At 38.8% G+C, this 72,089-nt stretch overlaps 2 long non-coding RNA genes across 2 annotated transcripts in view; both read right to left on the reverse strand.

The window, feature by feature from the left end:
* Positions 1-33,938: 33,938 nt before the first annotated feature.
* LOC136884263 (uncharacterized) lies at positions 33,939-44,947 on the reverse strand. The gene is made up of 4 exons (XR_010861330.2): positions 44,836-44,947; positions 43,331-43,363; positions 40,770-40,799; positions 33,939-34,225 (listed from the first exon to the last, which is right to left on the reverse strand). It is a non-coding gene; the product is annotated as an uncharacterized lncRNA (long non-coding RNA).
* Positions 44,948-69,814: 24,867 nt separating this feature from the next.
* LOC136884175 (uncharacterized) overlaps positions 69,815-72,089 on the reverse strand; it is a 5,965-nt gene continuing 3,690 nt past the window's right edge. The window contains exon 4 of the long non-coding RNA XR_011018864.1: positions 69,815-70,033. This is a non-coding gene — a long non-coding RNA (uncharacterized lncRNA). The remainder of the gene's footprint in view (positions 70,034-72,089) is intronic.

Genomic DNA, 72,089 nt, shown 5'->3' on the forward strand with positions numbered 1-72,089 from the left:
TTTTTAGTGTCTGGAACTTGGGCCTTGACCCAAAACGGAGATCAAGTTTGGGACTACCTTGAACTAAGAAGGAAGTACTGCGGGACTAAATTCCGGCACTTCCGTGGCTCAGAAACATATTTAGTAGGACGTAAAGCGAATATCAATATTAATAGTTGGTCTAAACAGAGATCGAGTCTGAGACTCCCTTGAACAGGAGGAGATGGACTGCGGGACAAAATTCAGGCACTTCAGTGTATCTAAAAAGAAGTTAATAGGGCATAAAGTCAATAATATTATTAATATTTGATCCAAAACAGAGATCGAGTTTGGAGGCGCCCTTGAACAAAAGTAACATTTAGTCAAAATATCTAACCTACACAGAGATCGAGTCTAGGACTCCCTTGAACAAAAGAAGGACGGATATCGAACTTGGGAATATCTTGTACTGAATGTCATCATAACCAGGAAATCAAATGCTAGATGTTTTCTTGAACCGAACACTAGTGTAATCTAACAGCTCAATCCGCTGCTGAAAAAGTATTATGGAGGGAACAATGTCACGTCCCAGCATAATATTGTTTCTGCAATGTAGCTTTTTTCTTTTTGCACTTAGCCAGGTGCTCTTACATATCATTACCCCGGTCTGCATGTGAAAAAGTATGCATACGTTTGAACTTTGGCTGATTGTCCTTCCCTACACCACCTCGGACAAAACTTTACACACTAGCTATTTGTGCAGGCTTTACCACCTAACTGGTTGCCCTCCCCTACATGAGCTTAGCGGCTACACGTTGTACTAATAGGTCCAGGGAGATGGTGTAGGACCTAATGTGTATGCCTTATTAATAGGGGTGTAACGTTGGCAAGTACCCTCAGGTGCTTGCAGCTGAACTTGGAACAAGATGGCGGCTACGCATGGGACTAGGAAGATTGTGTATTTGTTAATACATACACTTCATTCATAGGGGCATAACGATGGAATCTCAACTCGGAACTAGATGGCCGCTACGCAGGAGGCCCGATTTCATCAGAAATATATCAACATGTTGCCCATATGAACCATAACGGCAAGGCTATCAACCATGAAAATTTACCATCAAAATATGTTTTACCCTTTCCCGTTATCAGATCATCAATACAAAGATGCCATTGGAAAGATCAACCCATACTTCGATATTTCTATAGAAACAGATTGACCATTGTTTCATAAATCAAGGCTATCAGCCTTCAAACTAACAAAATGTTCATTTCCAAACAATTAAAACTGCACTCCATATCAAGGTGTTCGTCAACATAGGAGGCTCAATTTTATCAGAAATAAATCAACATATAGCTCATATTCCTTTCGTGGCGGGACCTAGTGTTTACAGTGCACTATGTCTTCTGGTATAGGATAGAGCAATTTTGTTACCTCCATTGACCTGTCTCAGTCTAACCCTTGGCTTTGACAACATGAAAGTGATTGAAGCATGAGCAATGCTAGCAATGCCATTCCTTCTGCAGCCAGTCCCCGCTATGAATGGTGTGAAAATGTTGCACATAAGTTCGGATGATGCATGCATTTCAGTGGGCTTAGCAGACTGATATGTAATAGCAACTTCTGGCTTGGTGAGGAAAGCAACGGCAAACTACCTCACTCCTCATTTCCCTAGTACGCCTCTTCAGTGATGCCGAGGCCATCTATGACAGCCAGTAGAGAAGCTGTTGAGGATCCAACCAGACTTAGGGCTGAGGACCGCAATACATATATACATTGCTCATATGTATCATAACGGCAAGGCTATCAACCTTTAAACTGCAAAAATGTTAACTCATAAACAATTGCAGCTACACCCCATATCAAGGTGTCAATAGGCAACAACAAGGCTATCAGCCTTCAAATTGCCAAAATGTTAACTTTTTATCAATTGCAGCTACACTCCATATCAAGGTGTCAATCGGCGCAGGAGGCTTGATTTCATATGGTTTGTTCACAGGGGAGTAATACTGGGAAACATCTTTGAGGATCGAAGCTAAGCGACTGCGGAGTCCAATACGGTAGCGTGTGAACTGATGTGTAACCCGCTATTGGTTTTCAGTGTTTGGAACACTGAATTCTTGATTTTAACATTTCGTACTTATAGATTTGAATGCTGGAGACTTATAGTAGCTTACAATATTATTGGCATCACTTAGAGATTAAAACTTGGTGTTTAGAACCGAAAAAAATATACGCGTTACACACGACAGGAAATGGAACTCATGCCTCTTACCTTTGGACTGCTGAGCATCATGTTAAGTAAATGAATGCACATTGAAACCACGCCTTAAATTCAAAAACACCTAACCTTCCAGCTACACGAAATTTAAAAAATCGCCGACCCGACTAGGAATAAAACCCGTGGCTCCTCTGATTGGGTAGTGAACAAGCATGACTCTACGTAAGGTCATGTCATGTGAGGTTAAGGGCGCGCTCTTAGCTAGGAGCCTGAATCGCGCTGTGACGTCACCCATCGGTGAAGGCTCGTCCAGAGTGCCACAGGTAGCGGGTGCCGCAGAACCACCCAAAAGTGTAGTACTTACCAAATTCCTGGTTGTGAGAGTTTCGTTGTATTTTTATCGTAAAGGAGAGACAACAACACATATCTGGTGTGAATTTCAGCAATTGAAACAGACACTTTCTCTAATAACCAGAAGAAACTTTACCTCCTGAAATTTGAAGAACTGAGAAATCTACATGGAGCCCGTTGTATTCAGATCACTAACTGGGAGAACTACCCACTACCTGTCATCAGACTTTACATACTTTTCCTCTTTTCACCAGCACGATACACGCTCTGTCACTTCACTTGCCATTTACTTTAGCAGGTCATCTGCCTATAATCGCTCATTTATTGCGAGGGGAAGTACATTATGGAACTCTGTTCCAAATAACATCCGCAGCAGTAACTCATTTGAGTCCTTCAAGTCTCCCCGCAGAAAGTACCTCTTAGATATATAAGCTAACGGGTGAATCTTGATGCGTGAATGATAGTGATTGTGTGTATAATTTAATTAATTCTCATTAAATGAATTTAAACTTAATTTTTATTCAATTTCATTTATTATTTTGACAATTTATATATACATATCGGTATAATTATTATGTTGCATTTATATTGAATTTATATTACAAATTACAGTAGTTTCTTTTAAAATATATAATATTCTTCACAATTTTTCTGTACAATGATATGGTTAGGAGTAAGAGAGGAAGAGTTCTGATTTTGCCACTACTAAATACAAATAAAAAAAATAAAAAAAATAATCGCTCTTAATGACAGACAGAATATATATTTTTATCGCCTTGGCCAGTGTGAGAGTATACTTGCATATACCTATCACGTTTCTTTGTCAGACAGTAAGAAAATGTCTCAAGACAAAAGAAAACAAAACTAATGCAAATTCCTAATATATGAATTGCTAATATAAGTTTAATGCTAGTGAATGAAATCATGCTTGCTGAACCTTCTGGAACAGAAGTGTTAATACTCTTCTTGACAAAGTCCTGATGCCACTTTTTGGTCAACCCAGACTCAAGCAGTCTTTCCATGACACCATTCATCGTAGGAAGAAAAGGAGATCCAAACGGAACCATATAGGACATGAAATACAACCTGAGACTCTGCTTCATGATATGTAACTGATGGCTGGCCTTCCAGATTCCTCTCAGATGTATTTCAGCACTCCTGCAACTCGCAAGAACTGAGAAGTTTTTGTTCTCCAGTAAACGCTGGATCAATATAAATTCTTCCTCGTGCTTCATTCCTTCAGCATAGTTCACTGTAATATTAACGTGAAATAGTTTATTTGCTAATCTGTTCATCACGGGGATATCTGTGAGACTGAAAACATCAGTGTACATTTCCTGGACAGTTGTTATCGGTAACTGGGAGTTATCGATATCATCCAATGTGTCCAGATCTTTTGAGTATCTAGGATTGATGAGAACGTCCACAAAGCGTCCTTGTATAATACTCACTAACACAATGCTGAAAAGAATGCAGCAACCTGTCACTAATCTAATTCTCAAGTCACTAAAAAGATTTGTGTAAGATGTAGAAACTCCGGCGAAGAAGAATGCAATTTCTCTTCCACCAGTAAGAAAGGTAAGTTCTTTATAATTATTATCGATCGTCGAATCTCTATGCCCCTTCAGAACGACGCACACGATGTACCAGGCGACAACAGCTGTGCAGTATGATAACAGAATAACTATCCACACGGTGAAGTGGAAAGCGTTTATAATTGAAAGTAGCATGGCGATGGGTGTCCTGGGAACTATAATACATAAAGTGCTTGTACCAATTACTGGTGTAATATATTCCACTGTCCGTGGTGCGAAATATTTCAGAAAACCTGCTGTCAATACCATGTCTCCTTCACCTCTTAGAATTTGTCCCAAGATGCCAGTTCCATTTCCGACTGGCAGGTACTCTCCAAAATCGTCAGACGAGTTCCACTGTGTAAGTGAGGGCTTGAAATTCATCATCTTCGAGAGTTCCTTGAGGACCATAGAGTCTCTATCTTTTCGAGGAACAATTTTTTGCACGTCAAATACAACAGACTGCGATTCTTCACATGTATTTATTAAGTTCATATCTTCCCATGAAATTGACACACACGAATCACTTTTCGGAGCACTTTCTGCACTCAGTGAACTTTCTAACGGCATTTCTACAGGCATGCGAAAGACATCGATAGTTAAAACCCGCACTTCGTGCTTGTGAAGATTATTTACAAATTTTCTCCCTCCACTCTCCTTGGACTTCAATGAAAAATACTTTTCTCTACCTCTCGAAATTGGAACCCGTGTTCTATACAGGCTGCAAGCACCACAGAAAGGTGTGTATTTAATAAAATCCAGGTAGTCCTCATTGCATGCTTGTAAGAGAGTTACATCAAATATCTTGTAGGTACCCCAAAGACTTTTCAAGTAGTTATAGCTATCTATATTTGACAAAGCGCCACAAAAATTACGATTAGGAAAAATAATTACAAATTTTGAACGAGGAAACCAAATTTGTTGCAAGAGATTTTTCTCTAATTTCGTGTTCTCCAACGTAAATTCATCTTCAACACATAGTAAAACTCCAGTGGCACTGCTTGTTAATATGTCTTGATAAATTTTATGACTAGGATTAATCTCGTGGAAGGTATTATTTGCTACTTGAAAGACGACAGTAGGTTCGTGAAACTCGTGAAATGGACTGCAGAAGTATTGGTCATTTCTAAATAGAATTACTAATAGTGTATTTATTGGAGTTAAGTAAGTCTCGGAAATCTTCCAGAGATCGTTCATTGTAAGTGGAGACAGTTCATCAGTACTTGAAATTGGTGTTAAACTTTCTACAGATAGCTTTAAAAAGACGCAAAATAAAATGACTGAAAATAAACACATTCTGCCTGCCTAAATTACTGGCACTAGTTTGTAAATAATAATAATAATAATAATAATAATAATAATAATAATAATAATAATAATAATAATAATAATAATAATAATCTGTTTTGAATAATTTCAGTATTTATTTGTACTATGAAAACGGAGTTCAAAAAGCAACTGTCCACCGTCTTTTACTAAAAGTGAGCAGGACCACTGGAGAAAAATCTGAATGGTACCTCACCTGACGTAAGGTCTAGCAGATTATAAACTTCTCTCACAACATTTTCCTTGTAACTCACTGTATGAAAAGCAGCCTTGAAATTACCTTCCACTTTATCTCACACACACAATGTGTACATAAATCAGTACTGAATTTGTAGACCATTTACTGTAACTTCACCCTTCACACGGATACACAATAAACGATACCATTACTCGCATACAAAGAACAAATTTCAGACATCCTCAAAGATTTGTAGAAGTGATCTCTTTCATATTTCCCAAGAATGTGTCCTTTAAGTATCAATATTCAGTATCTAGCAGATTGAATCTATATTCAGCACATCCCTTTCGTCATCACTTGACCGTAACCAGCAGATAATATCTAAGTACACTACCACTAGCAACCCGTAAGATATCGTTATTCGAAAGACAAAGGCTAAATACAACATATATCTGATCTTTATCACTTGGCCATATCCAGGAGATAAGACTGAAATGCACTCATTCATATTCAGCGCATAATAGCAACATATATCACTTCTACCATACAACCAATTGCTAATATTTTACTGTTAAGTTGAAATAAATAATGTATGCTTAGTCAACAAGTACGCGATTTCCAAGCGAATCAGGGAGGAAAAATCACTAGAGTACTACAAGTATATAAGCAACCAATACACCTGTCACAATGTCCAACTTTGATCATGCAGCTGTTTCAGTACGTTTTGATGTAAGTACTTTAACCAGTACATTGTCAACCAAGGGACGCTCATATAATTCCTAAATTATATATATTGAAATTTCTGTGCAATGGACATTAAGAAAGGTACTTCTAATCTTACTGTAAATTATACCTTCGAAGACATCTAAACAACAGAATAATATGGAAATATTCACATCTCTTGGTTCTTTGGAATGGAAAGCGAAGTCTCCATCATATTGCATAACAACACTGGATTTCACGTCCAGATGACAGACTGGTAAATATAATGAATGATACCACAATTAAAGTGACTTCTTTAGATACAGATCTAAATTACAAAGACAAGAACATTCATATTTTTCCAAGTAATTTTAAATTAACCATGGTAGACATATGATGATATGTAGTCCTCGATGCAGTTTCAGAAAGTCAGTGGTATCTACCAATTGGAACAGATGTCAGTTATTCCTTCATTAAATGATGTCTCACCTTTATGTTAATGGTTGGATAAAATATTGCATCAAATCACTGTTTAACACTTCCCTAACTGGCAGAAGCCTGGGTGAAAGAGAGTCGCAGCACAGCATTCACATCGTCAGTTTCATTGGTTTGAAGAGCGGGAAAAATATTTATTTTCCTATTTTATTGTCTTAAGTTTGCGAAAGCTTTATGTTGTTCACACTCCCTGTCCCTGGATGAAATTAACTATCATCATTAAGACAGCAACATTGGAAAAATCAATGTTGGTGAACAGGCCATTTATATACCAGCACCGTTTCAGATTGTCTGTAACCAGATCGGCTAAGCTATACAGATTTTTAATGTTATCAGAATCAATAGGAGCAAGCTCAAGATGTTTAATTATTGATGTCAATGACAATAAAACTCTACAAGCATTCAATAGGAAGGAAACTCTTACACACAACCTGCTTGTTCATGAGCAAACTTTTTAAAGTACCAATACCGTATTAACTGAACTATGCAGCTGACCGCCTCACGAACGACTGCGGTTACCGAGATAGGGTCTAGTTATCAAACCACAAAGATCGTAAGTCACGCATACAATAACCTTTGTTTCAAAACACAGTGCTCGTCACGAAGGAAACGATCCCATAGCTCATGATACCTTTGACAGCTGTCTGTCGTTTTCCTGCTAAATGTCTCCTTTATCAGAAAATTAGAACAATGCATTAGCCAACATCGATAATGGGAATATCAAGAGACACAGTCTATACTTAACCTTAAATTACTGCATAACTTATTGAGGTGAAATCAATGATCAAAAATGGTCCTTTTCGATCGCCCTACATTATAATAATTTTGTAGATTGCATCACATGAAATTACGATAATAATAATAATAATAATAATAATAATAATAATAATAATAATAATAATAATAATAATAATAATAATAATAATAATAATTTCGTGTGGTTATGTCTAGCCGAGTGCAGCCCTTGTTAGGCAGACCCTCCGATGTGTGTGGGTGGCATCTGCCATGTGTAGGTAAATGCGTGTTATTGTGGTGGAGGATAGTGTTATGTGTGGTGTGTAAGTTGCAGGGATGTTGGGGACGGCACAAACACCCAGCCCCCGCACCATTGAAATTAACATATGAAGCTTAAAAACCCCGACCCGGCCGGGAATCGAACCCGTGACTCTCAGAACCTAAGGCCAGTACGCTGGCTATTCAGCCAATGAGTCGGACATGAAATTACGATGAAGCGTATGATGATTCCAGAAGATTAATTGCAACTCGACCCTAACGTTGAATGACTAAAATCACCATCCACTGTGAGTGGGGGACGCAGACGATGAATACACCCACGGTATTCCCTGCCTGTCATAAGAAGCCACTGAAAGGCACCATCAGATTAACAACACGCGAGAAACACCCTGGGTTGATTCTTCATGCGCTTAGTACCACTTTGTGAGGAATACCGTAGGACTGTGGGTGGATCACTATGTCTTTACTGTACCCATGTATAGTATCCGCCACTATGATGGAGGCTTCCCTCTGTCCAGGTTCGGTTGGAACACCCCAAGTAGATAAAAAGGGACTGTCCTCACTGGGGTGTGTCAGATTCTGGGTGTGGACATCATGGGCCTACGTTTCTAGGAACACCACGGGTCTGGGCGCGGCCTGTGATTAGTACCCACTATGTGAGGAACATGACGGGATAATACGAGTCACTGTGATTAGTAACTCTATGTGATGAACATCACGGGATAATACGAGTCGCTGTGATTAGTAACACTATGTGATGAACATCACGGGATAATACGGGTCCCTGTGATTAGTACCACTATGTGATGAACATCACGGGATAATACGAGTCCCTGTGATTAGTAACACTATGTGAGGAACATGACGGGATAATACGGGTCCCTGTGATTAGTACCACTATGTGATGAACATCACGGGATAATACGAGTCCCTGTGATTAGTAACACTATGTGAGGAACATCACGGGATAATACGAGTCGCTGTGATTAGTAACACTATGTGAGGAACATCACGGGATAATACGAGTCACTGTGATTAGTAACACTATGTGATGAGCATGACGGGATAATACGAGTCGCTGTGATTAGTAACACTATGTGATGAACATGACGGGATAATACGAGTCGCTGTGATTAGTAACACTATGTGAGGAACATCACGGGATAATACGAGTCGCTGTGATTAGTAACACTATGTGAGGAACATCACGGGATAATACGAGTCGCTGTGATTAGTAACAATATGTGATGAACATTACGGGATAGTACGAGTCACTGTGATTAGTAACACTATGTGATGAACATGACGGGATAATACGAGTCGCTGTGATTAGTAACACTATGTGATGAACATCACGGGATAATACGAGTCGTTGTGATTAGTAACACTATGTGAGGAACATCACGGTATAATACGAGTCGCTGTGATTAGTAACACTATGTTAGGAACATCACGGGATAATACGAGTCCCTGTGATTAGTAACACTATGTTAGGAACATCACGGGATAATACGAGTCCCTGTGATTAGTAACACTATGTGAGGAACATCACGGGATAATACGAGTCGCTGTGATTAGTAACACTATGTTAGGAACATCACGGGATAATACGAGTCCCTGTGATTAGTAACACTATGTTAGGAACATCACGGGATGGTACGAGTCGCTGTGATTAGTAACATTATGTGATGAACATCACAGGATAATACGAGTCCCTGTGATTAGTAACACAATGTGAGGAACACCGTGAGTCGACGTTACTTGTGATTAGTACCATTATAAGGGGTCGTTGACCGCGATTTTTGACCCCTGTAGACAAGAAACATATTCGATTTTGGATTGTGCTTTGGAAGCATCCCCTTGGTCAGTTGTACCATTGTTTTAAGTTCATAATCATTCTTCATCATCGTCCTTTTGAATTCTAGTCAACGGATTGATTTTGGGATTATTTTTAACTTTTAATATCGTGAGTTGGATCCGCTGATTATTTTACATTCATATTGATCAATTAATTCGTCACCATCAAGTTTTGAATTCTGGTCAGTGGATTAATTTTGGAATTTTAAATCGTCATTACATTTCGTCTCATTTCGTACCATTAGAGACTGTTTAAGTAGTTATTAGGCCGCTTTGTAAAAAGCATCATCATCATCACTAAAAATCACCTGTTTGTATGTTCATATGCAAATAACTACTTTGTTCTATGACTGCCATCATCTTTTAATATCAACTTAGGCAAAATACATGTGTATGTATGTTCAGTCTTCAGCCCTAAGGCTGGTTGGATCCTCAACAGCTCTGCCATCAGCTGCCATAGATGGCCTAGGCATCACTTGAAGAGGCGTACTAGGGAAATGAGGAGTGAGGTAGTTTCTCGTTGCTTTCCTCACCGAGCCAGAAGTTGCTATTACATATCAGTCTGCCAAGCCCACTGAAATGCATGCATTAACCGACCCTATGAGCAACGTTTACACACCATTCATTGCAGGGACTGGCTGCACAAGGAATGGCATTACTAGCATCGCTCATACCTCAGTCACATCCATATTGTCAAAGCCAAGGATAAGACAGAGACAGATCAATGAAAGTAACAAAATTGCTGTAGCCCACACCAGAAGACATAGTGCACTGTAAACACTAGATTCTGCCAGCAAAGGCATACATGTATAATATCAAAAAACCTTCTCTCTTACTTCACCAACAGCGATGAAAATTGCAATCATTTCGTTGGTCTAGAACCATACTGTTCTAAGTCCATTTTTATTAAAGTATTATTAATGACGCTCAGCGAATGTTCCATGTCCAGGACTATGCTGTGGCTGAGGGGGAGGGAGGAGTTCTATTTAAAACACTCGATGTCAACAGAACCTTCGCTCCATACTGTACCATTTTGAAAAATCACAGTACCAACGTAACGTCAGATACAATAAGTGCCGGGCTGAGTGGCTCGGACGGTTAAGGCGCTGGCCTTCTGACACCAACTTGGCAGGTTCGATCCTGGCTCAGTCCGGTGGTATTTGAAGGTGCTCAAATACGTCAGCCTCGTGTCGGTAGATTTACTGGCACGTAAATTCCGGCACCTCAGCGTCTCCTTAAACCATAAAAGAGTAGTTAGTGGGACGTAAAAAAAATATCATTATTATACGATAAGTCCATTGTCTTATTTCACTTTTTGGAAAGCAACAACCGTAGCATGAACATTATAGAACATAAATACCAAGAACCTTGCCAAAGTGCTCTTCAGGAAGTCGATTCCATGCATCCAATTATAGAACGACACATTACAAATAGGTATGGAACTCCATAGTCCATTTTCTGTGTTCGGGGTTATTCTGAACTTTAGGTCAAATGAGAAATTCAAAGTTAAACAAATGGTTCCAAAAATGGTTTTGATTTTGATTTTAAATCAGTTGTTCCTAAATAGAATCTAATCAATGTGCCATGCTAAAAATTTGAAGCACATACAATATGAAAAAGGTTGTTGTTCAGTGAAATACAAAGGCTCATTGGACCCTCTGCGGGTGGGGGACGCACATGTAGAATACACCCGCGGTATCCCCTGCCTGTCGTAAGAGGCGACTGAAAGGGGCGACCAAGGGCTGACTGAATTAGAACCATGAAACTAATTTTGAATCGTACCATCACGCGGGGAATACCATAGGTTGCCTGTACTTGCGAGTAGTACCACTAAATTCGGTACGAAATAGATTTGTGATTAGTAGCAGTAAAAGCCTGGCCTGGTGGATTACAGTACCCGTGCGTCGTACTCATGTGAGCAACACCGCGGGTCTGGGCGTAGCCTGTGAGTTGTACCACTATGTGAGGAACACCACGGGAATACCGGCGCCCGTGTTCAGTACACCTAGGTACTTCTGGGTTTGCGTTGACTCTGAGTTGGGCCATTGTGTGAGACACAGCATAGGTCTGCGTTACTTGTACGTATTGCAATACTTGTGAGTAGTACCATCTTTTGTGGAACACCGTGAGTCTTCGCTACTTCTGATTAATACCTCAACATGACACATACCATGGTTCTATTTTACTCGCGACACGTACCATTCTGTGGGGCCTTAGGCGTGGATTTTGCACCCCCTTTAGACACCAAGCATCATTGTGCTTTATAAGTGGTTCCTTGGTCGGTAATAATGTTATTTTCAATCTGTATTGAGTCTGATCCACTGGTTTTTGTTTGTTTGTTTTGTGTTTTGTTGAGTTCCTGTCCATCCATTCATTTTTCATACCATATTTTATTTTTATTTTGGTCAGTGAATGCCTTTGAAATTTTTGTTCTTTAATTTCGTACCATTAGGGGCCGATGACCTTTGATGTTAGGCCCCTTAAAACAACAAGCATCATCATCATCAAAGGCTCATTGGAGACAGTAATTGTAAGGAAGTTAACACATTAGTGCACACCAAGACGAGGACTAATTTTACTGTTATTTTACCACAACCAATAGTAATTAGCAGTGGAATCCGCAAAATTGATGCAAAACAAGACAAGTATTTCTCACTAGAAGACATAGAAGTATGGAACTGTTTTCTGAAGTGAAACTTGTATCAGTGATGCCAGAAACTGAAAATTTTAGTATATTACAATTGCGTATGTATGTTGGGTATTCAGACCGAAGGCTGGTTGGATCGTCAACAGGTCCTCCATTAGCTGTCATAGATGGCCTAGGTGTCACTGAAGAAGCGTACTAGGGAAATGAGGAGTGAGTTAGTTTCCCGTTGCTTTCCTTACTGGGCCAGAAGTTGCTATTTTAAATCAGTCTGCCAAGCCCACTGAAATGCGTGCACCAACCGACCGTATGAGCGACATTTTCACACCATTCATATCAGGGACTGGCTGCATAGGGAATGGCATTACTAGCATCACTCACACCTCAGCCACTTTCATATTGTCAAAGCAATTAGTTGTTAAAATGGATAAGCTAATATGAATGTTCTATGTCTTTCATCTCTGAAATAAATCTATTTCCCTAAGTCATTCTGTTCTGTGTACATTACCATCACCTCCCTGTGGACTATTAGTTTCCAATATATTGTAATGATGTATTTGTTCATTAATACATCTTATAGTATTAAGAACCTAATAAAGTCTTAAAGTCAACCTATGGTAATACATAATGTATAAATTGACTACCCTAAAATGAAATCGCTTCGACTGTAAAATGAGCTAAATAGGATTTGCAATATTATGGTTCTAGACCATCGATTTAGTGATTCAAATTTATCCCTCAAATTTAGGTATAATTTTCACGAATGAAGATTTGTTTTAACCAGTATTTCAGGGAAAAATACTTTTTGCAATTCTTCCGTGTAGGTTTTAGGCAATTAAATAAGTGTGTTGCGAGGAAATACTTTGGCTTTTACGGTTCGTAAAAATGAGTACCATTCCTTATAGTGATAATTCGGCTTCCTGGTACTGAATCGGTAGAACTCTGTTCTCTTCCTGCAACCGATTGACAACCTCTGAACACCAAAACCGAAAGGATTATGCATTCCCGTGACATGTGATGGTATATTACTTATATTTCTAATGGTGGTGTTATTTATAGACAGTCAAGGGTTTCGTTATTGGTGATAAATGAGAAAGTTATTCACTTCTAAAAGCTATATTTTTATAAATTTCACACAGTTCTGAAGTGGTGCGTACCAAATTTTTTCGCGAATTTTGAGATTTTTTTCGAGAATATTGTTTTTCTGGCAATATAAAAATTAGAAGGCATAGTAAAAAAAGTGCGAGTTCACGTGTTGAACGATAACGGGAACATTGATTTTATAAGTGCTAATATATATGTATTTATTTGGAATTTTACACAAATGTGCAAGTACAATTTATGTAATTCAGTCTTTACTGTAATTGACTATCGATCTGATTCTCTTGTTGCAAACAGTTATATGATACTTGTCACAGTGATTTCCACATAATACACACACGCACTCAATATTTGGCTCAAGAAATTTCTTATTAGTACGCAATTCATGACTTTCGTCTTGTTAAAACAGATGATGTGACTGCATTTCCCCCTTTTGTCATGGCATTCAGCTTTTTATAAAAGTTTCGTTCTGTTAATTAGATCGAATACTTTGGAGTAGTCAATGAAAACGGTGTGAAACTTTCCTTTCGGATGTCTTAGAGCTTGATCAATGTCATTTAGAAAATGGCCTATATCTTGTAGTGCTGATCTCCCTTCTCTGAAATCAAACTGTTCGTCAGGGATTAGTGGCTCCATAATCTTCGTGAGTCTCTCAGTGAGTAATTTTGAGTATATTATAATAATATTGTTTTCCAAAGCTATGTCATGGTTCGAATTTGGATCCTTTTCCCTTATAGACTACTTTCATTACAGATTTTCCCCATTCTTCTGGAATATCACTTGTGGTTAAACATTCGTTGAATAATTCTCTCCAAATTTCGATTAGTACATCTGCCGGATCTTTTAGCACCTCATTATAAATCATATCTGGGCTTGCAGCTTTATTGTCTTTTGTCTTCTTTATTGCCGTTCCTATTTCGTTTGTTGTCAATAAGGAGAAATTCTCTATCTCGAATGATTATCTTGTATCGAGTAGAGTACCTGTTTGTTCGGAATTTAAGATCCGCGTGAAATGACCCTCCAACTTGTCCATCGGTATGTCACCAGGACCCTATTTCATAAAATATTTTTCACTAAAATTATTAGTAAGAAACCAATAATATTAACTAATAAAATTAATATTATGTTTCATGAGTTATTAGCTAATAATATTAGAAATTAGTTTGAGTGAAAATTATTAGTAAATAGTCCTAATAATATTAGTGAATTGCTTCATAGGCAACGTGACTAATAAAAGTTAATATTATTGGGATTATTTCCATGAGTGTCTTTTGACTCATAATTAATATTATTAGTGAAACCAAACTGAGTGGTATAATTAAATCGTTAAGATCAGTGAAATGGTCGACTCGTATTCAAATAGTGATGAGGAATTAGTGTAGGTATTCACCGTTCAATAAATGTTAGGCCAAGAACGGTCTGTACTAGTATGTGACACGAATATAAATACAATGAGAAATTTAGGTTATATTACAGAACTTTTGAATATCTGCTTGATAGGGTGGATAATATAATGTCCCACTGCAAGGAATGTGGCATAACCTCAAAAGAGCAGTTTCACATTGCATTCCACGTGTTCGTAGTGATGCACAGTATCATTGTATTTCCATAGTGCAGTTCTGTTCGGAGACTCCAGCTATCCTTTAAAATCTTGACTTATACCACCAGTAAACCAAGATGGTGGTGGCGATGATTATTGTTTTAAGAGGAAGTACAACTAGGTAACCATCCTCTATAGGCCCTATAACAGTAATCAAGTAATCAGATAGAGGAATGGAAAGGGATTCTACACTTCGAAAAATGAAGGTATCAGCCAAAGAAAGAGATGGGTCACGAAGAGTGTGAAAATGAGACTCTCTAGGCTTTGCAACCTAATACTGTCAGGGTCGGAAAAGAACAAGAGTTGAACAAGGGAGGTCGCATGGGATAGATGAGTTTGAGAAGCCTGGCATAGTAATTGGAAGCAATTCCAGGAATCAGGTCAGGGTCCCGTGGTCGCCAACCCGTGCTCCCAAATTGAAAGCCCCTGGGGGCTGTTTTAGTTGTCTCTTACAACAGGCAGGCGATACCGTGGGTGTTATTCTACCGCCCCCTCCCACAGGGAGTTGTAAACCGAGATTTTGCTAGTCCATCTCAATAGAGATATTTAAGAGCACAGAAAATCAAAACGTAAAACGATCAAGGAGGATTATAGTGTGAAAAAGGCTGTGAATAGTTGACACTTTAATTCAGATCACATTAACCGCAAACACACTTTCTTCTCTCACATTATTTTCGCTTCTTTTATCCACTCTCATATGTGTCAACCTCACAACAATAAAAATATCAAGTGAGCCTATCGAACATATGGATTAATAGCTGGTTGTAGCCTACTGCTAGGAACAAACACAAACCAAGAACATATGCATCAGACCGATTCTAACCTCCATTTGTATCACCTGACTAATAACTAATATTATGGGTGGAGATATTTTATTAGTCTTGTGTAAATCTTTATGAAACAGAATTTGGTTAACTTCTTTCTTTCTTTCTTTCTTTCTTTCTTTTCTTTCTTCGTTATGCCCGTTTACAGAGCGCGTTGGAATTTGTTATCGCTTGATGATAGCCTTCTTCATCCCCCCCACAAATCTACTACGCCGGCGTAGCAGGGGGATTGGTGATACTCCCACGTGGCGCGTCCCAGGTGGCGGATACGGGGGTCCGAACCGGCTTGCCAGCGGTCTTAAGGGAAATAAAATACCTCTCGGGGACCAAATACACCATACCCTGTGGGTGGGGGACGCGGACGAAGAATACACCCCACGGTATCTCCTGCGTGTCGTAAGAGGTTACTAAAATGGGTGACAAAGGGATGATAAAATTAGAACCATGAGACAACTTGTAATTAGTACCACCACGCGGGGAACACCATGGGTCGCTTATACTTGCGCGTAGTGCCACCATGTTAGGAACACAATAGGTTTGTGATCAGTAGTAACAGAGTGCGTTGCCGGCTTTTACAATACCTGTGATTCGTACCCCTATATGAGCAAGACCATGGGATTAACGACTCCATGGTTCTGCCTCGCCTACGCTTAGTACCCACTCTGTGAGGAACACCATGGGATAGTGGGGGTCCCTGTGTTTAGTCCACTTGTGTGAGGAACGCCATAGGTTTGCATTGCCTGTAAGTAGCGCCGCAGTGTGCGAAACACCATAGGTCTGTGTTACATGTGTGAATTTCATTACCTGTGCATAGTACCATGCTGTGTGGAGTACCATGAGTCTACGCTACTTTTGATTAGTACCGCAACATGACACATGGCATTATTCTATTTTCCTAGCGACAACTACTACTGTTAGGGGCCGATGACTTGGATTTTGGACGCGTTTGGACTACAAGCATCATCGAGTCAGTATTGTGCTTTAGAAGCTGTCCCTTGGTCAGTAATACTATAGTTTTACGCTAAGTTTCCGAGAATGTGGGGCATTGCGGGTCGGATCCACTGACTGTTTTAACTTCATATCCCTCCTTTCATTCTTCGTCCTCACGTTTTCGGATTCTGGTCAGTGGAGGATTATGGATTTTTGAATTGTAATACCATTTCGTCTCATTTCGTACCATTAGTGGCTGATGACCTAGATATTAGGCTCCTTTAAACAACAAGCATAATCATCATCCTTTCTTCTTCTCTTCCCAAAATCTCTTCATGAACTCGCCATGCTGTTTCTTGCGTTCCTCCGTCCATTGTTTCCCTGTGGTTCTTTTAGCCTTTTCCGTGAAAATGTGCTTTGCAACCAGAGTTCGAAATGCCTTACCATCCCTGATGGTATCTACTGTTAATTAATAACTATTTTTATGAGTTCTAATATTACTAGGCAATTTTATTAGTTAGTTTTATGAAACAGGGCCCAGGTGTTGTAATTGGTCTTCCTTTAATAGCAATGAAGAGGTCAATGCGGGGTTCCTCTGCCTCTAATAAAGCTAAGTGCTAACCACGTTGTGCATTATAAATACTGTGAAGGAAGAACAGAACGGAACCAATGGCCGCGTTCAGCGAATGGAGGATTCAGTTAAAACAATTAGCGCACTTAAGAGGCAACTGAACATCGAAGGTTCACGTCAAGTGCAGAAAATGGCAAAAAGTGACAAACTGGAATTTATTATGAACACAACGGAAATGCTTATCAAGGTACCGCTGCTGATATTGCAATTTGTTTGAGTTATAATATTATTAAAATGGTTCATCATTTACGAAACGTAAATATTTTATACCTTTTGGAAAATTGAAACGTGTTGAAGTCACGTAATGGAGTGAATTTAAGAAGTTGTTTAATATGTTTGCTTGACTTACTGAAATTAATACAGGATGGCCCATATAAACTAAGACCGTCCAAGCGGCCCACATAGTACTTGACCTTACAGGCAGCCTACACGTGTTCGACCTCACAAGCATCAGCTGCCAGTCTGAATTTCAGTTGTTAACATGGTGAGACAGTTATCATTGCAACTATATTTGCATGTAAAAGTTATTTAAACTACGAGTGGGCTTGACGAATACGCGATGCAATTGTTCAGCAATGTCCTGGCGGAGTGCCATATTCACGAGCACAGATTCATGCAATTGTAAATACGTTTGAAACTACTTGTTCGGTGCTCAATAAAATCCATGTGAGCACGGGAACAGTTTCAACAGAGGAAAAGCTAAATGGCATAGGTGCGAATCTTAAACGGTCACCGAAAAAATCACTCACAAAATTAGCACAACAAGTAGGGGTTTCGGTTTTTTCTGCACACAGAGCTACAAAACTGTTACACATCAAACCGTACAGGTATACACCTGCTAATCCCGCCACAAGAGTGAGATATTGTGAGTGGTATCTTGCATCATTAAATGACCATTCATTCGACCCACAACTTGTGTTGTTTTCGGATGAGACCTCATTTCATCTTAATGGTCGTGTGAACAGTTATAACTCTCGCTAGTGATGTGCAGGAAATCCTATTGGTGATTATGAAGTCCCTCATTACGAGAGGAATATTGGTGTTTGGTGTGCTGTTGGTGCAAGGAGAATAATTGGACTTACCTTTTTCGGGACAGCAATAAATGCAGTGAAGAAGAAAACTCGCGAGGGTAATTTCAACAAGATTCATCCTCTGCTCATTCAGAAGAAGATTTCATTCTTAAAGATTGATCAGTGCTGGTCTGTTTCCCCCTCGTTCTCCAGATCTAACAGTGTGAGACTTTTTACTTGTGGGGTAAAGTCAAACATAAAGTGTATCGAACAAATCCTCACACGTTGGAGGAACTGAAAGAAAACATTACGAATGAAATAAAAAACATTACAGTGGAAGAACTCACTCCCGTCAGCCAGAATGTGGTTACCAGATACAATGCCTGTATAATCTAGGAAGGACGACACTATAAGGTAAGATTTCATATCAGATTGTATATTCGCTTAAAGCAGTGTGGCTGCGCACGACCTAAGTTTGGCTGAGGCAACTGCCATATAGCGCAGAGTTTAAACACTGTGCGTTTTGGTCTTAGTTTATATGAGAGGCCCTGTCATTTTTGTGATATATTATTTCAGACGTAACAGTTGAATTCAATACCTTTACTTGCATAATTGCTCCCCCCTCTCTCCAGGAATTAGTTACAAATATTTTCCTTAAGGTTAGTTTAATTAAAACCATTAACATACGTGTAGTTTGAATATTATAGCCTCCTCCCCCCAAATAATCCCCACTATTTCACGATTGAATTAATATCTAAATGTGCATTCATCTGTATCTTACGCACATTTTCCAACGCAAAATTAAAATTAATTTCATTTAGGCCTTAATAAAGTTGAAAATCCTGCTGTAAAATCGTGGATAAAAAATTGTGCATCGTCGGTTGACGAAATCCGTCCATCCCTGAATCACTCGTGCCGCGCTTTGACACTTGCAATGGAAATGCAGTGTTCTTCAAAGAATTTTCGTTCCTCTCACTCCTTCTGCTGTCAGAAAAAGCTCTACACTCCTTTGCTCTTATTTTGAAGCCCTCATTTCACCGTTGCCATTACCACTGCGTGCAGTAGACCGTCAAAGGGTGCGCATGCTGCTCTGTCATCACGAGATGCGCACCCATGTCATTCCAGCGACGAGTTTAGGACTTCAGCACTCATGTAGGGACCGCACATTTTTCTGCAAGCAATTGCATTAAGATCCTTTCAGCGGTTTCCATCTTATAGCATCCGGTTCGTTTCTTTGTTGAATGGCCCTCATATACTAAAAGTAAATTTAGAATTTCCAAATACTTTATAGATATTTTGTTCAGATGTCTAAGACAGGCCCAGTATACATCTTTCTAAGTGCTCTCAATCAGGTAATACCCCTATAATTATTTATACTTGATCTTTCCCACTTCCTTTATTCTTATATCGGATATTATTATTCCTTGTCGGCCAATGTAAATATTTCAACTGTTCTTTTCATATTTGGACTAGAGGAATTGAAAATTTCAAAACTACAGAAGAGTTGGATGATGAATGTTCTGTGTAATTAATGTCGAAAATAAAATACTCCTGATCGTAACCGATTCACTGGAAGAAACCATTTTTTTTGGCTATTGTCTTTACGTCTCACCGACACAGATAGGTTTTACGGTGACGATGGGATAGGAAAGATCTAGAAGTGGAAAGAACCAGCCATGGCCTTAATTAAGGTACCATCCCTGCATTTGCCTGGTGTGAAAATGAAAAACCACCGAAAACCATCTTCAGGGCTGGCGACAGTGGGGTTCGAACCCACTATCTCCCGGATGCAAGCTCACTGCTGCGCGCCCCTAACCGCACGGCCAACTCGCCCGGTGGAAGAAACCTTAATGCCTAGTACGACTGTATAAAGGTATTCCAATATCTTAAGTCTTTCAACTCCAAATGGAAGCATTCATCGAGTTCTCTTGGGAATATTTACCTAGCAGTGTCCTGAACACTTTCGCCTGCTAGAGATCAGAACAAACCCAGCTAGGATATTGGTATGTCACTACAACGTTACAGTGTTTTACAGTCGGTCACTGAGGCCATACAACTCTATCACCAACATAAAACAGTATTCACTTACTGATGAAAATGATGAGACAGCTCTTTAAGCATTTAATAGACAGGTAAACTAACACTTGACCTGTTATGACTCATAAGTATAGGCAGCAATCTACGCCATCTTATTAAATGGACTGCAGCAGACCTCCCCACGAACGTCCGCGGTAACCCGAAGATAGTTATCCCATCATAAAGATCAAGTCACGCAAACAGTGTCCTTTACACCATTTGTTTGAAATATTCCGTAGTTTTTGATGTTCCTGATATCTGTCTGCCACTCAAATATTAAATGTTCACTGTATACATAAATTACAATAATACAGTACATTAGCCAGCGTTGACAGCATGGACATTGAAAGGCTCGTTCTTTGTTAATCGACCAATTGAGGTGGACTGCTGACAATAGTGTGATTATGAACGGGTTGAAGAGTCAGGTTGTGAGCCTTACAAATGCTCAGTTTTAAAGTGAGTATTCCTCGTTTGGATCTCCATATCTCCACTGGAATAATAACATGAGGGTAATTAGGAGTGGTAGTAAGGATGTAAAGGAGAGGGCATATACGTGTCGGGTAAAACCCCAATTAGAGTAAGGTTGCATCAGGATGAATTGATTCGAGAACTGGAATCAAGAAAAGGATAACAGCTCGATTTGTTCTGGGTGATTTTGTAGAAAAAGGACAGCGTTGCGAAAATGTTGCAGTGTCTAGGCTGGAAAGACTTGGCAGACAGGAGAGGAGCTGATCGACTACGCAGTGTTTTCCGAGCTGATATTGCAGAGAGAGAGTGGTACGACATTTCAGTGGAACTTTTAAAGGTAGGAACGTTCAAAATTAAATATTTGAACGTCGGCGAACAAAATGGAGCAAATATTCGTTTATAGGAAGAGGAGTCAGGAATTAGAATAATTTACCAAGAGCGATGTTGAATAAATTTCGAAATGCTTTATAAATTTTGCGCCAGTGGGGACACGTTTTTAGCCTTTCTCTCCAAATATTTTAGGCCTAGGTGACTCACCAGTGAAATTTGTATCTTTTTGGGAATTTATTCCAACTCTATTTTACTTTATGTACTGTGCGACTTACGTCGTTTACTGTAACTGTAATCCTTCCGTCCGCGGAGTACAGACGTGCACATTAATGGTGTCCCGTCATAAACAATCAACACTGCCCCACTCCAGTACTGAAAAGAAAGGGAGAGAGTGAAGGGGTAGTGTTGAAGGCCAATCAAGTACAAAACATGGAGGAAGGAAGTGAAGGGGTAGTGTCGAAGGCGCAATGACTCACCTTCTCGCTTAACGCATTGCTGCATGGACTGCATGCAGACAGCCCGCTACAAGACTTCGTTGTGATCGAAATGGGCACAGTGGCGGATGTATTGAAGTACAGCATTAGGTTACCTACTCGTCCGGCCCCGCGGTGTACGGGGCAACGCGTCCGGCCGCCCCGGGTTCGATTCCCGGCCGGGTCAGGGTGTTTTAATTGTAAATGATTAATATCCCTGGTCTGGGGACTGCGTATTTGTGTCATCTTTATCGTTACTCACATTCAAAACTCAATACTCCCGCAATTCCAATTACATGCAGGTTCATATATTGTGCAAGTAGGGGCAAAAGAACTCTATAGGTCGACGTCCCGAACAAATAGCATTTTAACATAAAAAATTTAAAAGAATAGTTACAGTATTAAGAGGAAAAGGAGGTTTTTAACCGAAAAGTATTTTATACTACTTAGGAATATTTTGTAGCTGCGTTATATCGGGTATACCAATCCTTCTTCACTTCGTTCTTGCCATATTTCTATCCATCTCCAAACTGTCTTAAGACTGCATGGTATTGCTTGTGCTATTGCTTGGGGGACCATGTGATCCTCCCACATGCCAATAATACGGCCTCAATTCACCTGTGATATAATAGGAGCCGTCTTATTACAATGATACAGTATAACGCCGGAATACACACTCTGTGTATTCAGCACTACCTGTTCACTCCCTTCCCCTCCTTTTCAGTATTGGAGTTGCCTTCAACACTATCCCTTTACTCTCTCCCCTTCTTTTCAGTACTGGAGTGGGGCAGTGGTGATGGTTTATGTCGGGACACCATTAATGTGCGTGTACTTCTAATTTTTTAATGATGTATATCACGATTTGCTATTGGTCCGCCTCAGGCCAGCCTGAGAGCGAGCCTGATCTTAGGCTCGTTCGCTGTTCTACCCGCTCCTGCAACAGGCTCGTCTTGTGGCGTGCTCTCAGTCCATTGTCGAGTTCTAAGGTGGCTAGAAGCCTTGTGCATGGGCTCTCTCTCCATTTAGATGTGCCAGGATGATGTGCTATATATATGAGCTAAGGCCCTGAAGTGTTTTAATTTTCTTTATTATTAATTATTACCTTTTTCCCTGCATAAATAGTGTGCTGAAGGAATGTGAGTAACCTGCTTTTCCAACTGACGCCATGCGTTAGCTTCCATTTTTTCACATGGAACAAAAGTAAGTGAACTACGATTTTCTCTTTACCATGGAGCTGGATGGAATCGTCTCAAAATCTTTATTTGACGAGTGAAAAATTTCCTGTTCTTCTATCACCATTTTTTAAAGACCTTCATTTCGAACGAACGTAGAAATTATTTCTTCAATATGAAAACATCCGGATTAATGACTTCTCCCATTAAAATAGGTTCGAATGGGAGTAACACTTTTGGACTAATGTTACAAATGATTTTGCTGTTGCAAATTATGTTTGAGATGTTTCATGAAGATTAATTTAATTATGTAATTAAGATTTTTAAAGATTTGAGATTGTGAGATCGGGATCTAGTTCTGTTTTGTGCTATCTTTATGTGTTTCTTTTCCTTTGTATATCTTTCCTTGCTTCGGTACTCTCTCTCATGTTGACGTTTCTATGGCAACCGTTAACAGAAGGAACTATTGTTTTGATTGGGTAATAATTAATTACGTTTGATGGTGGATGGATGTATTATTCTAGTTTGTGACGTGCGTGCCATTGTGTTTGGAGTTTTGGCTCTTTATTCATTCCTTTAAATGAATTATAATTTGAAACCGTGAAATTTTCCTTTTGGTTTGAGCTGCCCTGCCCTTCACGGCGATTTGATTTTATGTGTGCACGCACTGTTTTACCTCGCCCTGTTGCTCTGTTAATTTATGACCGTATTGTGATTTTGGCTGAGCACCCCATTATCCATTGTGTTATAGTTTCTTCCTCTTCAACGCGTGGTGTAATTTTGGGGCCATTTGATGTTCTGTTTCGTGTCTTTTAATTTTGTTGTTACTTCTCCGGTTTTGGATAAGAAGCATTCTGTGCATGATATTTACTTCTTCATTGCGGCTATTGGGTCTCGGTTCAGGAGAAAATCTCGCGTTCTCTCTTTAACCTACTACCACTTTGGTACAAAATTTCAAAAAAAAAAAAAAGAAAAAAGAAAACAAAGATTTTGGTTTGTATTACTGATATACAAGCAAAGTTTTGTGAAGTTTAGGTAATCACCCTAGCCCTCTGTCCGGCAGTAAAATTGGTCCATGTACATTAACGCAAAGAATTATTTGTAATTGATCTGCTTTCAAGTTAATCTTTAATTAACTTTCTTAGTTTAGAGGGCGTCCCTCGTTTCAAGTTACTCTTTGATTTTAACCTAGTTTAATTTAGTTAAACTATTTATCAAATGTTAATTGTTTTCAAATTTTATTTTGGTTAACCAATTTACCCCTTAGGTAGTTAATTTCAGAGATTTAATTAGGTGCACCTTTAAATCTTTATTCATTGGTTTTCTTAACTATCATATGTAATTTTTGGTCGCAGTAATTAAACTATTTATCTCCTTTAAGAAAATAACAGTGTTTTCTTTCATGCTTTCCACTATTTACTGCCGTGTAAATCTTTGGTTCTCTGTTTTCGGGCCTGTTTTCTGAACTTGGGTAAGAATTTGCCACTTCCTTTTATGTTTTCCCCTGATTTCTTGCTATCTGTTGTTCTTGTTTACTTGTGCCAGTAAATGCCGGTACGACTGGCACATTTTTAATGTAAAGACTAGGTAAACGACAGGTAGGGAACCTGCGACCTGGGCGCCTGCCCTAAGTGTAGATCAATAGTCAACGGTTGTTGCGGATTCCATGAAAAGTCTAACCTTGTCATGTTTTTGTAAACTATCAAGAAATTTTAGCATGTTCAACTACTGTATATGAACAGTACGTGTTATAAATGGTCATATCTAGTAATGAACATACTGTATTGAAAAATCACTATTAATAAAGTTTTTATGAAGTTCTGGAAGTTTTATAATGTAAAATTATTAGTGCTAGTTTTTTCTCAAGTTTCTCTCTAAATGATTATAATATGTATTTAATAATAAGTAACTATTATACTGAGGGTTTTTCAGAATAATTTTTAACAAGTCGTTAAATAATTATCTTAATGAGCTCCAGTGCTTAATTTACTCATTCAAACAAACTATCTTACTTTAATTTGCCCTTATATACTATTATATCCTTTAATATGATAAAATATTTTGCTAATTTTGGTGAGTTGTAATGTTTTCTCTCGACTGTGTTAGTAGCTGCAGTCGCTTAAGCACGGCCAGTATCTAGTGTTCGGGAGGTAGTGGGCTTCGAATCCCACTGTTGGCAGCCCTGAAGATGGTTTTCCGTGGTTTCCTATTTTCACACTAACGTTAAGGATTTTGTAAGTTTTTGGATTCAGTTTAATAGGTACATGATGATAAGAAAATGTCAGATGAGGATACATTTCAGTACTTGATACAGGTAACTGTGAATTGGTCTGATGTTAGTGAAATAAATGAGAGTTTTCCATCTACTGATGGTAACTATTCGAAGGCTATTGGTAGCCTGAAAAGTATATTTGGTGCAGATGAATTACTTACATTGTATTATATTAGAGAACTTTTGGGGATTGTTGTTAAGAATTTCACTTCAACTAAGAGCAACCTGACCACACCTTAGCTCCGTGATTTACTTGTGTCATACATAGTAGTGTCATTAAGTTCGTGAACTGGCCGTCTAGTGTTTCTGTGGTACATTATAGCGGAGAGTTTGCACCACAAGATGTTTCCGTGACAGATATTCGCTATTTCCAGCAAGGGACAGTTGCGTGCATACGGTATAAGCTGAATCGGGGTGTGTTGTGATGGGTAGTTGGATGACAGAAGCGGAAATTGAGAACGGTTTGAGCAACGGGAAAATTTCATGTTCTGCCAAAAAAGGGGCAGATCCGCTGGTGAAACGTTTGAGATTATCAAGTCGAAATTGCACGGATCACCACGGCGGGAATAAAGACGCTAGGAGGCAGTTCAAAAAGCTGTGTGATACTTGAACTTTTAGCGCCAGGCTACGAACATATTGACTGCAGTACATACTGTACCAGGAAAAGTTGTGGGCAAAGGGCATGAGTAGGACTTCAGGGAGTGGAACTGGGTTTTGGAGCCGATACAGAGAGGGATAGTCTCGCAGAGCGAATAATAGATGGTAAATAATTTTTTTTCTTAAAACGATTTATTAATTTTTCACCCTGCGGTATGATTATTGACTCAAATTTTGCATAGAAATTAAATGTCGAAAATAATCTCCTTAAAAAAAATGGCATAAATATCATTGGTTTCAAAGTCTTTCATATGTGGGAATTTCCACCTAAAGTCTTTTTAAACCTAAGCACACTTTTATAATGAGAAATTATCAAAGTTTTCAGTTCTCAGTTCGTCAATCTCGATATATAGCACACTTGAAAGCCTACAGTCTTTCTACTGAAATTAAATTTATCACTTTTGAGAAATTATGAAAATTGTTCACACGCGACACTGAAGTTTCACTGTTCAAAATAAATGAAAAGGTTTAGTCAGTTTGTTACTCACTTATGACAAGAACTGTTGCTACCAAATGTCGAAAGATGGACGTCTGGAATGTTCCATGTAGAATCAGGATTGGCGATGTTGACGTTCCCAATGAGGTGATGACGGCTGGGACTGGATCACGTTGAGTTGTAGCTTGTTCGGGTGATTTTCGCACACGAAAATGGCGTATGAAGAATCACAGTCCTTTCTGTATGAAATGCTATTTACAGTCGTTATTGAAACGTTCATAATCACACAGTTCACATAAAAAAAGTAAGTCGATAAGCACAGTCTTTGAACACAGTCTGAAGTTGCTAGGGATTATTTTCTGCTAATCCTGTTACTATAATGTTATATTAACACAGAAAAGTTCTCACTTTTCTACTCAAATTACTACTGTGAGTCTTATGTTGGTGTGACGTGAATATGAGTTCTGGTAATTCTAAGTATTAGGCTCAGTAAAAGTTCAATGTTACTTGAAGTTACCTAAGTCCACACGTAATGAAATAGTTAATATTTGTACTCCAATAAGTTCACTCGCGTTACAGTCTTAAATGTCTTTAGGATTATATTGTAATCGCAACGCGGTCTACTAACTGCAGTGCGACGTCCTTTAATAATTCTATCGGTGATAGAATTTCGCGTTCCGGAGATACGACGGAAAGTACTTCTACCGTGACTGCGCGAACATACTGTACGCGGGCCGGTCTCTTCGCTATCTCACTCACACAGCTGTTTGCTTGTCCTTGTACTAGTTTGCGGGCTGTCTGGCCTTGACATATATAGATACCAGCGCAGGGAGGGGTGGCGGCTCTCTCGGCCTTGTGACCATGATTACGTAATTTCGTTGAGACTTTAAATTATTATAACTCAACAACCGTTTGATGAATTAATTTGAAATTTACAGGGATTAACTTTTATGATGTTTGCTATAATTCAGCGTTTGTCCCGTTGAAATTGGTTAAGGCGTTAAAAAGCTGTTAAAAGAAAATTTCTTTCGAGAAATATCTCTAGGGGAGGTGAGCTTCAAGCGACAGGTGACGTCACTTGACTCCGCCTAGCGCACTCGTAGGGTCTGGCACATACTGGAACATTCTTTACATGGATGTTCGTACGTCGGTCGGATCTTTAATGCTGGAAATAACATTTCTTTCAATTAACATGGACCAGGACCTAGGCCTTCCTGGTACATCTTCCCCTTGGTTGGACGAAAAGAAAATACGCAGGATTTTCTTTTTCAGGCTTTACTCTTCCTGTGGTACATATTGTTTTAAATTGGCTGAGTTATAAATACAGGCTTACGCACTATGGCCAATTGATTCAAGTACTTAGTTACGCAAGGCGAAATTATCCCTACATCTATCATTTTATGAATTAAGTTACGAACTTCTTCTCGATATTTCTCGGGTACGGGATATGGTTTCTTCTGATAAGGAGACAAGTCATTTACATCAAGATGATATTCGTAGTCAGCTATCTCTCCAGGCTTGTCATCGAATACACATGCAAATTTCTGTAGAACGTCATTTTTAGCCTCCTCCAATTTTAATTTAATTTCCGGGTCTTCAACCACACTGGCTATTGACATTATATAATCCGGACCTATAATGGAGTTCTCATTGAATAGGGACTCTGCGTCGTCCTCACTTTGGTCACCCTTTCTACTTTCTGCTACGGCTGGCGCAACCTCGCTTACAGCGGGCTTAATAATGTCACCACCGGCTTCTTCAAAACGGGCTCCCTTCTCTTGAACTTCCAGGTCACTTCGTCCTACCAGCTGTAGTTCTACGGAATTATTCTGTAATCTTACGAGGTTGGCATCATAGTCAATGGTTCCTTTGTATTTGATCATAAAATCTGATCCAAGTATTAAGTTGAAGTTAAGACGTGATACTACCAAAAATATGTGTTCGAACATCTGACTGTTAATTTCAAACTCTAAAAATGCCTGGGATTTGCATTTAACAATCTTATCAGGAACTATCCCTCTTACTTTAATCTGAGCTGCAGGTAATAACAAAACATTGTTCTGATCTTTCAGCGAGTCTACAAGCTTATCAGAAATTAAAGAAGCTTGCGCTCCAGAATCGATGAGCGTAATCACCTGTAGGTTGCCTGTGCGTACTGTTATGACAGGTAATGAACGTGTAATAATTGGCCTTAGTGTTTGTGCGTCTTCGAATAGTAATTCGGAATCGTCAATATGCCAGTAATTGATAACAGCAGTACAATAATTTGACGTTACGACCTCATCGTGTTCGGTAGTCAATCTCCCTATTGCGAGATCGGCGTTTTTTTTATAGCGCCTGTTGGGTCCGGATCAGGTGATCTTTGTTCTCTTGGTCCGAATTGACGTTGATATTCCAGGGATGTCGCTCCAGGTTCATCAGGATTACGGTTTCTCTCCCTGATGTATTCCCGTGTGTCCTTCCATCTACTTTCGAGTTCTCGCCGTCTGGCCTCACGATTTCCTTCAGGAGTGCTTTCGCGCTGTCTCCATGAATTCCTAGGTTGGTAAGGGTGTCTATCCTGATTCCTCTGACGTCTAAAATTCCGGAATCTGGTTGGGTTAGTAGGGCTTAATCTGCCTTCTTCACGTATCCTGGGTTCCTCTCTCTCCGGAGGTTTTATTTCCGCAGAATTCGTATTTATTTCTCGACTCCTGTTAGTTTTCGGACTAGATTGGGTATTAGCCGTATCTAACCTACGCAAAGTAGCGTCAAAATGCTCCAATGTTTTAATGTTGGCAGCGACTAGTATCTCTTGAACATGAGGCGGATATTGAAGTGTCAGGATCTGAATAAGTTCAATATCTGGCAAAGGTGGATCTAAAAACTGGAGTTTCTTTAATTGCATTAGACAGTAATCTGAATATCGGGAAGTATTGACTGAAGTATTGTATTTGCTAGAGTAGAGTTGCATCTTGACAAGGTGCTGTCTTTCTGAATCCCAAAAGCGTTTAAGAAGTGCCTGTTTAAAGTCATCATAGTTTTTAAAATTGCTCTTAAAAGCTATGAACCATGATAAGGCTCGTCCTTCTAGAAGTTTGGATACTACTCTAAGTTTCCTATCGTCCTCTACCCTATTCTCTTCCAGGTAATCGTCAACATTTAACAAAAATTCTCGAGCAGTGTACTCATCACGTCCTGAAAATTTGACTGGTTTGTCATCTGGTACTTTAATAAGGGTAGTTGTATTGTGTATTTCCCTCGACGAACCAGGAATTGTGACGTCAGTTGTATGTTCTTTAAGTTTAATTTGATTCATTTCTTCGGACAAATTTTTAATTTTAGAATTAATTGAGGTGTCTAAACTTTTTATTTCATTTCTCAAGTCAGTTTTAATGACTTGTACGTCTTTACAGAAAGCAGCTATCTGGGTATGCGTGCTATCTAGCTGTCCTGTAATACGCTTGTCGAGTTCTCCTTGCGTGCTCTTAATTAATCCTATCTCGCTTCGTAATTTACCCACGTCGCTCTTTAATGCATCTCGCAAGGTTTCCTGCACCTGAGCTAACTTTGCTTGAGTTTGTGAGATGTTACCATGGGATTCTTGAAATTCAGTCCGTAAATCTTTAAGTTCAGTGGAAAATGCTTGAACGGAAGGAAGAACATTTCTAAGATCTTTGTCTAAAGACATGACGACCTCTGTCTTTATTTCTTCCTTAATAGACTCTAAATTTTCAACAAACTGATCCCGCATGTTTTTCAATGTAGCTTCGACTTGTGCACTAGAATCAGTAAGTTTCTTTTCGAGGCGAGTTCCAGCTTCACGGAATCGTTGCTCGATAAGGGCACTAGATTCAGTGAGTCTTTTATTAATAACTTTATCCGCTTCAGCAAACTTAGTGTCCAAGGTCCTGTCAATTTTAGAAGTTAAGTCTTCAACCTTACTATTTGACTCAGTTAACTGCGCTTGAAGTTGAGTATTTTGTGCCTGCATTTGTTGTTGAAGTTGAGTATTTTGAGCCTGTAGTTGGGAATTAGACTCGATCATTTGAGCCTGCAATTGGTTATTAGACTCTACCATTTGTGACTGTAGTTGTGTTATCTGGTTATTAGACCTATCAATCTTGGCATTCTGATCGTTAATGCTAAGCCTGAAGCTTCGATTGCTGCAAGTAAGTTATCCATGTTTCCGGAATATTCGATAAGTCAAATACAACAAATTCTTCGTGTTCGTAATGATTGCAGTCGGATCCTGTGCGCAAAATACAATGACTTGAATCGAACCCTGAATATTGCGATTATTACGGGCGCATCATCTGTTATTATAGCACGGCTCCACGTTGAACCCTTGAAGTTGCGACGTCATTTATTATTATAGCACGGCTCCAAAATCGAGCCCTTGAAGTTGCGGCGCCATCTATTATTTTACTATCCTCTCTGTACCAGGAAAAGTTGTGGGCAAAGGGCATGAGTAGGACTTCAGGGAGTGGAACTGGGTTTTGGAGCCGATACAGAGAAGGATAGTCTTGCAGAGCGAATAATAGATGGTAAATAATTTTTTTTCTTAAAACGATTTATTAATTTTTCACCCTGCGGTATGATTATTGACTCAAATTTTGCATAGAAATTAAATGTCGAAAATAATCTCCTTAAAAAAATGGCATAAATATCATTGGTTTCAAAGTCTTTCATATGTGGGAATTTCCACCTAAAGTCTTTTTAAACCTAAGCACACTTTTATAATGAGAAATTATCAAAGTTTTCAGTTCTCAGTTCGTCAATCTCGATATATAGCACACTTGAAAGCCTACAGTCTTTCTACTGAAATTAAATTTATCACTTTTGAGAAATTATGAAAATTGTTCACACGCGACACTGAAGTTTCACTGTTCAAAATAAATGAAAAGGTTTAGTCAGTTTGTTACTCACTTATGACAAGAACTGTTGCTACCAAATGTCGAAAGATGGACGTCTGGAATGTTCCATGTAGAATCAGGATTGGCGATGTTGACGTTCCCAATGAGGTGATGACGGCTGGGACTGGATCACGTTGAGTTGTAGCTTGTTCGGGTGATTTTCGCACACGAAAATGGCGTATGAAGAATCACAGTCCTTTCTGTACGAAATGCTATTTACAGTCGTTATTGAAACGTTCATAATCACACAGTTCACATAAAAAAAAGTAAGTCGATAAGCACAGTCTTTGAACACAGTCTGAAGTTGCTAGGGATTATTTTCTGCTAATCCTGTTACTATAATGTTATATTAACACAGAAAAGTTCTCACTTTTCTACTCAAATTACTACTGTGAGTCTTATGTTGGTGTGACGTGAATATGAGTTCTGGTAATTCTAAGTATTAGGCTCAGTAAAAGTTCAATGTTACTTGAAGTTACCTAAGTCCACACGTAATGAAATAGTTAATATGTGTACTCCAATAAGTTCACTCGCGTTACAGTCTTAAATGTCTTTAGGATTATATTGTAATCGCAACGCGGTCTACTAACTGCAGTGCGACGTCCTTTAATAATTCTATCGGTGATAGAATTTCGCGTTCCGGAGATACGACGGAAAGTACTTCTACCGTGACTGCGCGAACATACTGTACGCGGGCCGGTCTCTTCGCTATCTCACTCACACAGCTGTTTGCTTGTCCTTGTACTAGTTTGCGGGCTGTCTGGCCTTGACATATATAGATACCAGCGCAGGGAGGGGTGGCGGCTCTCTCGGCCTTGTGACCATGATTACGTAATTTCGTTGAGACTTTAAATTATTATAACTCAACAACCGTTTGATGAATTAATTTGAAATTTACAGGGATTAACTTTTATGATGTTTGCTATAATTCAGCGTTTGTCCCGTTGAAATTGGTTAAGGCGTTAAAAAGCTGTTAAAAGAAAATTTCTTTCGAGAAATATCTCTAGGGGAGGTGAGCTTCAAGCGACAGGTGACGTCACTTGACTCCGCCTAGCGCACTCGTAGGGTCTGGCACATACTGGAACATTCTTTACATGGATGTTCGTACGTCGGTCGGATCTTTAATGCTGGAAATAACATTTCTTTCAATTAACATGGACCAGGACCTAGGCCTTCCTGGTACAATACATAGGTATACACTGTGTTGCCTACAATTAAGTGCCAGTCCAAGAAGTTATTGCCAGCCGTACATGATTGTACGCCGTATTGCCTACACTGTAGGCAACAGTCTTCGAACTTGAGAGAGCATTAGAATTCGTAGGCAAGACTTGGGATACATATGTGGCAATGCTGTTTCCTTTAGTGGATTCATGCATTTCAGAAGACTTTGAGAGTTCGGTTGCGAAATTTTGCACAAAAAACTATGCGAGATAAGAAGGATATTTTAAGGTAGGAGAAGGGATGTTTTCTGTGTTTGATGCAAGGACACATGAACCTTGGCTGTAAAATGAATCTAAAGTGTTTTCTTCTGTGACAAGGATGATCGTATAGATTTACCAGCAAATAAGGATCAGATTGATGGTGAGGTGTTGAAGGAATACGTGGCACCAGACGAGACTAGCATTTTTGGAGCCTCTCAGTGTGCATCAAATGAGATTTTGCTTCTGATTTTGTCATATTGGTGAAGTCTGTTAGAAGAAATGCTGTGTAAATAAAATGAGTCAAGGAAAGCCTGTGTAAGGTATAATTAATGTATTGATCATTAGCCGGATAGGTTGGGAATTTTTCCGAAATTGACATCATTAAACACATCACTTGAGAGTCATTTGTATGTTCGCTACTTCCCTTCATATACAAAGGTAGTCAGAATGGTTGCTTTGATGTATAGATTTGTCTTAAATGCAAGGAGGAAACCACACGAACGATGGAAAGGAGAATTAACTGTGAATGAGATACGGTCCAACGAGAAGAAACTCGTCAAACTTGTCCAAGAAGTATTCACTGACGAGAAGTTTTTGTGCTTGAAGTCTCTACTCACTTTTAAGGATGGGGAAGGAATCTTGCGGGTGAAGACAAAGATCAAGGAATGAAAAAACAATGAACATTTCCGATCACTGATGATTCTTCCGAGCAAACACAGATTAGTGTAACTGCTTATACCTGAAGAGCACCCCCAGATTGATGCATATTGGAACACATCTGAGAGAGGGAGAGAAAGAGAGATTCTGGTTCTTGGGGAGTGGGAGATTCATCCGAAGTGTGTTGTCGAATTGTGTTACGTGTAATAGAAATGAAGCGATGCGTACCGAGGTGCCTCCTGGAATACTGCCTGAAGACAGAATCAAGGACACGTATGAACTAACGAGAGTGTATCTGGTTCGAGCACAGTACAGTACTACGTAATTTTCTTTTTTATACTGTAATATCAGTTGTTCGTTTTGGTGCTTTGAAACTTAGTTTTTATTTATATGCCCTTGTTTAAACCATGTTTGTAAAACTGACGATGATAATCAGAAATACATGATAATCCGGCATTCGTAGATCCCCCGGCATACAGGATTATAGCGACCCTAATATACTTTAATGCTAGCGGTTTTTTTCATAGCATTGTTCAAGTTCAATTGAGCTCCGTGGCGGCAGACAAGCGAACTGACTGACATTAAGGGTACATATTCCAAATGCTCACTTCATCGCCTTTCCTTCTAACACCATGGTCTTAGGTAAACAAGGAGAATAGAGAAGTTATATTTTCATAGATTTTATTGTTTATTCTGAAGATTAATTATAAGATTATAAAGATTTCTATAACACCGAAGAATAATAAAATCAGTGCTTATCTTTTGTGCTTTAATGGTGCAAATAGTGATCGTAAATCATGAAGTTGATTGGCATAGCAATGTTCCAAGAATGTATTGGCTTATTCCTCTGACAATTCCTTTTCTTGCGAGAGTACTGGTATTCATTCAGTGGTTTAGGATCTTATCACAATGCCGCGGTGGGTTGTTAGGATACCTAAAACAGTCAAAATACTAGAAAAAAGAGAAAGAAGAACACGAATTAGAATATAAATAAATAAATAAATAAATAAATAAATAAATAAATAAATAAATAAATAAATAAATAAATAAATAAATAAATATTTTCATATTATAAAACGGTTGGGGCAAAAGTCATTTCAATATATTTTTTTTCAGATATGTGAGCAGATCAGAAGCAGCTAATTGTAGCGTGGAACTTATGCAGGCAGAGTGTGTTTTCACAACAACAGATGGCTCTGTGACTGCTGGTAGTAGCCAAGGTCTATATACACATGTCAGGACAAGCATGTTACTTATGGAGCTGCCATATTAGGACTAGGTCTGGGCGTTCCCCGCAGTATTTCCGTTTTCGATACAGGTGAGTTTCGGATTTAAAATGGATTCAAGAACAAAAATGCTATTAAAATAAGTCCTTTGTCTTTGACTACAAGTAATTAATAGTTTTATCATAACCAGCGAATTGTGAAATAATGGTAAAGATATATATTTTGTGAGCAATAAGCACTCGGTTTTCATATATTGCGAGCGGTTGCAATGGCATTAAGAACAGACAATATGACTAAACTATCATAATCAATTTTTCAGCCAGTAGGCCTCATTTAGGGTACGTAAGCAAGAACAAAGTATTGTCATGATCAAAGAAGTGTGTACGGTTAAAATTAAATAATTACATGTCGGCTAAGGCCTAACACAACATTAGGCTTATTGTAATACACATTAAAGCCTGCAATTTAGGCTACATTTCTAGTAACAGGAATAAACGCGTATATTCGAAAACTGCCTTCGTAGCTTAAAGGTTAATGTAATTATGATGATGATGCTTGTTGTTTAAAGGGGCCTAACATCGAAGGTCATCGGCCCTTAATGTAATTAACTGCTGTCCTAGGGGTTCCGGGTTCGATTCCCGGTACTGACGGAAATTTAAGAATGGTATGTGGTCGAAATGGTACATGCATCTCACACCTATTGCGGGTGTGCCTGAAAAAAAGAAGATCCGCACCGCCACAGGATAACGACACGAGTTTACTGTTATAATGTAATACATTTTATTAGAATTCGCTTTACTTCGCATCGACACAGCTATGTATTTATATGATTATTACTCGAAATTCGGTTTATACGAATTTCTCGTTTTCTCGAAGCAACCGTTTCCTCCCCTGAAGCAAAAACTGCTCTGTAACTCGAACTTCGTGTGCAAAATTAACTGTGCAAATACGGCATTTGTGCTTTGTGAGGAACAATTAACGAGTAAAGAGAGGTTTGCAGTGGTGATGGGAGCTAACATGACGGGAACCGAAAACTAATACAAATGATCGACCGAGCTCGATAGCTGCAGTCGCTCAAGTGCGGCCAGTATCCAGTATTCGGGAGATAGTGGGTTTAAACCCCACTGTCGGCAGCCCTGAAGATGGTCTTCCGTGGTTTCCCCATTTTCACACGAGGCAAATGCTGGGGCTGTACCTTAATTAAGGCCACGGCTGCTTCCTTCCCACTCCGAGCCCTTTCCTGTCCCATCGTCACCATAAGATCCATCTGTGTCGGTGCGACGTAAAGCAACTTGAAAAAAAAATGAACGAAAAATCGGCGAAGCCAAGCCTCGCTCTCTCGGAGGTGTGTACCGGTCACGTACGAAAGCAACCGCCCTGAGTCGCGGATGACAAGCTCCATTTATGAATCTCGGCTGCGTGGTATTGTAAAGAAGTTTCAACGTGAAGGGAGGAAAGGTTAACAGTAACAAACAGAAGAGACTGACGGATTTCTTCCCAAGGTCTTTCTTGTTTCAGTTTTGTATGTATTGTACCCTGTCTTCTAAATAGTTACTATAATAAGGGTTATAATTAAAGTGATGCCGTAAAATAGAGTTTTTCTGTATATTACTATATATACTGTTAAAAACACTGTATCCCGTATAAGCCCGTAGGTATGATTCAATGCTGTGCTTACATGCTCAAAAATGATATTCTCTATATCTCGAATTTTCGATAACTCGAAAATAAAATTTAGTTCGCGAGGTGGTTCGATATATCGAGGTTCAACTGTATGTATGGGAGGGCATTATTCCCAAGGTCTTCCACCAATTAACAGTGACATTCTCCCCCGGCGACGGCTGTTTTGATGTAAGTGCGCTGCTCAACGCGGGAATACTTCCATTCCGCACGACGCCCAACTGATTTCACAGCGCTCTCTGTGCTACTACTCTGTTGACATCACGACATACATTGTTCGCTTCGCAGGCAGCATACCTCAAGGCGCATGCCTTACCGTAGTCTACGATTACATTGGTTTGTTTACAGGAGTGGTAAGCTTCAAATTCGTTCTTGTCAGAGAGTCAATCAATCAATCAATCAATCAATCAATCAATCAATCAATCAATCAATCAATCAATCAATCAATCAATCAATCAATCAATCAATCAATCAATCAATCAATCAATCAATCAATCAATCAATCAATCAATCAATCAATCAATCAATCAATCAATCAATCAATCAATCAATCAATCAATCAATCAATCAATCAATCAATCAATCAATCAATCAATCAATCAATCAATCAATCAATCAATCAATCAATCAATCAATCAATCAATCAATCAATCAATCAATCAATCAATCAATCAATCAATCAATCAATCAATCAATCAATCAATCAATCAATCAATCAATCAATCAATCAATCAATCAATCAATCAATCAATCAATCAATCAATCAATCAATCAATCAATCAATCAATCAATCAATCAATCAATCAAAGAATAAATCAATCCATAAGTCAGTCAGTCAGTCAGTCAGTCAGTCAGTCAGTCAGTCAGTCAGTCAGTCAGTCAGTCAGTCAGTCAGTCAGTCAGTCAGTCAGTCAGTCAGTGATCTGCATTTAGGGCGGTCGCCGAATTGGTATGTTCCGTATCAATTTATCGTTTTACAATATATTTGCATTTATTTATAATTGTTTACCTAGCTTTTTCCTAAATGTTTTCAAAGATCTTGGGAGTTTATCGAACATTTTCCTTCATAATTTATTCGAGTCCCTTACCCCTCGTCCTATAAATTAATTTTTGCCCCAATGTGTTCTCTTGAATTTTAACTTTATCTTCATATTATGATCTTTCCTATGTTTAAAAGCTCCACTCATGGTTATTATACTACTTATGTCATTCGACGCCAACTCATCATTGACATACCACATAGACGAGCATCTCGTCTCCTTACTCCCAAGTCTTCTCAGCCCAAAGTTTGCAACGTTTTAGTAACACTACTCCTTTGTCGGAAATCACCCAGAACAGAGGACATGAGGTGCAGTCGAGAGGCGAAAACTCGTATTGCGATTGGGAAGAAAGCATTAAATAATGACAGTAGACTTTTGTGTGGGGGCATGGATAGAGACTCGAGAAAGCGATTTGTGAAGTGCTTTGTATGGAGTTGAGACATGGACATTGAGAAAAGAAGACGAAAGAAGACTGGAAGCATTTCAGATGTGGATTTGGAGGAGAATGGAAAGTATATAATGGATAGAAAACGGTAAAAAATTAAGACTTCTTGAGAAGAGTTGGGGAAGAGAGAATTATATTAAAAGTAATCAAGAAAAGAAAGCACAATTGGATTGGCCATTTGATGAGGAGAGATTGCTTTTATATAGATGCTATAGAAGGAACGGTAAATGGAAAAGGACAAAGAGGAAGGAGAAGATATCAGATGCTGGACAGTATCATGATATAATACAAATATGAGGAAACAAGAGACAGGATTGCGTGGAGAATTGCCATGTGAAGACGTGCCATATGGCAGAACACTGATGATGATGACTCGTGCTGCTTTCCATGGAATTTTTCTTTTTCAGTTTTCGTATCAAGTAGTCCTGGTGAGGGTCGCGTACACTGGTTCACCAGAAACTTATACGCCCTCAACTTCACATCCTTATTACAACCCGTCAATACTCTCATAACCATGTGAAGAGATCTAAACTATGATTACATTAATCACATTACTTGCTGCCCTTGTTACTGAAAAATTGAGCTGTCAGGAAACAATAGTGTATTCTGTACTATTTCACACAACATATTACTAAAATGTTAAGGCATGCTTTAAGGGAATGGATCTGATGACCTACGATCTCATTTGCTCGCCAAGAGACATCCCTTTGAACCGGTATCAATGAAAAAAGCTGTCTATATATTCTTGAGGAAAATACAATATATTATGATAATAATGAAACATATTTCATGGGTGCTGTGTATGTGCCTAAATTCCTATTGCACAACTTGAGGGCTTATGGGAGGGTCAAGTGAATACTACTTTGAATAGGAACCCTTGAAAGAAAACGTACCATTCCCAGCTACAAGCAAAACACCACTATACGTTTAAATATCCCGCGTCTTCTGCGTCGATGAGCAGAGAGGAGAACTTGATGATGATCATTTGAGCCCGGCTGTTTAGGCCTTAATAGCCTACAATGCAATATAAATTTGCCCAAAAGCAAGTCTTGACCAGCCCGCTCTTCCGTTTTGTAGCGAGAGTAACATCACTTCTAGGAGTTTTAATAGACCGGGCACCTAATGTTATGCAAATATGATGGCACACAGTATGTTCATCTGAAGAACATTAGAAAGTAACATTCAAATGCAGTGCTGGAGTTCTGTTTGTGTAATATTATTAATATTTATTTACCTCCAAGTGCTATAGTTCTGGATGTCAATTATTATTATTATTATTATTATTATTATTATTATTATTATTATTATTATTATTATTATTATTATTATTATTATTATTATTATTATTATTATTATTATTATTTATTTAACTCCAAGTGCTACAGTTCTGCTGGTGAAATATTATTAGTTATTTATCTCCAACTGCTATAGTTCTGTTCGTGAAATGTTATTACTAGTTATTTACCTCCAAGTGCTGTAGTTCTGGTTGTCAAATATTATTATTACTTATTTAACTCCAAGTGGTATATTGTTGGTGAAATAGTATTAGTTTTTTACCTCCAACTGCTATAGTTCTGTTGGTGAAATAGTATTAGTTATTTACCTCCAAGTGCTATAGTTCTGTTGGTGAAATAGTATTAGTTATTTACCTCCAAGTGCTATATTGTTGGTGAAAGAGTATTAGTTATTTACCTCCAACTGCTATAGTTCTGTTGGTGAAACAGTATTAGTTATTTACCTCCAACTGCTATAGTTCTGTTGGTGAAACAGTATTAGTTATTTACCTCCAACTGCTATAGTTCTGTTGGTGAAATAGTATTAGTTATTTACCTCCTAGTGCTGTAGTTCTGTTTGTGAAATAGTATTAGTTATTTACCTCCAAGTGCTATATTGTTGGTGAAATAGTATTAGTTATTTACCTCCAACTGCTATAGTTCTGTTGGTGAAATAGTATTAGTTATTTACCTCCAACTGCTATAGTTCTGCTGGTGAAATAGTATTAGTTATTTACCTCCAACTGCTATAGTTCTGTTGGTGAAATATTATTAGTTATTTACCTCCAACTTCTATAGTTCTGTTGGTGAAATAGTATTAGTTATTTACCTCCAACTGCTATAGTTCTGTTGGTGAAATAGTATTAGTTATTTACCTCCTAGTACTGTAGTTCTATTTGTGAAATAGTATTAGTTATTTACCTCCAAGTGCTGTATTGTTGGTGAAATAGTATTAGTTATTTACCTCCAACTGCTATAGTTCTGTTGGTGAAATATTATTACTAGTTATTTACCTCTAAGTGCTATAATTCTGGTTGTCAATTATTATTATTATTATTATTATTATTATTATTATTATTATTATTATTATTATTATTATTATTATTATTATTATTATTATTATTATTATTATTACTTATTTAACTCCAAGTGCTATAGTTCTGTTTGTGAAATATTATTCTTCACACAAATATAATGTTACATTATTATTTTAAACAAAGTACAACTGTGTTTCTGGGCTTATGCATACCTGTTATTACTGTCTTCTGTAAGTTTGCATACTAACCTACAATTTGTTAACATTCGGGCTCTAATGGTCTTCTTATGTTACGTATCTGCTACCCATCTCTGATGGAGAGGAAGATCTGGTTGCGCCGATTGTGGCAGCTGGACTACGAGGTCTTTCTGAGTGAGTATGCCGGAACGTGACACGTAGGTACAACGTTATTATCGACTTGGTTGGACGGCACTCCAACCTGTTCTTGTTCGTGGTCTCAGAAACAATGCAATAACGGTCACCTCATGGACGGAGCGCACGGCGGGATATTTAAACTTGTTATGGTGGGGAGACACTACGTTTAAGGATATGGGTTCATATTCTAAATCTTATGAACTCCACCTCCAATTAAAGGCCTCAGAGTGTGCAATTGGAATTTAGTTACACACAGTGAACGAATTTTAATTTTGGAACTCTATGCATTAGTTGATCACATGCATTTGTAACATTCTGGTTCATTTCTGATCTTAGGTTTTTTTGGGTATCATACCCTAATTTTTAAGAATAACTGTATGCACTGCATGATTTTGTTGTAACTGGTGAATTGTACTTACATAAGCACCTTCGGGGACAGGGAGCGCACGCTGAAACAATAAAACAAATATTTATCATTGCTAATTACTTTTTGCATTGATATTGGATTGTAAACTTATCTTTCAAAAAACGAAAAACGTAGGACTGGACAGGAAAAACAGATGATTAATACTGAATCTGTACAAACCACAGCAAACTGAAAATGGAGTGATCAGAAACAAAGAAAGGACATAAGTAATGTAAGTTTTGTCTGAAAGCTGTCATTAGTATTTGTACATTCCCCCAATAAATGAATGAGCACATGATGTTTTGTAAGATCCATGAAAATATACTTTTCTGAGGAAGTCACCACTAGGATTGCATTGTGCCACGCAAAATAAATCCAAAATAAAAGTAATGGAGTGTTTTCGAATGAAGTCAGGTGATGCGTGAAATTTCAGTTTAGGAAAATATGCCTTAAAGGCTGAAGTACATGAGTGCCAATGAAATAATACTGAGACTTACCATAACATTTCTCAGAATATCTATTATAACATGAAAGGTAGAAATACACCAACTTTACCACGTCAAGTCAAAGCCCTTCTGATTCTAATGGACTGAAATTTATAGTATTTAGACTTCTGGTTTCTTGTAAGGAATTTTTTGAATGTGAGACATTTTTCAAGGTCTTATTGAAACATGTCATGTTGGTACACATTAATACTAAAGTATTGGTACCACTGCTTCCAAATTATCATCACACATTCATAGACGCATGAAAGTCTTGAAACTCTAGAATTTTAACATTTGATAAATATTTCTGTCTTCATTTACAAATTCAGATTTAATTTTAAAATATTGTAACTTTTAGCAACAAAAAGAAAGGTTTATGAAAAACACAATTTAGAAGCAAAATTAAAAACTCTAGAGTTTTAGTATTATAGTACAGTCATACATGAGTGTACAAAATTTCATATTTCTAGGTAGAATAGTTTAGGAGCAACGTGTACTTAAATGTAAAAAAAAGGGTTTTCGGGAAACTGCAGTCAAAGTTTATGCTTCACTCACACCTGTCTCAGAACATTAAAGGACCATATTCTTCTTGCTGCTGGCTCTCTTCATCTTCTCTTTTCCTTTTTCTGTTTCTTTTTCGAATTCTACCTTCCTTAGTGGATTCTGCAGTTGCTTTTTGGGAATTTTTCACACGGTTAATGTCAAAGACCTTCATTGCCTTCAACATGTTTGCCCCAGGCTTGATACCTAGGTTCACATTATTCATAATTTATTTGTGAAATCGAAAAAAATGCACATAAATCATACATATTCTTGTTCAGGAAGGCGCGCTTTTCAAATTAAGCACAGATTACCTTTTCGAAATTTCCGTTCTCTTCACGTAATTCTGCCCTTAATGAAAGTAGATGAATATTGTCAATTGGGTAATAGAATAAGTAACCATGACAGAAGTAAGGAGGACAAAAATAATGCGGACTAGCACAAACAAATAAGGTCGTTCTTAAGGAAAGAAATTTGCTCACTTCGTACATTGATACTTTCATCTGGAGCGTGGCATTGTATGGAAGGGAAACATGGACGATAACTCGCTCAGAAAGAAAGTTAATATAATATTTTGAAATCCTGAAGGTAAAATGAAATGGCGTATGGCTTTTAGTGCCGGGAGTGTCCGAGGACATGTTCGGCTCGCCAGATGCAGGTCTTTTGATTTGACACCCGTAGGTGACCTGCGCGTCGTGATGAGGATGAAATGATGATGAAGACGACACATACACCCAGCCCCCGTGCCAGCGAAATTAACCAATTAAGGTTAAAATTCCCGACCCTGCCGGGAATCGAACCCGGGACCCCTGTGACCAAAGGCCAGCACGCTAACCATTTAGCCATGGAGCCGGACATCCTGAAGGTGAGAATGGTAGATCGAATCCCGGATGATGAGATACGGAATGAAATTGATGAAAGGAGTCCGATTTGGCTAAATCTGACCAGAAAAAAGATACGATACCAGGGCACAACTTGAGACACACAGGACTTATTCGGTTGGTTTTTGAGGAACGTGTAGGTGGTAACAACGGTCAGGGCAGACCAAGGTATGATTATGACAATCAGATTAGAGCAGATGTATGGTGTAGAATTTGCATAGAAATGGAGAGGCGCATCAAACCAGTCTATGGGCTGATGACTCAAATACAACACACTCGCGATCTTTACTGGGATAATAATTATGTGTGCATGATTACTTTCAATTTTTATATAAGAGCAAAATCAGAATCACAAGGAAGAAAACTATGCCCACTAACAAATAACTGTTATTCTATACTTTCAAATAACCCATTCACTGCCGACAAAAATTAATGGCATATTGCACCTTTCATATGTGGCAGCGAAGGTACCTAGCACCACTGCACCTTTTTGTGGACATAACAACCCTTTATTCATTTCTCTGGGCTTAGCCTGATGATATGCAATGATCTTGACCCTTTGCTCCTATCGAGTAAAAATTACAGGATTTTTAATTCGGCACTTTGCACCTTTCTACTTTTAAGTAACAAATTCATGATTTCTGTTGTATTTAGTGAACTGTACTTACGGGCTCTGCATAACTCCGCTGCGTGGCAAGTGCCTGAAACAAAAAAACAAATAAACATTTGTACTTATAAACACCCTACCAGAAGGCGCCGAGCAGAATGTATAAAACTATAAGTACCCTGGATAATATTTAACAGCAAGGAATAGGAGCATCGATCGATAAAATAGAGAGTGAAAAATGTGAAGACTAACTATCTTGCAACCAGAGAAGTGAACAATAAAAGAAACATATCAACAGGCGCAAAGTTCAGGCACTACAAGGCAACAGTGAGGAACTCATTACTGTACATGACCGAGACGATGACACTAGGAAGGCATGGGACAGAGAATATGGAGAAGGAAGGGATAGAATTCCTGAGAAAAATACTGGGGCCAAAATGAGTAGGTGAAAGGTGGGAACGAAGATCAAGGGATAAACTGTAACAAAAGACGAGGACGATCTCCGAAGATATAAGACTCGATAGAGCAAGATTTGCTGGACATATGATCAGGATGGACATGGAGAGAATGAGCAGAAGAGTATGGGAGACAACGTGTAGGACGAGAGGAGAGACGGGAACTAAGTGGATTGTCTGGACTGAAATGGAGATCAAGGTGGAAGGGACCAGCCAAGATGCCAGAGCTCAATTACAGAGAAAGATACAGGAGTAGAACATAGAAACACCAATGGGGAAAGACTACAGAAGAGGGTACTGAATATATCAACAGAAGGATGGGAGAGAAGGAAGGAATGATGAAGAGGTTGTGAAGGAAGAAGAAGCCCCAAACCATAACAAACCTGCCCGTGGTCTTACATGACCGTAGGCAAAGCGGACTGCCATTATAATCAAAAGTACACAAATGGTAGTAGGAAAGGGGGCCTGTCATTATAATCAAAACTCCCCAAATCTATTATGGCTGGTATTATGAAAGGGGGCACGTCATTATAATGATAAGAACACAACTCGATTTTGATGGCAAGCGGGAAGTGCCCTGCCATTATAATGGAAACTGCTAAACTGGAATTTTGTTCTCAAGAACACCCAGCAACTGTTATACTGTCAGAACCTTGTTTACGACGCAGGACAATTCTCACGATTCTAAGCTCATCAGAGGGATACTTGGACTCTCAAAATTTGCTGCAGTGAGAGAGTACTCGCTAGCTACGCACTGGAGGAATTCGTGCAAACTCCGAAGAGGCCTGGTGCAGGTCTTTCGAGTTGACACCGTATTGGCGATCTGTGTGTCTATGAGGATGAGCCCCTACATACTATGAAATATAATGACGAAGACGGCATATACGCCCAGCCCCCAAGCCATCAGAATGAACCAATGAAGGTTAAAATCCATGACCGAGTCGGGAATGGAACCCGAGCACGCTAAGCAACAATGAGAATTACCGTATGAGTCCACTCACTGACTACTCCTGTGTTAGTGGTCATGAACACAGAAGGAGAGTTACGAAAAATGGCCATAAAAGTGAAATAAAATGCAACTGAAAGGAAAGAAATAAGTTTAAAATCTCACCAGCACGACTAGCAGGACACAGAAGACAACGATGAACTTCATGTTGATAGAAGGCGTATTCTGACAAAGTTTAGTGCTTTCCCTGGTTATGTATACACCGCAGGTGTATTGCAACATGAGATATTTTGTCGAGTCCTTGCAATGTTATCCTCTGAACGTTAACAAGTGACGCAGATGCCAATTTTTGCATAAGGCTGAGAGATAAAGTAAATTGCAGGAAAATTGTTTGAATATGACGATAAGTATTTATCTTGGCCTGAGTGGCATGTAGATGTCTTTAGCATCGATATTAATGGGGTTTCATAAACTTTCCTACACTCCTCCATTGTAAGCACAGGAACCAGTGTTCGTTCACTCATGTATACCAGGTCAGCATTTCCATCTGAACTGGTTTTTTTTTTACAATATGTTTTTGCGTCGCACCGACGTTTTTCAGCGAGGATGGGACAAGAATGAGCTAGGATTGCGAAGGAAGCGACCGTGGCGTTAATTAAGCTACATTCCCAGCATTTGCGCAGCCTCTCTGGCTTAGGCGGCAGCGTGCTGGCCTCTCACCGCTAAATACAGTGGTTCAAATCAATCCCGGTCACTCCATGTGAGATTTGTTCTGGACAAAGCGGAGGCGAGACATTTTTTTCTCCGGATACTCCGGTTTTCCCTGTCGCCATTCATTCCAGCAACACTCTCCATTAACATTTCACCTGTCGGTCATTAATCATTCCCCCAAGGAATGCGTGAGGCTTCACCTGCCGGCATATTTCCTATCCTCGCCGCTAGATGGGGGCTTCATTCATTCCATTCCTGACCCGGTCGAATGACTGGAAACAGGCTGCAGATTTTCATTTTCCAGCATTTGTCTGGTGTGTAAATGGGAGACCACGCAAAACCATATTCGAGGCTGCCAATAATGGGGATCGAACCCACTGTCTCTCGAATTAAAGCTAATAGCTACGTGTCCCAAATCGCGCAACCACTTGCTCGGCAAGAACGCAAGCTCTTAGTTCAAATCCAGACGACAACGAATTTCTTCACGTGTTCCTTCTCGCTAAGCAACGCATACTAATGTGGACGGAGGAAATGGATTTAGATTTCGCAGCTGAGAAACCTATCAGTTTGTTGTACGATGAACGCGCCGAAGAGCTTTCGTTTCCAGGTAGCTACCTCACTGAAGATTGAGCACGTTACTCCTTTAATGATTTATTTATTGATTGATTTAATTTATTTATTTATTTATTTCTTTATTTATTTAACAACTGTTGCTGCTTCCCATCGACCTTTCGACTTATCAAGAGATTTAAACTCCTTAGCATTCATGTCAGCAGCATCACGCAGAGTTGGATGGCGTTTTTAGTCTATTAATATTCAACAGTGTCCGTCTCTGTGGTGTAGTGGTTAGTGTTCGATTCCCGGCTCTGCCACGAAATTTGGAAAGGGGTACGAAGGCTGTACCGGGGTCCACTCAGTAGAGGGGGATCGTTTCTCTCCTCAGCCATCCTAGAAGTGGTTTTCCGTGATTTCCCACTTCTCCTCCAGGCAAATGCTGGGATGGTACCTAACTTAAGGCCACGGCCGCTTCCTTCACTCTTCATTGTCTATCCCTTCCAATCTCCAGAAGGCCCTTGTTCAGGATAACAGGTGAGGCCGCCTGGGCGTGGTTCTGGTCCTCCTCTCCTGTTGTATATCAGACCCAATGTCTTACGCTCCAAGACACTGCCCTTGAGGCGGTAAAGGTGGGATCCCTCCTGAGTTCGAGGGAAAAGGCAACCCTGGAGAGTAAACAGGTTAAGATAGAAAGAAAGAAAAGATTCAAAAGTGGCAGGTCACTATGCACTAGGATTTCTAGAGATCTTGCAGAATTCCTTCATAGGGGCATTCGACAGAGGTGGAGCAAGTGGTATTACACCAGTTAGCAGTGGATGCCAATGTAGGTGTGATTGCACCAGATATGATGCGCATTGTGGTATTAAGCTGGGTGCCAACAAGCTTTGTATGATTACTGTTAAAACCTTTTCACTCCAAGTATCTTTCCTGCTTATGCACGCCCCATCCCGGGTTATTTTGGATAATTTCACACTAGCAGAAATAAGCTAATATTTATTTTATATTTACAACTATTTACAAAGTTTTATGAGCAAAAATGAAATTAAAACATTATCCCTTCACATTTTCATCGAAACTTCTCTACACTACCATGTCCGAGTTAACTCATGGTTGGGACAGCGATAGACACTAGGATGTCCTAGTTAACTCGTGGTTGGGACAGCCATAGACACTAGGATGTCCTAGTTAACTCGTGGTTGGGACAGCCATAGACACTAGGATGTCCTAGTTAACTCGTGGTTGGGACAGCCATAGACACCAGGATGTCCGAGTTAACTCGTGGTTGGGACAGCCATAGACACCAGGATGTCCGAGTTAACTCGTGGTTGGGACAGTCATAGACACTAGGATGTCCGAGTTAACTCGTGGTTGGGACAGCCATAGACACTAGGATGTCCTAGTTAACTCGTAGTTGGGACAACCATAGACACTAGGATGTCCTAGTTAACTCGTGGTTGGGACAGCCATAGACACCAGGATGTCCGAGTTAACTCGTGGTTGGGACAGCCATAGACACCAGGATGTCCGAGTTAACTCGTGGTTGGGACAGTCATAGACACTAGGATGTCCGAGTTAACTCGTGGTTGGGACAGCCATAGACACTAGGATGTCCTAGTTAACTCGTAGTTGGGACAACCATAGACACTAGGATGTCCGAGTTAACTCGTGGTTGGGACAGTGATAGACACCAGGATGTCCGAGTTAACTCGTGGTTGGGACAGTCATAGACACTAGGATGTCCGAGTTAACTCGTGGTTGGGACAGCCATAGACACTAGGATGTCCTAGTTAACTCGTAGTTGGGACAACCATAGACACTAGGATGTCCGAGTTAACTCGTGGTTGGGACAGTGATAGACACTAGGATGTCCGAGTTAACTCGTGGTTGGGACAGTGATAGACACTAGGATGTCCGAGTTAACTCGTGGTTGGGACAGCCATAGACACTAGGATGTCCGAGTTAACTCGTGGTTGGGACAGTGATAGACACTAGGATGTCCGAGTTAACTCGTGGTTGGGACAGCCATAGACACTAGGATGTCCGAGTTAACTCGTGGTTGGGACAGCGATAGACACTAGGATGTCCGAGTTAACTCGTGGTTGGGACAGTGATAGACACTAGGATGTCCGAGTTAACTCGTGGTTGGGACAGTGATAGACACTAGGATGTCCTAGTTAACTCGTGGTTGGGACAGCCATAGACACTAGGATGTCCGAGTTAACTCGTGGTTGGGACAGCCATAGACACTAGGATGTCCGAGTTAACTCGTGGTTGGGACAGCCATAGACACTAGGATGTCCGAGTTAACTCGTGGTTGGGACAGTGATAGACACTAGGATGTCCTAGTTAACTCGTGGTTGGGACAGCCATAGACACTAGGATGTCCGAGTTAACTCGTGGTTGGGACAGCCATAGACACTAGGATGTCCGAATTAACTCGTGGTTGGGACAGTGATAGACACTAGGATGTCCGAGTTAACTCGTGGTTGGGACAGTGATAGACACTAGGATGTCCGAGTTAACTCGTGGTTGGGACAGTGATAGACACTAGGATGTCCGAGTTAACTCGTGGTTGGGACAGTGATAGACACTAGGATGTCCAAGTTAACTCGTGGTTGGGACAGTGATAGACACTAGGATGTCCGAGTTAACTCGTGGTTGGGACAGCCATAGACACTAGGATGTCCGAGTTAACTCGTGGTTGGGACAGCCATAGACACTAGGATGTCCGAGTTAACTCGTGGTTGGGACAGTGATAGACACTAGGATGTCCGAGTTAACTCGTGGTTGGGACAGTGATAGACACTAGGATGTCCGAGTTAACTCGTGGTTGGGACAGCCATAGACACTAGGATGTCCGAGTTAACTCGTGGTTGGGACAGTGATAGACACTAGGATGTCCGAGTTAACTCGTGGTTGGGACAGTGATAGACACTACCATGTCCGAGTTAACTCGTGGTTGGGACAGCCATAGACACTAGGATGTCCGAGTTAACTCGTGGTTGGGACAGCCATAGACACTAGGATGTCCGAGTTAACTCGTGGTTGGGACAGCCATAGACACTAGGATGTCCGAGTTAACTCGTGGTTGGGACAGCGATAGACACTAGGATGTCCGAGTTAACTCGTGGTTGGGACAGCCATAGACACTAGGATGTCCGAGTTAACTCGTGGTTGGGACAGCGATAGACACTAGGATGTCCGAGTTAACTCGTGGTTGGGACAGCGATAGACACTAGGATGTCCGAGTTAACTCGTGGTTGGGACAGCCATAGACACTAGGATGTCCGAGTTAACTCGTGGTTGGGACAGCCATAGACACTAGAATGTCCGAGTTAACTCGTGGTTGGGACAGTGATAGACACTACCATGTCCGAGTTAACTCGTGGTTGGGACAGCCATAGACACTAGGATGTCCGAGTTAACTCGTGGTTGGGACAGCCATAGACACTAGGATGTCCGAGTTAACTCGTGGTTGGGACAGCCATAGACACTAGGATGTCCGAGTTAACTCGTGGTTGGGACAGCCATAGACACTAGAATGTCCGAGTTAACTCGTGGTTGGTACAGCGATAGACACTAGGATGTCCGAGTTAACTCGTGGTTGGGACAGCCATAGACACTAGGATGTCCGAGTTAACTCGTGGTTGGGACAGCCATAGACACTAGAATGTCCGAGTTAACTCGTGGTTGGTACAGCGATAGACACTAGGATGTCCGAGTTAACTCGTGGTTGGTACAGCGATAGACACTAGGATGTCCGAGTTAACTGGGGCGTGGGATTGAAAAGGTCAACCAAACTGGTGCACAGTACTCAGCAGGGGGTGTACACAAAGTGAAGCACTACACTTGACACATTCATATCTAGTTTCCTTCCTCTTACGGCTTGCCTTATTTGTCCTTTATGAATATTTCGTATACGGTAGAATGTTCGATGAGGTTAAGTTCGTCCCTAATGCCAGACTGGGTTGGGTCAAAATCATGTTTTTTAATGTAAAATTAGCGTCATTCATCCAGTTTCTTACGAGAAACTGTATGTGGTGGCACTAACCTGGGTCGTTTTCACACCATGTGATCAAGTTTGATTTCTAATTCCTCCTCCTCCTCCCTACCTTCAGATAAATCACTCCTACTATCACTTTCCACAGAATCATTCACTAATAATAATAATAATAATCGTATGGCCTCAGCTACCGTTTGCAGACATTTCGATTTGACGCCATCTGGCTGTCTGCTCGTCAATTTCGACGTTCCGGTTTACTCTGTCTGCCATCTAGCGGACCTAGAGTAAACCGGATCTCTCTTGGGCGTCTATGGCTGAGATTTAATTAATTTTGTCGGGTAAATACCAAATGTATCACCAGAGATCTTTTACATGCCGACATCGTACGACATGGAGTGTCGAATGGACTTTTTTCCGCCCTTCAAAAATCCGAGCACCTCTGCCGGGTTTGAACCCGCTATCTTGGGATCCGGAGGCCGACACTCTACCACGGACCCACAGAGGCAGCTGAATCATTCACTAATATATCTTCTTCGCTATCCTCGTAATAGTAAGACTCGTCATCATTACCTAAAACATCTCAAATATCACTTTCCGTCAAACTTTGTTGATGCAAAAATGTTGACTGAGTCAAGACAGCTGTCGAAGAAGAGTTTAAGGGTCGAGACTAAATATACGGTGCTTGCGATGTATCGAGATAGCTGTGTTCTTCTCTGAGCATTGTCAGATGATGCCATATCACGTTCAGCGACAGAACTGGAACATACGACTAAAATCGGCACCGCCAGAGAGCGGGGCATTTGAAATACGAGTTAACTCGGGCGTGGGATTGAAAAGGTTAACCAAACTGGTGCACAGTACTCAGCACTTGAATACACCAAACCCAAGGTGGTTGCTGAAGATCCACACAGGATGTTGTTTCGAGACTTCAACTTTTGGCAACTTTAGGCAAAATTTTCGCAACATCGAATCTTAAGTAATAACTCGCAAAAATATAATCCACAAATTGTGTGGTAGAACTAGGGGCTCGGCGATAACTTTAGTTCGATGCATAGCTTAGGGAATTGTGTTTTCGGCTGCCGAATAATGTGCCCCTCTTATTGTTGAACAGCCCTCACACTAACCTCATAGATACTCAGCTGAACACCCCGATGCGCTTTACTTTTATTTCTCCCTAAATCCTAAAAGTATAGAAATTTGGAACTTACCTTAATGAAGTATTTAATCAAAAGAAACATAAATTATTATACATTTCTAAATATTTTGAGTATATGTGATAAAATATAATGATGTTCTTTCAAGAACGAAGCATTCCACTTATTTATTTATTTATTTATTTATTTATTTATTTATTTATTTATTTATTTATTTATTTATTTATTTTGGCAGATGACCTCAGATCTTAGGCCCTTTTAAACAACAAGAAAGTATTTATTTATTTATTTATTTATTTATTTATTTATTTATTTATTTATTCATTTTGGCAGACGACCTTAGATCTTAGGCCCTTTTAAACAACAAGAAAGTATTTATTTATTTATTTATTTATTTATTTATTTATTTATTTATTTATTTATTTATTTATTTATTTATGTATTTATTTATTTATTTATTTATTTATTTTGGCAGATTACCTTAGATCTTAGACCCTTTTAAACAACAAGAAAGTATTTATTTATTTATTTATTTATTTATTTATTTATTTATTTATTTATTTATTTATTTATTTATTTATTTATTTATTTATTTTCAGCTGTTTCCCATTTGGTGATAGCCCCACCGGACTCAGTATACTCTCAGTATATATTCGTTTAGAATGTACAAATTTTCATTTACCTATGTGATGGATTAAAATTTGGCACGAATTTTTCACCACCACTGTGACAATTTCGCGTCGTAAACATTGAGGCAACCCAAATTTCTTCCGGAACGATTCGAAGAATATCGCAATAACACCGCGAGAAGCTATTAGAAGTCCTATTACATCTAGATGTTTCTGATGACATTTTCCCTTGAACTATCCAATTATTGGCTGGTATATATTCTTGTTTACAAAATTGTACTTTTCTGGATAATTTATACCAGTTTCAAATGTTATTGTTGGGTGTATAATGAATCCATTCTGGTGACTTTTGAATAGGCCAAGGTATGTATCGTCTAGTGGAGTCAGAGGAGTAACTAATGAGATAGGGCCCGCCCGCCAGTATAAAATTTAGGGCCCCCTCAAAGGAAATGTAAGGCCTATGAATAACTAATACAGTCGTAATTACAGCAAGTAGAACTAACACTATGTACTGACAAATTATAAGAACAAAGGAATAATTCATTATTGTAAGATTATGAAAAAACTATTTTAATAGGTTTTATTGACTGTCTCGGTGCTGAACTGCCAACGCAACCGTATACCACTTACAGTAGGTATACGTACTTAAAACTGGTTTAACTTTTCAGTAAGTACAGAATTATGCACTGTAACTGATATTGAAGTCACAGTTATAACGATGTATTTTATTACAACCCAGGAAAACATAAGAATATTTGTTTATTAGTGGCCTTACGTCGCACCGACACAGACACAGAATTACACAAAATTAAATCAAAAACTGTTCAAATAAAGTTTGAAGAATACAAAACCGTACAAATGATCAGACTCTAATTACCCATGGTGTAAGTACACCATTGTAGGAGTTATGCACTGTTGTCGAATAAATGTCAGAAAAACTTTAAATGATAAGCAAATTTCGTGTATAATTCGATCACAGGTACACTACGTATCAAGAAAGTATAATTTTCTAACTAAATATATATGTTGATAACAACTTCTATTACTGTAATTATTTTTGAATAATTTTGTGCAGGTCTTTAAGAAGCGTATCGCCATATTGTGAGAGACGACAAGCTACAGCTGTGCTGTGTTACATTCAACACAGTTACGAAAACTGCTGCTAGATTGAACCGAATGACAATTCCTCTACGTACAAATTGTAAAAGCAAACTATTTCATAGTGATCTGATCTTCTGAACATTTCTATGCGGAGTGATATTAGGCTAGATATATTATTATTGTTCTTGTTATTATTATTATTTGAATAATCCTTTTGAGGGTAAGATAAATAAATTTGGTTATTTCTTTTTTACTTTTAACTTTCTTCGTTTCCAAACTTCCTTCATTCTGTGGTTTCCCATTTTCACACTAGGCAAATGCTGGGGCTGTACCTTAATTAAGGCCACGGCCGCTTCCTTCCCATTCCTAGGCCTTTCCTGTCCCATCGTCACGATAAGACCTATCTGTGTTGGTGTGACGTAAAGCAAGTAGCAAAAAAAGAAAAAACTTCCTTCACTTTCTCTTCCTCTTCAGTCCATTTTCCTCCAGTTATTAATTTCTTTCTTTACTGAAGCCCTGCCTTTCGTGTTACTTCTCTGAAACGTGTTGTGTTTTCTATTTTATCTACTTTAATTCCAACGTTTTCTATATCTTTTACATTTTCAATGAACCACGTTGGTTTGGATTTGTATCTGTTCAATAAGTTTAAGATTTTTTGTCAGTCTATGGTTACTCATTCTATAAATGTGTCCAATATACTGTAGTCTTCTTTCCCTCATTACAGTTGTCAGTTTTTCAACTTTTAATACTGTTTTCTGTTTGATCGTAGTCTAAATTCAGCATTGTTTTTTTCTTATAGGTCCCAGTATTTTTCTCAAAAGCCTGCTTCCAACTTTTTGTAATTGTTCAAGATCCCCAATTCTTGTAAGTTTAAGAATTTCTGCTTCATATAAAAATTTCTGGCCTGTCCACTGTTTGATAACCTCTTAATTTTAAGTTTCAGGATAGAGATTGTATTCTTTTGTCATATGAGACATCCGTTCCATTTTTTTTACTCTTATATCTATAGCTATCTTTCGTGTTATTTGTTATCCATATACATGGATATATTGCTTTTTTATGTTTTGCGCGGAGTCTTCGGAGCCCTTTGAAGTCCCTCGCCCACCATTATTGCAGGCCGTAAGGTTACACCCCTGTTTATTGCATCTTCGCACGATTTGCCTTTCAATGCTACTGCTATTAGTTTCCTTACCTCATGGTGTAGAGCATTTCTGAATAATAAACCGCGGTCACATTGCCCTTGAATTTGAGCAAGTGTTTCATTCTCCGGGCATCCATATTTGCTCCGGGAACTAACCAAGGACCAACCGGGAACTTCTCTTAGTGACGCAATATTACCATTCACATTCGGACATGTAATCCATTTTGAGGAGGACAGTCTTGATTTGTTAGTGATCCAATTATTAGCTTCGTTGTCCTCAGAGCATAATTCGATCCCTTTGCCCTTTACAAGCAATGTTTTCCAAATGTCATACTGCTGGCATATTTTCAGAGTCTTATTCAGCACATTGAAGCGATAAGAGAAATATGACATTTACGATTTACGATCACCATAAATGCTTCTAAAAATGTGAGGCCGAGAGTAGTGGGATTCCTAGGACTAGTAATTGCCGCAGACTCGGGTATCGCCCTGAGTTACGGCCACTCACGAGGTTTTCTGGAACGTTTTCAATAACGTTCTCTGAGTCTTAGATTTAGAATTCGATGTCTTGTTATCCTCTAACCTTCTTTTTGAGGCATTAACTATCTTATTTTTGGAGATGTTTTGACATGCTCTACGAAATACAATTGAGGCGTCTAGTATCAAAACCGGCCAAGTCACTCAAGGCATATTTTTCAATATGGACGGAAAACCTGTAGAGACAAAGCAATGATGGTCAGAGGTTTTTTTTTTCACAGTTATATCCTTAATGGTTTGATATTTAACTTCCGCTGTTTTGAGAAATCTAACTCATAATTAACCCATCTTTTTTGTTAATTTAAATTTAGACTTGGCCGTTTTTGTTGCAATTTTGTACAATTTCACAAGGTATGAGAGTAAATCTTTCAGTTCTCCACTCGGAACAATATCCACGTTACAGCACACAATAATGACAAAATACAAGCACACCGGAAATAGGATTGCTTTGGCGCCAATGACGGTAAGCAGCCCGCGAATACGTAAATCAGTGTTGCAAACGAACAAAAAACAAAATATTATGACTTCAAAGAATATACATTACAAGGAACGATTTTGCCTACTGATATTATCACATTGTTGCTTAATGTAACAACACAAGATTCCAGACAATAATGCTGCATCATAAAGATTGTCGCTTGTTCCTTGACTTGGCCGGTTTTGAATTCACTGGCTGCATGACTTGGCCGATTCTGTTGCACGACCGAGAATTCAGTGCTCTATAACATGAAGACATGGACGATTTTAAAGCATATTCTTGTTTCACCTGATAGTGCTGTACTTCTACTTCAAATTGATAACCTTAACTCATTTTCGTAAATTTTGTGACTTGGCCGGTTTTGATACTAGACGCCTCAATTCTTGTTTCATTATTTCCCGATTTGGGAAATAATTGATTGAATCTAAACGAATTACTTGTAGATAATAATTTTTAATAATTACTTTTAGGTGTCAATCGTCATTAAATGTAACTATACTCTCTTTAAAAAATTGCAGTCATTACATTTTATGGGGAGTATGAATGGCCTATCCCGCAAATGTTAAATTTGCTAACTCCATGAGCCGTTTTCTAAAGAAATACATAATGTAATTTAATGAAACTTTTGAACGTTACGTATATTTGCTTTATGTACTTACTCCTCTAGTTCGATTGAAGTCCAAATTCTAGGAGTTAGGACAGAATCGTTGTTCTCTTGTACATCTTTTTACAGTTTTCCTTTAACTTTTGTGCATATTACTCCAAGCTTGCTATACCATTGTAGTGGCATAGTATCAAAAGTGTATTATAAATGAACTGTGAAGAAATCGAGAGTTCATTTTTAACAGTTGCTGAAAAAACGGATGATGTGTATGAAAAAATATATTTAGAAACAACATCAATAGTACATGAGCAAAACAGCACAAATAATATAAAATGAATATTGTATGCACAACGTAAATGAGAATCACAAATGTTATGACAGTCCTAAAAACTTAGGAACCAAGTTTGCCAGTAGAATTTAAATAAAATAGACATTATATATTAACCGAAAAATGGAGTATTAAATACTAAAAGTTCCCTATGCATCTGATTGAAGTGAAATGAAATGTACTTCCAGTGAGCCAAATTTAATAAGTCGTACACCAGCAAATTCTAAATACATTCGAACCTCGATATGTCGAACTTCCATTATTGGAATTTTCAGCATCTCGAAGTAACTTAAATTTCAAGGCCGATTGTTCTATTCCTCTAATGTATTTATTTCTCTATTACTAGAAGCAAACATTTCCTCCGTTGAAGCAAAAGTACTCTGTAACTGGAATTTTATGAGACATTAACTGTGCAATACGACATTTGTGGTTTGCGAGGAACAGTTAACAAGTAAGGAAAGGGTTACAGTGATGCTGGGAGATAATATGACGGGAACCGAAAAACAAAAACTTCTACTGATCGGAAAATCGGCGAAGACTCGTTGTTTCTCGGGTGTGAATAAATTACCGGCCACGTACTAAAGCAAACCCCGAAGTTGCGGACAACAAGCTCCATTTACGTATTTCGATTGCGTGGTATTGACGAGAAGTTTCAACGTGAAGGGAGGAAAGGTTAACAATAACAAACAAAAGAGACAAATGGATTTTTTTTCCAAACATGTTAATGGAAGAACATTTCTTGTATGTACTGTGTCCTGTCTTCTAGAAAGTTAAGGGTTATAATTACACTAAAGTGATGCCTGCATTAGAGTTCGTTTGCATATTTTTTTAAATACTGATAAAAATATTGTACCGAGCTCGATAGCTGCAGTCGCTTAAGTGCGGCCAGTATTCAGTAATCGGGAGATCGTGGGTTCGAGCCCCACTGTCGGCAGCCCTGAAGATGGTTTTCCGTGGTTTCCCATTTTCACACCAGACAAATGCCGGGGCTGTACCTTAATTAAGGCCACGGCCGCTTCCTTCCACTTCCTAGCCCTTTCCCATCCCATCGTCACCATAAGACATATCTGTGTCGGTGCGACGTAAAGCAAATAGCAAAAAAAAAAAAAAATAGTGTATCCAGTATAAGCCTGTAGATACGTATGATTCAAAAACGGTATTCTCTATATCTCGACGTTTCGATAACACGAAATGAAATTAAATTCTCGAGGTGATTCGAGATATCGACATTCCACTGGAGTATTTCTGCATAAAAAAAGAAAAATAGAAAATTTTCAACAAAATGACAATTTATACTCCCATTAATAATCGTTTCAGTTTATTAATCCGTATACATGTCTGGCTGCATGGATAAATTTTTAGCGTACTGGCATTTGGTCCAAGGGGTATCGGATTTGATTCTCAGTCGGGATAGGGATTTTAAACTTAAGTTTTTAATCTACAGTTGGCTCAATTTTCAGCCTGAGTAAATTAATGGATAAGAATGGGGACTATGGAAAGGATATTTCCATGAAATTCGTACATCTAACAAAGGCATACTATAGTGTTGCCAAAGAGGAGCTTTGGGAGACCATGATCAAGATGAAACTGGGTACGGTGACGGAATGGTATAGAAATGCAACTGGACTAAGACAGGCGTGTGTGATGTCACCTCTAATGGTTTTGGGTGAAACTGTAAAACAGACAAAAGAAGTATGCGTGAATAGGGAAAGGATGTTATTACTAGAGCCCAGATTTTTATGCATTAATAGGTTAGAATGCAAACTTACTGAAGCGAGTAACAAGTATAGTCTACCTTCACAACGATTATGCTATGGGGTTTGCATAAATATTAGGGGTACTGCTCATCAGACCCCTATAATTTATGTTACTCTTGCTACACTATTGAAGAGCGGGTGGCCTACACTTCCTGCTAACCAAATAATTTTACAGTCTAATCCCATCACTGCATAAAAATCCGGGCTTTAGTTATTACTAATTGCAGACGTTATTGTGGTCTGGGGAGCGAACAGCAAAGAGGTACAAGAACAACTTGATGTAGTGAATTTAGAAAACTGAGAAGTATGGTACGAAACTAAACGCAGAGAAAAACAAGACGATGGTGATGTCAAGAGGAGAAAGTCAAGGGAAAAGTATTGTGAAAGTTGGTGATCAAAACCTTGAAACAGTTCGCAGTTTCAAATACCTCGGGAGTGAACTAATGCAGAACACAAGGCTCGACATGGAGATTAGCAAGAGTGTGCAACAACGCAATGCATTCCATCAGTGTGTAAGAAAACTTATCTGGAATAAGGAAGTGTAAAGAGATAATACAAAAAATTTATTATGCACCCATATTGACCTATGCGGTGAGATCTGGGCAGTGACAAATAGGGAGGAGAGTAGAATTCAAGCCAGCGAAATGTAATAATAACAATGTTATGTTTCTACGTTCCACTTACTGTTTTTATGTGTCTCGGAGACAGGGATGTGCCGGAATTTGGTCCCGCATGAGTTCTTTTACGTATCAATAAATCTATCGACACGAGGCTGACGTATTTGAGCACGTTCAAATACCACCGGATTGAGCTAGGTTCGAACCCACCAAGTTGCTGTGGGAAGGCCAGCGTCTCAACTGTCTGATCACCTCAGCCGGCATGAGCGAAATGAAATTCCCAATTTTTTTTTGTCAGAATGAAAGAAAAGACAAGGAAAGACAGATTGAGAAACGAATGTATGTGAAAGGCTATATGGGAGAATTGATTGGGGTAAACAAGGACGGTTGAAAAATAAAATGAAATGGCGTATGGCTTTTAGTGCCGGGAATGTCCGAGGACAAGTTCGGCTCTCCAGGTGCAGGTCATTTGATTTGACGCCCACGCTTCGTGATGAGGATGAAATGATGATGAAGACGACACATACACCCAGTCCCCGTGCCAGCAAAATGAATTAATGATGGTTAAAATTTCCGACCCTGTCGGGAATCAAACCCGGGACCCCTGTGACCAAAGGGCAGCACGCTAACCATTTAGCCATGGGGCCGAACACAAGGACGGTTTAGACGTGTAGACACAATGCAGGAGGAAAGAATATCAAAATAACTTATGAGATGGAGTTCGAGGGAAAGAAAGCGAAAAGGAGAAATAGGACAAGGTGGAGCAGTTCAATAAAGAGGATTGCGAGAAAAAGGAAAAGAAGAAACCTTGACAGGGAGAAAGTAATACAAGAGGAATGGTTGAAGAAGAGATGAAGGTAGAGAGGAGCTGGATAGGGGAATGGATGATGATGATGATGATGATGATGATGATGATTCAGATGGCTCAGGGGTTGGGAATGTGCCGTGTGGGTCGTTTTCAGCATTATAATTCATCACAGACACTTCGGTAACCTGCAAGCGTGAACCCTAAAGACCTTTTCCAGGACTCTAAGGAGGCCACACGCCATTATTATTAATCTGTATACAAGACATTAAGGTTTATCAAAGCTGTGCCTCGCAAGGCATCACAACAAGTGTATAATTACAGCACTCTGTTTTTTAATCGCACTTTGTTGAGGTAATTGGTTGACCTCGAGATAATCGTGAATCACGTTCTTATGAGCTTGTCGCAGAATTCCGATAATGGAATTGGAATCACTTGTGACGGTGAGCTTGTTAAGCAACATCCACTCCACTATTCAGCAGTCCTTCAACGTAATCAGAAAATGAGCATGATAATGAGGAGGATAGTTTTCAAAATTCCAGGGTATCATGTCTAGTCTCGTTGGTCAATGCCTCGATGCTAAAACAAGCACTATTTAAAGTAATAAAAAGTTTCCAATAAATAGAAAGTAACTTAGGAATACGGGTTCGTTTTGACTCTTTACAAGGGTATTCTGCTTCTTCTTGGCCCAGAAAGCTTTCATTTTCTGTCTGTGTGCCAGCTACCTCCTCCCTGTCTTCTTCGGTCTGGTGCTGCCTGTGTTCTTGCTGGTTAGAGACACTGGAAAGACACTCTGCATAGGGACCTGTCCTGTACGGCTGTATAGTGTTTAGTGGAATTTCTCATTTTCTAGGTCTGATTTCACTGCGGTAATTCATTTGTTCTTGCAGGCTTTCCCTCAATCCGTTGTGCTAAAAATTTTGCTGGTGAGTCCATGCCGGTCAAGTCACCTTTTCCTAATAGAAAGGAGAACACTGTTGTGTTCCTTAGGTGCATTGTCTTCTGTTAAGGGTCCGAATATCCTTACGATTTTCCTTTCTTTGAGCTCTCATTTTCTTAAGCGGATTCTTCCTGGCCATTGAGACACTTTCAGAAGCGTAGAGCACTCAGGATGTTATTAATGAGTAGTAAAGTATAACTATTTCTTGGGCAGATATTTGGATGTGTAAATACTGTCAGGAGTGGTAGACCCTCTCTAACTTGGCACATCTGGAATCTATTGCCAATGTTTCACTCTCATTGGCTGATATCCAGTCTTCTATGTATTTGAATGCAGGGATTTGACGAAATATGGTGCTTTCTGTAGGGTTGCGTATGGGGCTCCCTTAATTTTAGAAATGAACTCAGTTTTTGTATACAAACCTTCAGACCTGTCTTAACTGCGATGTTGTAAAGGCTCTGTAGTTGGTAATTACTAGAACCCGTTTTTTTTTTCATTAATAGGTTAGAATGCAAACTATGCTATGGGTTTGCATAAATATTAGGGGTACTGCTCATCAGAATCCCTTTAATTTATGTTACTCTTGCTACATTATTGAAGAGCGGGTGGCCTACACTTCCTGCTAACCAAATTAGTTTGCAGTCTAACGCGTCACTGAATGAAAATCCGGGCTTTAGTGATTACCTTACCATATGTTCCTGGCTAACAAGGTAAGGTCATCAGCAGAGGCTAGGCAGGATGTATTTAGTTTACTTTTCCTGGGTCCAGTCTGTAATCCCGTTCTTGATGATAGCGTGGTAGTAATTTCCCTGATAATTCTCTCTAGCACACAGTTGGATAGGATACACGAGAGACTGTCAACAGTTTGCACGGAGAAGATTCCGGATAGCTCACCTTTGAACTCGACGTTGGAAGGGGTGTTCCTCAGAGTAGCTATGATTAATCTGGTGGTCTTCTTCTCATTATTATTATTAGCCAGCTCTGTGGTGTAGAAGGACCTGAATTCGTTTTCCGGCCAGTTCAAACAATTCTAATTCTGGATTAAGGACTAGGATCGGGTTCACTTCATACGAGATTTTCTCGCAAGCTCTTAGTTATAAGAAGAAAGCGCACAGTAAGAAGATGACGTCACTAGTTACAGTAGTTTTGGGAAATTTATGGCGCTAATTCCAGAAGACACCCCTAGCCAAAAAAATACTGCATTTTTAATGGAAATTCAATATTTAAGAAAAATTTCGGATTTATTTTCTTCAAAGTAATCATTTAAGTAAACTAATCTGTGTCTGCAGATCTGGGAAAATTGATTAATGGTATGGGCGGAGTCTTGTGTAGGAAGTATAGAATGAAAATGAATAAGTCCAAAACAAACGTAATCGAGTGTAGTTGTACGAAGTCCAGGTAATGTTAGATTAGGAAATGAAGTCTTAAAGGAAGTAGATGAATATTTTTACTCGGATATTAACATAACTAATGAAGGCAGAAGTAATGGTGACGTAAAATGCAGGCTAGCACAGGCAAGGAATGCCTTTCTTAAAGAAAGGAATTTGATCACTTCGAACATTGATATGGGAATTATTAAAAAAAAATGTTTTTGAAAACTTTCGTCTGGAGCGTGGCATTGTATGCAGGTGAAACATGGACGATAACTAGCTCATAAAGAAAGCGAACAGAAGCTTTTGAAATGTGTTGTTAGAGAAGAACGCTGAAGGTGAGATGGATAGATCGAATCACCAATGAATAGATGTCGAATCGAATTGGTGAGAGGAGATCGCTGTGGACAAATCTTACCAGAAGAAGAGACAGAATGATAGGACACATCATAAGACACCCGGGATTTGGTTTTTGAGGGAAGTGTAGGCGGTAAGAACGGTAGAGGTGGACCTAGGTATGAATATGACAAGCAGATCAGAGCAGATGTAGGATGTAGCAGTTATGTAGAAAAGAAAATATTAGCACAAAATAGGGTGGCATGGAGGGCCACAACAAACCAGTCTATGGACTGATGATTCAATGTACAACAATCTCGGTGCCTCCACTGCAATAGAATACAGTGAACCAGCCGTCCGTAGCAATTTTGGAAGGTATGTAATACAATAAATCATCCCTCCATACGGATGGCGTCAGGAAAAGGCACTCGGCCTAAAACGAAGTTCTATCAACATGGATAGCTTACACAAGGTAATTAATACTCCGCATTAATATAAGGCTTCTTTAGTCTTTATAAAAATACTTTCATATTTTATATCAATATTATGCAATATAATGTATTGCTTTATTTATTCTATCACTTTACTTTGTCGTGTGTTGTTCCACCGCATTAACATAAGCCTCTTTAGTCTTTAGAAAAATACTTTCATATTTTATATCAATAGTAAAGGGGATTAGATAAAATTGTAGAATATAGTTTAGATATAAGCTTCACCATGTTAATTGTAGCTTATCTGTCGTAGTTGCCACAGTAATTGGGACACTAAGTCCTCTAGTGTGCAATAAATAAGTAAATAAATAAATAAATAAATAAATAAATAAATAAATAAATAAATAAATAAATAAATAAATAAATAAATAAATAAATAAATAAATAAATAAGAATAAGAATAAGCCAAGCAATAAGCGTTAGTCTGCTTGCTTTCCGTCATATGGTAACAAATCTACTCCTTGGCCTGCATAATCCAAAAATGGTAATTCCCTGTGTCGTAATTTTTTTCTTTGAGCATGGATTCAAGAATTTACCGTATCTTCCATCTATTGGCTACGTTACTGAAGTTTACACTTGTGCACAGGCTCAAGGGAAGTTCTGTAAACGTAGCTTTATATGTGAATGTGTACAGTTTTCGGGAATTAAAAGGACAGTCTCCACCTTAAGACTTCAATTTGTTTCAAAAATGTCAATGACTCTTTCAGACCCTTTGAGTGCTTACACTTAGATCCCAAAACGATTTGACTGTACATGAATTTTAAATGCATCTAAAATGTATTTGAAATATCAACTGCATGACGATCCATGCTACAGTGACAGCAGCCAAAGACGATCATCTTCACAATTTTTTCTTCCAATGTCGCTCCTTCCATTAACAAAGACGTGTATGAGAGTGAAATTCATGAAATTTTTCCTTTCTTCCGTTTACAGAAATTGTGTTATGTTTGTATACATTGCCAATAAAGTTGTTATGTATGTTACAGTTGTTGATGTTGAAGTAGTGGACACAGAAGAAGTGTCAGTAATTATTGTGTTTACAGTAACATCTGTTAGTGTAAATACTGCCAAATAGTGTACATCCTGCTCTTGAAATTTCAGGAAGAAGCCCTTAAAAGACAGGAAATAAAATCATATAGTTCTGAAAAATTTTAATGTGTATGTATATTGAACAAACATTCATTTACTAAACCTTCACTAAACTCATTTTCCCGTATGTTTCTTATAATCCAATGCCAACGTTTTCCACCTTCATGTTAAAAAACTCAGCAAAATTTTTGCAGAAAATATCATGAGGTTATAGGCATTCTTCTGTGAATTAGTATTAAAGTAAATTCGGTTTATATATTTTGTTATAACATTTATGTCAGATAATTGACGAGATTTTAAATTTGACATTTGAAAAATGAAGGTAAAAGAATATTATTTATCATAAAATGAATTAGTAGAAATGTTGTACTAAGTCTTGTCATTGTACCTAAAATATCTGGAATGTAGATGTGGTTTGTATACTAAAATTAGGTTTTCAAATTTAATGTACCATTGAGAATTGAGAATTCCAGAACCAATGTAATTATGGACTTTGATATTGGCATTACTGCATATTTAAATGATAAATTTGATTTTGGTTTTGGTTTTTGAAATTGAGTAAGTACAATATAAGTTAGATTTTTGGGTGGGATCTCCTCTGAAATGCTAGCTCTCGAAAATTCCTCTCACATTTATGCTGAATTAGAACTAGACAATGAGAAAATGTTAGAAATTTGAAGAAAAATGGAACTGAGAGTCCTGATTATGCCCACACTGGTGGAGAAGTTGATAAGCACTTTCCTCCTGAAATTTCATCATCGGTAGTGAAGGCATAAGCGACAGCGACTAAGAAGAATGTCAACTACCATACGCAGAGGGTCAAAAACCTTGTATCATGCACAGTCTGAGGAAAATAATTCATTCCTCCATCAATACAAAAGTGGGCTGATGTAATTTATTGTAAAAGGAATGCATTCATATTTTTAGGAATTATTATGCTAATAGGTATTGAAAGCAAATGTACCATACAAAAATAAGAATATTAATCTACTGATCCACACACTTATACGTTCTCGGCTCGTGTTCTGCCATCGCAACCTTAAGATTAAAAACTCAACAAAATCAGTCCAAAATACAACCAGGATGTCCATTATTACCACTGTAAACACTGAAAATTTACACAGTATTGAGCTCGATATTTTGAGAAGTACCCAACGAAAACATTATTAGCCATGAAAATAGATTGATTTTTTAATTTCTCAATATTTTCTTGTTGTTCTTGGAGTCATTAGACCATAGACTGGTTTTTGCAGCGCTCCACGTCACCCTATACTGTGCTAATAATTGGAATTCCCACGTAACTGCTGCATCCTACATCTGCTCTAATCTGCTTGCCATATTCATATCTTGGTCTACCCCACCGTTCCTACCGAATACACTGGGTGTCTTAAAATGTGTGCTATCATTCTATTGTACCCCTTCTTTTTGTCAAATTTAGCCAAATCGATCTCCTCTCACCAATTCGATTCAGTACCCCTTAATTCGTCATACGATCTATCCATCACACTTTCAGCATTCTTATGTAATACAACATTTCACAAGCATCTATCCTCTTTCTTTCTGAACTAGTTATCGTCCATGTTTCTCTTCCATACAATGCCACGCTCCAGACGAAATTCTTCAAAAACATATTTCTAATTCCTATTATCAATGTTCGAAGTGAGCAAATGCCTTTCCTTATTCTTTGCTTGTGTTAGTTTGAATTTTATGTCTTCCATAATTCTGCCATCGTTAGTCATCTTACTATCCAAGTAACAATGTTCATCTACTCCCTTGAAGACTTCATTTCCTAATCTAATATTTCCTACATCACCTGACTTCGTTCGACTGCAGTCCATTACTTTTGTTTTGGACTTGTTTCTTTCCATCTTATACTACTTACCCAAGGCTCTGTCCTCAGGGTCGATGACCTAGATATTAGGCCCCTTTAAACAACAAGCATCAAGCAGCTCTGTTATGCCATTCAGCAATTTCTGCAGATCTTCTGCAGTCTCTGATAAAGTAACAATATCATCAGGAAATCCCATGGTTTAAATTTCCTTTCCTTGGATTGTTATTATCTTCCTAAACTTCTTTTTGATTTCCTTTACCAACTGTTCCATATAAACATTAAAAAGGAGGGAGATAAACTGCAAACTTGCCCCACTCCTTTCTGGATTACTGCTTCTTTTTCAAAGCCTTCTATTCTTATCACTGCAGTCTGAGTTTTATACAGATAATTCTTCGTTCTCGGTACCTGATCCCGATCACCTACAGTATCTCGAATAACTTGGTCCAATAAGTATTATTAATTGCCCTTTCAAGGTCTACGATTGCCATGTGGGCTTGTCCTCCTTAATTCGATCCTCTAAGATCACACTTAAAGTCAGAATTGCTTCACGTGTTCCTACATTTCTTTTGAAACCAAATAGATCTTCTCCCAAGTGAGTTTCAACTTGTCTTTCATACTTCTGTAAATAATACGTGTTAAAGTTTTGCAGGTGTCAAGGACTAAACAATTGGTGCGATAGTTTTCATACTTGTCAGCACCGGTTTTCTAGGGAATGGGCAGAACAAAATTCTGCCAAAAATTGGATGGCACATCTCATGTCTCATATAGGCTATCTTACATGATCAAGGAAATAACCTCACCATTCTGCTTTCCCATAAATCAGTCAGTAATTGAGACGGAATGTCATCAATGGCAGGTGCCTTGTTCCTGTTTAGGTCTCTCAAAGCTCTGTCAAATTCTGACCTCAAAATTTGGTCACCCGTTTCATCATCATCAACAGACCTTTATTGTTCCAGAACAATTTAGTTTTATCCGCTGGATTTGGACAGGTGGTGGACAAAAGCCAAGCGTTGCCTTTAGAACCTATCTCAGGATGAGTCCAAGGAACATGATCCGTCTTTTCCGTTTGATATCCGAGATATTCTCTATCTTGGTATAATGTTCTTGGTTCGTTTATCTTCTGAATAGACCGTACTCTGTTCTTCGAGTTCCTAATATCTTCCTGAGAATACTTCGTCCCACAATTTCTATTTTCTTAAATACTCCTGTTCTTACTAGGTTAATTGTTTAATAATAATTGTTATTTTCTTTACGTCCCACTGACTACATTTACGGTTTTCGGAGGCGTCGAGGTGCCGGAATTTAGTCCCGCAGGAGTTATTTTACGTGCAAGTAAATCTATCGACACGAGGTTGACGTATTTGAGCAACTTCAAATATCACCGGACTGAGCCAGGATAGAACCTGCCAAGTAGGCTTCAGAATTCCAGCGCCTGAACCGTCTGAGCCACTCACCCTGGCGGTTAAGAGTTTCTGCTGCGTACAAGGCTTCAGGACCGTCTATCTTGAAGATGTGATATTCCCAGTTTATCAATGTCCGTCTCAGTTTTTTCTTCAGCCAAGTAGTATGAATATTCTTGTTTTGCCACAAGAGGCTGTGTTACTATATGGCCATAGAAAGATACTCTCCTTTTCCTAGCAAAGTCGGAGAGCCTCTCTCTATGTTCGTAGAGCTCGGAATTGTGCCGTCTACGAAATTATTAACCTTTCTTTACCGGACCTAAGATCTTCCTGAAAATTCTCCTCTCTCTGACTTCCAGTTTCTCCATCAGACCGGTTCAATGAAGGACACTCTGTGGCATACGGAGCTTTTGGTCTATGACTCTCTTGTAGTGCTTTAGTTTCAGGTTGCGTGACAAGGTAAGTGTTCTCTGTCAGTCAGTAGGCCACTTCCAATTTGTTGTCCCTCATGGATAATGATGCACTTTTTTCCATAGAAATAAGTTCATTTGATTTTAAACAAAGGAATTTCTAAACCTAGGAACTGTGAAAATACTTGTACTACCCAACAAGTTTCTATATCATCCTATTTTTCATTCTCTCCTTAGTAAGGTAAAATCGTTCTTGGATAAACTTAATTATCATCAGTACAAGATTTGTTTCTTTTACATGCTTTCTTTAGTAGAGAAATGACAGTTTATTGAGTGATAAAATTTATTTACAAATATTCTCGTCGGAACATCAGTTTTATTACATTATGTTGTCAAACTCCTGTTGGATACTTATATTTCCTTTCGAAGGTAGAGGTGGAAATTTTTGATCTTCTCTGCTGGATATCGACGAGTAATGGTCAAAAATAGGTGGCGTATTTAGAACATGAGCGGTAGACTTGTTACCTGTTCCCTTAGTGTATTCGCTTACGCGGGTGTAGTATATGAAGACAAGTTGAACGATATCGAAGTGAGGTATAACGCCTTTATTAACAATGTTACTTATGAAGCACCCTGTGAAAATGCCTCTTCGTGTTCATTTCCATCCAAAGCCTCATTTTAACAAAAATAGAACTCAAACATTTTTGGTGGGAATGTTAAAGACTGGGTAGGCTTTTGGATTCAGTGTGTAGGTACGTGATGATAAGGAAATGTCAGATGAGCAAACATTTCAGTTCTTGTTACTGGAAACGCTGAAGGTGTCCAGGGCTAGTGAAAACATTGAGAGTTTACCGCCTACCGCTAGTAACTGCTCAAAGCCTGAAAAGCATATTTGTTAGAGATTAAGTACTTACAGAGTATTACGTTAGAGAAATTTCAGGGGCACTTGGTCAGAAATTCGTTTCAAGTCAGAGCAACCTGACCATTCGTCGGGGTTCATGATAGATCCCACAATTAGACCCGAAGCATCATCCACTCAACCAAATGATAAATGTGATATATATAAACCTACAATTCCATATTACGCTGAGAAATATCATCCGGACTATGTCCTAGGATTGACGATAGCAGCAAGAGGCATCTTCTGTCACACATTTCAAAAGAAATGTTAGAAATTTGATTTGTATAACCAATTTATTAAGAACCTTGTGTTAGCATCCCAGAAAGGATCGTTAACAGTAGTGAAAATAATTTGTACTCTTAGGTGTACCTTTGTCCTATAAGGAGTTCCTCATGGATTTCAAAATTATTGACTTATATTATTTTTATCAAGTAATAAGTAGGCTATAATATGGTATACCAATCATTTGTAGGTACATTTTATACGACCCTTGTAGTTATCAATAAACGTTTCAAGTAAGATTTTTCTTTTTTGGCAGCCTCCAAATGGGGAAACCAGAAATAATCACATTTCTTTCCATCTTTCATATCCATTATACATCGTAAAGTCATTAAGTTCATGGACTGGCCATCTGATGTTTCTGTGGTTGGTTATGGCGAAGAATTTTCACCACAGGATATAGCCGTGACATTTCTTCGCTAGTCCCAGCAAGAGGTATTTACAGTGTAAGCAGAAGTACGGTCTCTGTTGTTAATGGTAGTTGAATATCAGCGGCGGAATTGGAGAATGTCGTAGTTTGAGCAACGGGCAAATTTCAAGTTCTGCCGAAAATTAGACAAATCCGTTAGCGAAGCGTTGGAGATGATCAAGTCGAAATCAGCCGGATCGCTACGACGTGTAAAAACCTTAAGAGGAATGTCAGAAAACTATGGGATTCTTGAACTGTTAGCGCCAGTGCACAAATATATTGACGGTAGTATATACAAAGGTGTACACTATGTTGCCCCCACTGTAGGCGGCCCTCCAAGAATATGTTGTCTGTAGCACGTACACATGTGCACACTATGTTGCCTACACTGCAGGCGCAAGTCAACGAACATATTGTCTGTAGCACGTACACATGTGCATACCATGTTGCCTACACTGTAGGCGCACATCCACGAACATATATTGAATGTAGTACGTACACAGGTGTACACTGCATTGTCTACACTGTAGGCGCCAGTCCAAGAACAGATTGTACGTAGTACGAACACAGGTGTACACTGTGTTGCCTATACTGTGGGCGCCAGTCCACGATCATTATGACTGCAGTACATACATAGTTGTTCACGGTGTTACCTACACTATAGGGGCCAGACCACGAAAATATTGACTGTAGTACCTACATAGATGTACACTATGTTGTCTACACTCTAGGCGCACGTCCACGAACATATCGCCTGTAGTACATACAGAGACGTACAATGTGTTCCCTACGTTGTAAGCTCCAGTCAAGAAGTTATTGACTGTAGTACATAAATGTCCGCCGTATTGCCCACACTGCAGGTGGAAGTCCGAAATTATTGACTGCGGTAGTGTCTGAGGGAATTAGAATCGATAGGCATGAGTTCAAGCAAATATGCGGCAAATAAATTACTCTTATTGGAATCATGCAATCGAGAAGAGGCTTTGAGGGGTTAATTGCGAAATTTTGCATCATCGCTCAGATGCCGATAGACAAGTAGAGCCACAGGATAATTATACTCACATCTGAAGTAAAAGGGAAGAGAGAATATGTAAGGCAACATCACAGGAGTCAAAATATCTTAAGAATTATTCAATTAAGCACCGCGTTGTCAGACAAGGGGACTGGATGACATGGAGGGTACATGTTCCAAGCACTATCCTTATCGCTTATCCTTCTATCAAGTGGTATTAAGTAAGGAGAATAGAGGAATTATATGTTCATAGATCTTCTTGTTTATTCTAGTTTATTTTAGTGAAGGCTATCAAGATTTCTATAACACTGAAGAGTAATAAAAGAAGTGTAATCTCTTGCAATTTAGTTGTGCGAATAGTGAACAAAAATCATGACATTGATTAATATAGAAACTTTCACGAATGTAGTGCCTTATTCCTCTGACAATTCAATTTCTTGCAAGAGTACTGAGTTTGCTGGAAACTTCCTCATTGCTAGAAAAAAAAGAAAGCAGAACAAGAATTACAATGTAAATAAATAAATAAATAAATAAATAAATAAATAAATAAATAAATAAATAAATAAATAAATAAATAAATAAATAAATAAATAAATAAATAAATAAATAAATAAATAAATAAATAAATAAATAAATAAATAAATAAATAAATAAATAAATAAATAAATAAATAAATAAATAAATAAATAAATAAATAAATATTATACGAGTGTTGCGACAAAAGCCATTCCAAATATTTCTTCTTTCTTTTAGGTACGTGAACGGATGACGAGCTGATATTTGTCGGGTGGAAGCTATTCAGACATAGTGTGTTTTCATACCAACATACGGTTCTGCGATTCCTAGTAGTGGCACAGAGATCGCAGTGAAACCAGTTGTGCGGCAAGCGTCATGCGAGCTGGAAATAACCCGTGCTGAGCAGCGCGCATACAACAGAATAGGCGTTCTCTGTGGGAGAATATCGAAGAGAATATCAAAGTGAATTTGTGGGAACACTTTGAGTTAATGCCCTCCCATGCCACGTCCGCGATTTTGCACAGTGGCTGGTCTGTCCGCAATATTCTGTGGATGGTGCGTTTCTCGATGCCACTTGCCCTCTCTAACAGCAGCAGCGTCCATCGTCTTCCTTCCTCCAGAGTTGCTCGATGACAGTACGTGCCGCGTCGATCCACTCACCGAGAGGTTGTCCCGAGCGTTGTTGATCACCTGTTACCGCACGTCCTTGCTAAAACTTTACTACCCACCATGTATGGTATGCGATGGCACTGTTTTCAAGCTCTTCCACCAATTCAATGTGACATTTACCCTCCGGAGAACGGCTATCTTGATGTAAGCGCGCTGTTCAACGCCGGCCACTTTCATCTAATACGACGATCGCCAGATAACTGGTTTTACAGCGCTCTCTGTGCGACTACTCTATTGCTGTCACTATGTACATTGTTCGCTTCACAGCAGCGTACCTCAAGGCGCATGCCTTGCCGTAGTCTACGATTACATTGGTTTGTTTACAGAAGTGGTAAGCTTCAAATTCGTTCTTGTCAGAGAGTCAATCAATCAATCAATCAATCAATCAATCAATCAATCAATCAATCAATCAATCAATCAATCAATCAATCAATCAATCAATCAATCAATCAATCAATCAATCAATCAATCAATCAATCAATCAATCAATCAATCAATCAATCAATCAATCAATCAATCAATCAATCAATCAATCAATCAATCAATCAATCAATCAATCAATCAATCAATCAATCAATCAATCAATCAATCAATCAATCAATCAATCAATCAATCAATCAATCAATCAATCAATCAATCAATCAATCAATCAATCAATCAATCAATCAATCAATCAATCAATCAATCAATCAATCAATCAATCAATCAATCAATCAATCAATCAATCAATCAATCAATCAATCAATCAATCAATCAATCAATCAATCAATCAATCAATCAATCAATCAATCAATCAATCAATCAATCAATCAATCAATCAATCAATCAATCAATCAATCAATCAATCAATCAATCAACGATCTGCATTTAGGACGGTCGCTTAGGTGACAGATTCCCTATTAATGGTGTGCCTCATATTTGAAGTTATAATTGTTTACCTAGCTTTTTCTTAAATATTTTCAACGAATATTTTCCTAGATAATTTTTTCCAATCCCTTTCTCCTCGTCCTATAAATGAATATTTACCTCAATTAGTCCTCTTGAACTCCAACTTTATCTTCATATTATTATCTTTGCTACTTTTAAAAGCTCCACTCAAGCTTATCCTCTTACCGATGTCATACCAAGTCAACTCTTCACTGACAGCTTGGAACATACTACATAGTCCAGCATCTCGTCTCCTTACTCCCAAGTCTTCCCAGCACAAAGTTTTCAACATTTCAATAACATGTTTCCTGTATCGGATATCACCCAGAACAAATCGTGCTGCTTACCTTTGAATTTTTTCTTGTTCACTTATCAAGTAGTCGTGGTGAGGGGCTAGTACACTGAAGCCATAACCTAAG

The sequence above is a fragment of the Anabrus simplex genome, chromosome 12, assembly GCF_040414725.1.
Source record: "Anabrus simplex isolate iqAnaSimp1 chromosome 12, ASM4041472v1, whole genome shotgun sequence".
Classification (NCBI taxonomy): Eukaryota; Metazoa; Arthropoda; class Insecta; order Orthoptera; family Tettigoniidae; genus Anabrus; species Anabrus simplex.